Here is a 67,003-nt window from a genome sequence, read left to right as displayed (position 1 = left end):
GAGGAAGGGAGGAAGGGAGGAAGGAAGGAAGGAAGGAAGGAAGGAAGGAAGGAAGGAAGGAAGGAAGGAAGGAAGGAAGGAAGGAAGGAAGGAAGGAAGGAAGGAAGGGAGGAGGGACAGACCACTTGCCACTTGGCCATCTCCCCCTATAGCTGGCACACCTTGTGCTTCCCTCTCAGCCAAGTTCCCTCCATATCCTACAGATGAATTGAAAAAGCCAAATGGAGCAAAAGGGAGCTGGCAATGTTGTTCTGCGTCCTCTGTGTGCTGCAAGGCTTCAGCAGCATCCCCAGACCCATCGAGCAAAGGAAAGCTGCATTCTGCCAGCTCGAGCATCCTTCCCCACTCAAACAGATTAAATTGCACTGGCTCCTTCTTGCCTTATTATTTATCACTTGTTTTACTGTTGCATCCACAGGTGCAACTGCTCTGCACTGGACGCTGTGCAAGCATACAAATAACCACAGTCCCTGTGGCAGCAGATCCAACAGCTCAGCACAGATCTAGCCCCAGGGGCTCATCCTGGGCAGGGAGTGCAACCCTCAAGCTCCAACACCATCCTGAGCTGACAGCTGCCCTCCTCCCCCCCAGCCACCTCCAAGCCATTCACGGAGCGATCCTCCAAATGATTTTTCTGGAAAACCAATTAAAGGAGGAGTTACATCACACAGCAGCCAGCCCAACCGGCACTGCGTTGTGCTGATGAGCCCTGCCTGTATTTTGGGCTCTGCACCACATTGCTCACAGCTGCTGCTGCTGCTGCTGCCGTGCTGGAATTTGCAGCTCGCTATCTAAATATACTGCAACAAAAAAACTGATCAAAGCAGCTAAATATTATTGTCTGTGTTCGGATGGGCGGCGTGGAGACCAGAAAACCCCTGGTTGTTTTGTTTTTTCCCCTGTGCAAAACCACAAACAAACAAAATCAGAAGGGGGTAGGGTGTGGAAAGAAGCAGAGAAGGAGACTTTCAGTGGGTGTGAAGTCAGCACAGCCCAAGGCTTGGAAGTCAGGAAATTCCAGTCCCTACAGCCTGTAGCAGGGAACAGGACGTGCTGCCTTATGGGGGACCCTATGGGCTTGTGTTCACCTCTGGGTGATGTCACATACTACCTTCATACCTGTAGGTCATCATAAAATGGTGGGATCATAGAATGGCTTGGATTGGAAGGGACCTGAGAAAACATTGAGCTCCAACCCCCTGCCGTGGGCAGGTTGGGCTGGTTGCCACCTGCCTGGTCTGACTGCCCAGGGCCCCATCCAGCCTGGCCTTGAGCACCTCCAGGGATGGGGCATCAACAGTTTCTCTGGGCAACCTATCATCACCCATCATCACCCAACAAGTGTGCCCACCCCTCAGTATCCAGGCTGAGCTTCTTTAGGAAGCACAGAGCTTCCCAGACCCTCCCCCTGTGTAGTTGGCAAGAAATAAAACAAGACAGGTTGAGCTCAGTCTGTGGCAGGAATGGGGCTTGGCACCAGGATGGGGGTTTAGGAAGGTGCCCATGGACCAGGTTGGCCCCCACCATCACTCAGGCAGAATTCTCAGCCCTCAGTTCCCTCCCATAAATCTTCCAGGTGAGCTCATCAGCACTGCCATGCAGAGCAAGCACTGCTGCAAATGAATACTCATGAATAATCGCTCTGGCTGCTTAGAAAATCTTCTTATCCTTTGCATAAGAGACTCAAAGAAGAGCTGGTATTAAATCAAGGACAACTGCTTGGCTTGGTCTCCAATCATGAGATGCATGGTGACATCTCACCCTGGTGACATGGGGGCAACAGGGACAAAGGAAGATGTGGCAGCAGCTCCAGCACCAGCTCCTGACCATGTGTTCCCAAATGCATTCCCACTGTCCATGGGATGCTTGGTGAGCTGCCTGATCTGCCTTACGTTTTCCAACTGCAGTATGGGATTAAGCACCGTTACAAGGTGATGAGCTTCTCCAGCACCAGTGAGAAGAATCTGTGCATGGCTGAAACTCAGGAATACAAATAACTTTCTCATGAGGAAAATCCTAAAACCCAATCTCTACTGGTGCATTTAACAAGGCTGCGAGCAGCTTCTTTTTGCATGTGTCAAGTTGTGCACGCCATGCCTACTATTAATATAGACAATTTCTTCTCCTCTTTTCCTCATTTCTCCTTTTCACAGATCAGTACATCCCAACAAGGAATTAAAGATACAAATACAAAACCTCCTGGTGTCCTTTAATTTCTCCCAGTTCTCCATCCAGCCTTTGAGTTTGGCCTGAGGAAAACCAGCAACAAGTCTGCAAACTGGGAAAAGGAGAAAACAGGAAAAAGGAAATGGAGAAAGTACTTGCGATGCTGTAGCTAAGCCAGTAGCAAAATATTTCCTTTGCTACCTATTTATTGGTATTCTTGTACACCAAGGAAAAGGTTATAAAAACAATCACTGGACCATGGGAAAATTTATTTTTGCTGAGAATAAGGGATTTTCGCAGAGCCTCCTACAGTGGCTTTATGTACTTCTTCCATGTTGAGGAATATTTTTATATTCACATTTTCAGTGCAGGACAATTGCTGCACGGGACGCACAGTGCATTTCTGGTCTGTAAAGGGCATGTTTTCAGTGTCATCCTCCTTCATTTCGCCTGCCCCCAGTCCCAAACCTCTCCCTTTGGTTTCAGTAATTCATGCTCAGTAAGTCACCTTTGGAAAACAGAGGACCCATCTGGTGTTAGAGAAAGTATTAGCATGGGTGGTGAAATGTAAGCTGAGAGAAAGTGGGAGGAAGAAAAATGTGAAGAGCAAATAGCTGGAGAGCGATCCAGAAACCTCAAAGCAGTGTCAATGGCAAGAGAATGTTAAAACGTGCAGATGGTGTGAAAGCAAGATTGATGCTGTGTCGCAGTGGATGCAGGCTGGTAGGGCAGGCAGATGCTGTTGGCCAAAGAGGGAACATCTGAGGAACTGAATTCAATGCAGCCACAGGAAAAGTCAGATGCTTTGGAAGAAGGGATGTGGGTCACACTTAGGAGATGGGGGCACACGTCCTGGAAAGGAATGACTCAGAGCAGATTGAACGCTGCTGGTAAGCAATCATTGATATGAAGTCCCAACAGTGCCCTAGCCAAGAAGGTTGGAGTAATCCTTGGCCACGCTGCCGGCAAATGTGAGGAGGGAGTGCTGAAGTGATAGGATCTCTGTAAACAACATTAGTGAGACCATTTCTGAAACGTTATGCCTTGTTCTGATGTTCGCATTTCCAAAAAAAGATCTTAAGAAAACAGGAAAGATTTAGAGAAGTCTGGCCAGCATGATTTCAGGCACTGGAAAACTGCTTTTAGAGTAAGAAAGCACATTGAAGAAGAGATGAAGTGACTTTATTCCAGGTTACCAATGTTTGCCCTGATATCAGTGATGAAGATTACATCAAGGAAGGGTGTAATGGAGATGCAGCTTGAGAAATTCGGGTGCTGAGGTCAGGTTTCCCCTCCCCAAGCCCAGATGACCACCTTACATCTATGGCCCAAGTTTATCAGGGTTTTGGTACCAACTACTCATTATAGTGGTAAATACCACATCTGATTGCATTTGTAGTAGCAAAACTCAGTAGTTTTGCTGACCACATGTTTAGAGGAGTAAATGGAACTGGCTTTCAGCACAAGGCTGTGGGAAGACCTGATAGCAGCATTTTGGTATCTAAAGGAGGGGGGCTGTAAGAAAGAAGGAGATAGGCTCTTTAGCCAGATCTGTTGTGACAGGACAAGGTGAAATGGTTTCATACTAAAAGAGGGGAGATTTAAACTGGATATAAAGAAGAAGTTTTCTATGATAACTGGAACAGATTGCCCCGAGAGGTGGCATTTGCCCCATCCCTGGAGATGCTCAAGTCAGGCTGGATGGGGCTCTGAGCACCTGCTCGAGCTGTAGGTGTCCCTGTTCATTGTAGGGGAATTGGACCAGATGGCCTTTCAGGGTCTCTTCCAACTCAAACAATTCTGTGATTTTATGAAGAGCTTGAGGCTGTGCTATTGCTACCACCCAGAGATGTGGGTGGACCTGCTGCTCGTGCTGTAGGTCATTGCTCTTGGGAGGTGTGGTGGTACTGGGTGAACCACAACACACAAAGTTACTTTGTGTATTGAACAGAAGGCTGACAGAGGGAGACTTTTCTTAAATTACTCAGCCAAAAAGGTAGCAACCAAGGTAATTGGGCACGAAAGCTCTTTTTTTGCTAACTGTTAAAAAACATGGAGAAAAACAGATGGATGGAAAGCTTGTTGACATTGATGGGGATCTTTCCAAGTGACTTCAGTGGGGTTTTGGCTCAGGTACATATGCTCTTGGATATCAGTAGACTGAACTCAACAGCAAATAAAATGGCCCCTGGATGTCACTGCTGTGCAACAGTAGAGCAGCAGAAGAGACTTATTGTATGGGATGTAAAGAAAATGGAATTAAGACCCAGAGAGAAGGCCTGGGTAACTTGAAGCATTGGCTCAAACCTTTGGTTTTGCCTCCAGCAGAGATTGCAAATGACTGCAAGTTATCATCTGACAGATGCTCTGTAATGGCTCCGGTCCATGTCCTACTGCACAAGTATATGCATCACAGCTCTGCTGCCATCAAGCCTGCATGACCAAACCAGCCTTGGCTGCTGATTTTTTTGCAGTTTTTCCTCCTTCATTTTTCAGTTAAAAAAAAAAAAATCCACTATCACCATAAATTTAATTGATTTTAGTATAAACTCTAAGCCTTTTGCTGATGTCTCCTTCAGTTTGCAAGCTTTAGTGTGAGCAGCGCTGCTCGGCTTAGGTTGATAACAACGAAACCTAATGATGGCATTTAAACATATTATTTCCATCAACACTTTGCCTGGGGTTCAGCTTGATGGCGTTTAAGCATATCACTTTTATCAACAATTTGCCCGGGGTTCAGTTTGATGGAAAATGCTCAGATGAGTTGCTTGCTCCTAGGAAGGCACCGCTCTTGATTATTTGGGGTGGAGAAGAGATAAGAACCCGAATTTTTCACATTGCTCCTGCAGTAATTCTCATGAAGGAAATCTGTGGAGTCAGCACAAGAACCTGTGGGACATGCATGCTGTCAGGGTGGGATACAACTGTTTGAATTTAATCTCAGAGAAAACAAGATGAGGGAGAGAGGGCTGATTGCAACACTCATTTTCCCATTAGCTGCATTAAAAACCTTTAATTTAGACATGAAACTTCTGCTGAATTCTTGTGCACTGGACTGAATTAGAAGTATTACCTCAAATTGACTTCAACTTTGCAAAGAAGTCTGCAGGAATTTCTATCTAGCCAACCAGTGTCATTTATTTGAACAGATCGGTACATAATTAAGAAGCCCTGGAGCCTGGGACAGCCTTTTATCTTGAAAAGTGACTCTTCCAGGTGAGAAACTGAGACACAGCAGTGGGAGATGTGGGATTTCTCTCACCTGATTTCATATATCCACAATGCAGACATTTCCAGCTGAGCCAGTCACCCCAAACTCCCTTTGTAGTCAGCAGAAACAGGCACTTTTAGAGCATGATTCATCTGCCCTATTTTCAACATCTGTGTTGGGATATGGGGAATTACACTTAGACTCCAGAGGCTGCACAACTGAAGACCTTGTTCAAACATCCCAGATATGCAGTGATTGGAGGTGTCCTGAGTACCTCTTCATCCAGCTTCTGCTTTCCTGTCCCCAGCTTCCCCCATTATCCCTGCTCAGGGGGACATCTCCAGGTCCCCAGGAGGTCTGAGAGGGAATAAGATACCTGCAGACCTGCATGGCTTCTCCTTTGGGCTTTACAAAGGTTGTGATCCCTAAAATCTCCGAGCTTTACCACCTGATATTGGTTATGAGTTCTCCAAGATGGTCGTGGTTCATCTCTAGTTTTGGAGGCATTTGACTGCCTGTCCCCACTGTGTCTTAAACCTCTTTAGGCCAAGGGGAGGCTGTTGCTAAAAGGCTTTGGTGCTTAATCTGTATTAGGTCAAGCTCGGGAATATCATCACTGCTTTTCATTCAACCTTCTGTGGCAGAAGGACTGGACTGAATGGTTGGATTGGATGATCTTGGAGGTCTTTTCCAACCTTGGTGATTCTATGATTCTAATGAGAGGGAGGTGACTCACCTTATGGAAGAAGAAATACCTGTAATGAGATAGTTTGGGTCTAAATGGTCCATGGAGCCAAAATCAGCCACGTAAAGTTCTGTGGGAATTAATAATCACATGTCTACCCCATTCTGTTCTATAGATTTTATTATAGACAGGTCATCAGGTACCATCCTTCTTCAGACTCATACTCTGTCCTCTAATGAACCTGCAGCATGCTCTGCCCATTTCTTATGGGTTTTGGTCACCATGTACATTCCTTCCCCTGGTTTTTTGACTCAGCCAAAAACAAACCTGTGACTCAGGTTTCTCCTCCATCAGTGAGTTCATGAATTCTTCCCATGTCCTGTTCCACCATTGTGGCTTCTTTATACAGTTCAGACTCTTCTGAAAACCCCATGATGCATCCTACACCCTGAGGTGGGTTCGTCCATCAGTTTGCTGATGCTGACCTTTCATCATCTGATCAGAAATGAGGGTAATTAGGAACAGGATGAGAGGGAATGACTTGAAGTTACATCAGGGGAGGTTCAGGATGGATAGTAGGAAAAAATTATTCTTAGGAAGAGTGGTAATGCAGTGGCACAGGCTGCCTGGGGAGATGGTGGAGTCACCATCCCTGGAGGTGTTCTGGAACCATGGAGATGTGGCACTGAGTGATGTGGTCAGTGGACAATATTGGTGATAGGTGTATGATTGGGTTGGATGATCTTAGAGATCTTTTCCAACCTTTAGGATTCTATGTTTCTTTAATTCTGTGTTTGTTCTCTTCCAGCTCTGCTTTAATCACTGCAATTATTTTTGTGACACAGCCACAGGCTCAGCTGGCACCAAACCATGACCCAGAGCTGAGCATCTTCAGAGCCATCAGCAACATTTGGAGCCATGCAGCCTCACTGCTGGCTGCCCTTCCCAATTCTGTAAATCATTCCCTAACAGGATGACAGGGATTACGTCAGTTTAATGATGCTCTCATCATTAGCAAGATCCAATTAACAGTGAAGACTAAAGAATACTCAAATGTAAGCTTGCTAATTTAAATGCAGATAATTCAGGTACCAGTTGAGCGCTTAAACGAAGACTGGCAGTTGGACTGGATGATCTTAGTGGTCTTTTCCAACCTTAATGCCTATATGATTTTGTAATTCTATGATTTCAAAGGCCTTTGTGTTGATAGCATGTACAAAGTCTGGTCAATTCTCATGAACTGCAAAGGATTGGATCCTTCAGGGTGGCTGTGAGAAATTCAACACAAATTTGTCTGCAGCAGAAAGACCTCCAGTTAAGGAACAGAGAGATTCTCACACCCATTTAACATATTACCATGCAAGAAGAAGGAAAATGAAAACAGCGGAGACAGAGAGAGAGACCCAAGCACAGCTTTAAAATTTAGTATCTCTCATATGGCATTTTTTTTTTCTCTTATGCATGTGACTGGGCTATTTTACCAACCAATTCCAGCATCTTGAAAGCACTCCATGTCACAAGGCAGTGGTCCTGGAGCCCAGGCTGTCAGCTGAACTCTGGAAGTGAATGGGCTTGCGTTGGTGGAAAACATTCCTGGAGAAAACATCTCGATAAAAGAAAAAAATGTCCAGAGAGTGACAAATGGCCGTGGTGAGGCCAGAGGAGAGAGGGAGCAAGAGGAATGCAGTGGAAAGGAAATAGAAATGGGAGAAAAAGAAAGGCACATAAAATATATATGTATTTTATATATACATATATATGTCTAATAGAAAGCAGGTAATAAAAATAGGCACCCAGGCATGAGGGATGCAGAAACAGCTGTGGATTTAGACAGATTTATTGCAGAATGGAGTTGGGGAATTTGAAACTTGCAGGAAGGAGAGAATAAGTTGATTTGATGAAATAATTATGAGCAGGAGAATGGGATGGAGAAGGGAAGAGAAGGCTTTACAGCTGGCAGGCAAATGAAAAGGCTGAGCAGATCCTTTGGGAACTGATGGAGATGTTGGCTTCTGTATCTGAGCTCTTCATATGTCTTCATGGCACAAGTGCTCTTCTGCCCAGATGGGCACACGTCTTCCACCAAAATGCTCCTGGCTTTAGCAGCTGTACCAGACAGTGCATGATACTCCACTGGTTACCTGGAGTAAGATGAATCCCTTTTGTCTCTATGCTAAGCCCACCTGCTTTCCAGTGGAAGTGGCACACGCTCACTCCTCTCAGTGGCCCTCACTCTCATTTTGTTCTCACTGACTTCAGTTGGTGCTTTGCTGGTTCCTTTGCCAGCTCAGGAGTCTCCTGGTTGTATTTATTCTGTACACAGGTCTGTAAAAAGTGTTTTCAGACTTTTTGGAGTACCTGCTGAGTTCTCCCCAGAACTGAAGGTCTCTCATTTTCTCTAGAGGCACATGGATTTTTGCCCATTTCGAAAGCTTCTTGTTGGTTGGAGCAGCAGTAAATAAGGCTTTACTGACAACACCAGCCCTGTAAGCAATGATGGATTGTCACCATGAGAGTGTAACTTATCAGAGGAAAAAGCTACTATTTCACAATGAAATGCTTCAAAGAGTGACATCTGCAGCTGATCCCATTATAGACAGAGGCTGGCTAAATAATAGAGCTGAACAACATATTAATTGTCAATATTTTTGTCTGTGCCAGGTATTTAAAGCATTTTCTATTCTTACTAATACTAAACTTTCTACTTTTGAACAGCTGTAGAGTTTGATTGGTCTGAAATCAGAAAGCTGCTGCTGAAATTTAGTATCCTGGCGTGTGATTTATTGGTGGAGGTGCTCAAATGTGGAAACTGGAACTTTGATCTTTTCATGAGAAATAGTTTTCCCATCTGCAATCCAGGGGCATTTCTATCAGCTACTTTATAACTACGTAATAGCTGTAAAATATGAAATGAGTCTGAATAACTATTAAGGAGGTGGGATTTTCCTCTAATCAATTAAGTTTTGAAAGCCCTCATCCTCCAGCAGCTATTTCAGCATTAGTGCACAAATGGGAATGTTCACGAAAAAAAATAAAAAAGACAACACTTTTTTTCCAAGAGCCTTGATGTCGTAATGAATCTTCCTTTACAATTAATTTTAAAAACATGGATTTATGTGTATGTGCTCAGCATCACCAGGACTGAGGATATTCCATCATTTTTTTTCCTCTCCTGAGCTATGTCTAACAACGTCAAAGCAAATCTGCTCTTAGGGGCAAATCTCCTGACACAAGTGGAATCAAAGCCTTTGATCCCTGAACATTCTGTCCCATCAGAACGGTTTCCCCATCCTTGCTTAGTCCCAAAGTGGGAGCTGTGATGGGATGCAGCTGCCACCCCCACATTCATCTCAAAGGTAAACATAAAAGGTCAAGCAGTTGCCTTCCCTTTGTCCACCATTGCTGTCACTCTATCACAGAGCACCAGAGCAGGGGCAAGCAAGTATTCTTGCCAGCAGTTTATGTTAACAGTTAGCTATGTCTTCTCTCCAGTCCCTACCAGTCCGTGCACCCAGCACTGGACTTGGCCAACTGAGTAATGCAAGAGCAAGGGAATCTCAGAGGAATCCAAGACAATGTGCTCAAGAGATTAGAAAGGACAGCATGAGTCATTGCGAACCTTGACATTCCCTGGTGGGGCTTTGCATGGTGCTAGGGGCGATGGATGGATGGATGGATGGATGGATGGATGGATGGATGGATGGACGGATGGATGGATGGACGGATGGATGGACGGATGGATGGATGGAGGGTGAGAGAGACAGAAGGTTAGATGAATGGATGGATGGATGGATGGATGGATGGATGGATGGATGGATGGATGGATGGATGGAGAGATGGATGGATGGAGGGTGAGAGGGACAGAAGGTTAGATGAATGGAGGGATGGATGGCAGGGTTTTCTGTCACAGAGCAGCTCAAAAGAGCTACTCAGGTGAAACACCAGAAACTACCAGGAAAGACTCCCCTTGGCACCTTGGATTTCTACCCTCCCAGAGCCTCAGGACTTCTTCTCCAGTTCCACATGGTTCTTCTGTTCAGGCTCTCATGTCAGCAGCAGCTCCTCAAAGCTAAATATGCATGTCAAAATGATCAGAGATGCTCTCTGAAGAGTCGGCAGGATTTTTCATTGCTGATTCCCAGCTGCCTTTTCCTGCTAACCTTGCATTCTTGAGAATGTATGTACGGAGAACGTGTTACCCATAGCATCAGCTACTCCCACGGCCAGGAAAATATTTCCTGTGAGTTTCCTTCCTTGCAAAAGCCAAAAATCAGACCAGTTTTTCCCCTTGAATTTTCCAAACACTTTCTGGATTGTTCCTGAGTGCATAGAAAAGCTCGCATTCTGTCCTACACCTCACAAAGAGTCTGGAGTGGAAACAGATTGTGATAACTCTGCCATCATCATCTCCACTGTGCAGTCAGCACTGCTTTACTCTTGTTTGTGATATTGCAGTTCTCATCGACCTCAACTCAGACAGGAGCTGACAGCAGTAACAGACATACAGAGTAATGATTAATGGCAGGAGGTAAACAACAAATTAGAAGTCCCTGGCAGAGGATTCTCCACTCTTTTTAAGGGAAGGAGCCAGTCTGTTTTTTTTAAGTTCTTGCAGTGCCCAACAGAAGCTGCACAACAGTGGTTTTCCATCTTTTTGTTTCAAGTCTATTTAGCCTCTACTGGAGGAAGCACAGGAGGAATAAGTGTGGGGGCATGGCCAGAGTAGGGCAAAGGGAGCCTGCCCCAGGCAGTGGAACAGAAGAATCCACAGCCCATGAAGATAAACACCACGGATGCTCTGTCCTGCTCCTAAGCCTTGTTCATAAGCATGTCTGTAATCACAGTGATGCCACCACTGCCACTACCTCTCAAACTACAGCCCATTGTTAATTATTTTTCATTAGCAACAATATTATCATGACTATTATAGGATGAATATGTATGATTAATTCTTAACTTTCTTAATTAAATACTTAATGATACTAATGAATTAAAGTGGGCCACTAATTCACAAGCACTTATGGAATCACAGAATCATATTGTTTGAGTTGGAAGGAACCCTGAAAGGCCATCTGGTCCAACTCCCCTGCAGTGAACAGGGACACTTTCACCTCCATCCAGTGGTCAGAGCCCCGTCCAGCCTGATCTTGAGTGCCTCCAGTTATGGAGCATTCACCACCTCTCTGGGCAATCTGTGCCAGTGCCTCACATCCAGCTTGCCATCCACCAGTACCCCTATCCACCAGAGACCTGCAGTACCCCTGTCTGTGTGATACAGGAGTTGTGCAGGAGATCTCCAGCATCCTGGAGCTGGTGTTGGGAGGTCAGGAGAGACACACAAAGGCATCAGAGCAGTAAGACCTGTGTGTGTTTGTGTGCACAGGCAGCTGTGTCTCATGCATGATGCCCAAACCTGGAGGTGAAACTTCACATCTTGAAGATACCAAAGAGAAAAGAAGATAATGGAAATCAGTCTGGCCATATTATCATCACCTTTCTTGCCTTCTCTTTGCACATTGCACAGGAATTTGGGTGACATGGCTTAATGGGCATGGTGGTGATGGGTCAGTGGTCAGACTTGATGATCTTAATGATTTTACAATTCTGTGAATTTGGTTCATTTAGGCTAAATGGCAATTATCCAACACCTGCTGAAAAGTGAGAGCTGACTCACCTTTGCAACTCTTCAACATCAGATTTCCATGCTGCCAGCACCAATCTGGGGATCATGTCGTACACACCTGAGTGCTTGGGCTGCCCCCTGAGCTGTTCTTGCATTGATTTCTGTTGTAGTATTGTACAAAATGCCATGCTGAGTCATGGTGGCTTAAAACAGCAGGCTATTTCTTTTACAGTGATATGAAAGGGAGTGACCTGCTTGCCCCGAGTGCTGATGGATTTAACTCTGCAGCTTGTATGATAAGGTAGCTGTTGACAACTGACCTCAGCACAGGGCTCAGGCTCACACATCTGTACATGCAATAAAAGCCCTCAACAGCTTTGCATCTGCAGCTTTCACTGCCTCTGTCAGATGATGATGCTTTTTTATCATGCAGTGAAAGCAAAACATTAACGCAACATGGAAATAATTCTCATGGGAGAGAATTTCCTAAAGGGTTACTAGATGCAGAAACAGCACTTCTGGCAGTTTGTGAGAAGGGAGCTGGCATGCAGGGCAAAGCCACTCTTTGTCCTCTTATACTCTTCTCCAGACTCTCGATCCCTTAGTACCAATCCCTCAGCTCTAGTTCCTTTGCTGTAAGAAAAACCAAGATCTTCACCTCCCACTGTCTTGAATAGGTGTCATTTTGTGAAACGCATCAGCTTGCACCAACCCATCCAATTCCTTTGAAGTCAATGTGACTTCAGGGTGCAAGGAGCCACCCCAGGGCATGGCTGTTCTCCTCTTTCATGTACATGCAATGCACAAACCGCAGTGTGCTGCAGACTGGGAAGTGCACCGAGACAAAAAGCACCATTGTATATGAGTTGGTGTCAATTAACTCAAGGAACGTTTTGAATAAATTAAATTATGCTGCAATCTGAAGCTAAACTGATCCTTAATTAAAAGATAAGATATATTTTTAATCCTCGGATGATTTAAAGAAAAGAATAATGAAGTATGGGAATCAGAGTCACCTTCCTCAATGGTTGAGCAGTTTCACAGCCCTGAGCAATGCAGTGTGACTTCAAAGCTGTCCCCTGCTATAGCCCTGCCCTGAGCAGAGGATTGGACAAGGTGACCTCCAGGGACATCTTCCAACCCAAATCGTTACATGATTCTCAGCTATGCTGTTCTCAGCTTTTGGATGCTGAAAGATCAAGATTTGGTTTGGAGACTGGTTGGCGTGCAAGTGTAATAATGAAGGATCATAGAATATAGATTCACCTGAATTGGAAGTCACCATTAAAGGCTATCTGGTCCAGCTTCCCTGCAATGAACAGGAACACCTACTACTCCATCGGTGCATCAGGAAGATGTTTATAATAAGGGTAATGAAGCACTGGCACAGGCTGTCCAGAGAGGTGATAGGTGCCCTGTCCCCAGAGACACTCAAGGTCAGGCTGGACGGGGGTGTGAGCACCTGATGGAGTTGTGGGTTCCCTGTTCATTGCAGGGGGGTTGGACCAGATGGCCTTTAAGGCTCCCTTCCAACTCAAACGATTCAATGATTCTATGATTTGTCTCGTTGTTGACCAGGGGATGCGCCCTGCCTGGAGCTCCTATAGCACAAAGGGATAACTTATGGTTAAATAACGCACTGTAAGTGAGCATAAATCACTACAAAAAGCCTGGAAGGAAAGGCTTACATAGGCACAATCTAGCCCATGGGAAGCAGTGGTTTTTGAGGCTAGGAGGAACGACATAAAATATCAAGCCTGATACTTTCTTATAATGATTTAGTGGCACTGTAACCCCATTCACTTCACCTGAGCAACTCCCCCTTTATGTCAGTTACAAGAGAGAAGAATAAGGCTGAACAGAGTCCTTTTCCCTCAGCAGCCCTGATGCAGCCCGTCTTTTTGTCGACTCCAACTCCTACCTTTTTCCTCCATTATTAAAATGATTCTTTCCATCCAGTGCCTTTCATAGGCTGTTCTGCTGCAGTACAATAAAGCACATATTTTAAAACGTCGCCACAAATCCTAAAGCTCCGCCACGCTCTGCAGCTGGGTCTGATCCTTTGCTCAGAGCACAGAGCAGAGGAAGCCGAAGCACCTTTGTTGTCAGCAGAGCTGCTCCCTAAGGCCATTACTTTTCCCAACAGCAAATCATGATGTAGTTGGTGGAATGTCGTAGAATCATAGAATGGCTTGGGTTGGAAGGGACCTCAAGGATCATGAAGCTCCAAACCCCCTGCTGCAAGCAGGGCCACCAACCTCCATATCTAATACTAGACCAGGCTGCCCAGGGCCCCATCCAACCTGGCCTTGAACACCTCCAGGGATGGACGGGGCATCCACAGCATCTCTGGGCAAACCATGTCCTATTATATCCTAAGGGCACAGTTATTTAGTACATTTATTGCTCTCAGGTCTCAAAGCTGTTGCAGTAAAAGTTCAGCCATTCAAGAGGTTGCGTTTTCTCCTCTGCGACACAATATTTTTGTGCACTTTTATTTAAACATGTATTTTCCCTGATCAGTAAGGCCTTTATGAGCATACTCACAGAAAGAATTAGGGCAGACATTCGAAGATAAAGCTGTACCAACCCAAACATGAAAGTTTTCATTTTCAGACTTCTACTCTGAGTATCAAAATTCACCCTGTTTTCTCACAGATACGGCGAAAAATTTCCCTTTCGTTCGGTGTCTCAGAATTTCCAAAAGGAAAATCACAAAACCAGCCCAAGAATTCATAAGGAACATATTATATACTGCTCTATTCCTGAGAATGCCATAGATTCAGGATAATTGCTTGTTTCTATAGTTCTGTGGGTAAAAGAAATAATAAAGAAAACCACTGCAGCAGTCTGCGCGCATTTGATTTTAACTGGAGTCTGGCCTGAGAAAAGGCTGAAGGATTATAATTTTAACATCACTTAATTTCTTTAGATTATTTTGACATGAGCCTGTGTGTTTTGCAGCTGTGTGTTCAGTTTTGTGGTTGAAGCCTGGGGCTGGGAGTGGGAGCAAGAAGCCCAAACCCTGTTCTTGTATCGCCATTTATTTCCTGGGTGGTCCTGGAGAAAACCACCTGGAATTCCTTGCTGGATGTCTGGGTAATGCTGCTCCCCATGGAGCAGAACCAGGCTGGAGCTGGAAGTGCTGTGAAATGACCCATCTGCAGGACAAGGGTGAATCTGGGGGGCAAAGCATTCAGCTCTGGGTTGGGAGGATCTGGGGGTTGTGGTAAAAGCACACACCAAAGAGATGGTGGAATGGTTGATGGTCATGGATCTCTTGCAGAGCCAGGCCTCCACGCTGGGCTGGAGGTTTATTCATTGGTTGCTCCAAAAGTAGTGCTTCCTTTTTATTTCCAATGGAAATGACAGCAGATACAAAGAGCACAGTAGCACAGTTTGATGGAGCAAATTCTCAGCTATAAAATATTATTTTTCCACATGGTCACAACCATTAGCCTGATTAGGATCAGTTGATTAATATGCTCTTCATTTAGTGGTGTGACAGCTGTGCATGGCCAACCTGAATGTGCCCTGTCATTCACATTGCTTTTGTCACTGCTGAAATGCACCATTCACCACCTCACTGCACTCACATGCACTGTTTGGCCTCCATAACCTTCAGCAAGTGTAAATGAATGTTGGTGGGTGCCATTTTTTCTGTATGGAAGAATTCAATTCCAAACCTTTGTTTCATGGGCACATCCTTGTGAGACGCTATTTTGTCAGACTGCCCCTCTGCTGTCAGCTGTCTCACAGCAACAAAATTTGGATATTGGGATATTGGTAGGATATTGGCTCTACTGCCATTCCACCAACATCCTCCTCTGACATTGTGGGCTAACATAATAAAATAGAAAGCATTACTTTTGGAGCAGTCCTCATAGAAAGGAACCTAGAATGCACCTCCACTGGCAAAGACTTCAGCATGATCCTGAAAGGATTCATTTCACCTAATTTTAGCTGAAAACATCCCAGCAAGTCATTTACGACAACCTCTACGAGTACTATATATGCTTATGCGTATTTTCTCTGCTTTTTTGATTTTTTTTTTTTGGTCCTGCAGCTAAATATAATTACAGAACTCTTGTCCTTACACCCAGCCCAGTGGATATGCACAATTGTCCCACTGGGGACATTCCCTGCTGGCTTCTGAGCCATGCCCAAGGGATATGGTAATGACACAGACCAGAGCCACGCCACGAATGGGATCTAAATCCCAGCAGCATTTATTGGACAGCATCTCAGAAGACACCTTATTGCTCTCTCCAACCCCCTGAGAGGAGGTTGTGGTGAGGTGGGGGTTGGTCTCTGCTCCCAGGTAACAGTCATAGGATGACAGGTGATGTCCTTAAGTTGTGCCAGGGGAGGTTCATGTTGAATATTTGAAGCAATTTCTTCTCTGAAAGAGTAGTGATGCAGTGGCACAGGCTGCCCAGGGAGGTGGTGGAGTCACCATCAGTGGAGATGTTCCAGAACCATGGAGATGTGGCACTGAGGGATGTGGTCAGTGGGCATGGTAGGGGTTGGTTGGGTTGGACTTTGTGATCTCAGTGGTCTTTTCCAGCCTTTATGATTCTATGGTAAAGACCCTGAGGCAGGGACACGGCAAGTGTCGGCTGCACCCAAGAGTGACCTTGCAGGGCTTTGCAGCCATCCCAGCAGTGCCATGCCCAGGGATGCCAGGATTGCCATTCTGGGAGCCAGCAGCTGGGAGAGCCCTGCATGTTGTGCTGCCTTCCCTCCTGCCTCACCTCCCCAGGCGTTGCGTACCCCTCAAGTCTTTCCCCTACTAAGACAATTAAGGGCATAGGAGAAACTACATTAATTCTGTCGGGGCTGTTGCATCTCTTCTATCATCAGTTCTTGCTCCCCTACTTGCTCCACATGTGTAATTACAGCAAGTTTGTCTGCTAAGGGATGAAGCACCTTGCTTTTCAGGACCAGCGTCAGCTGTTCTGTCAGAGCTCACAGTGCCTCTCATTCACTGCAAGAAGTTCCTTCTTGCACACACACACACGTCCAAATCTCCCCTGTCAGCACCCTCGTGGTGCTGCAACTCCAAAGGGCTGCAAATCCATCGTGGCTGTGCCAAGTTACCCACTGACCTCCCCTACCAGCCCTGCACCTTGGGTACTGAGTGACATCTGTACCATTTTTTAATGCTGCCATCATAGTTGCCGTGGTGACCCTAAAACACATCCCATGCCACTTTCATTCTGAGCACCAGCAGTATTTTTAGGAGGGGCATGAAGCAAAGCAGCATCACAGAGCGCAAGGACACAAGCCTTTCCATCCTCTGCTAAAGAAAAGATGAGCCTCATCAAACCCAGCATCTTTGTGTAAGCTCAATCTGTCCTTGGGCAGCAGATAGCTCAAAGACAAGAGGCACATCTGGTAAGGAGGGGAGAAATGTGCTGCTCACATTCACAGGCTGTCAGTACTGCCCGTGCTCCAGGGACCCAGACAGGCTCAGCCACACTGCTGGGTCACCACCTGAAGACCAGGAAGGACCACAGCTGGGTGAACATTTCAAGGTCTTAGAAGCAGATGCTGCCATCCAGAAGGGCACTGGGTGCTGATTTACGCCTTGTGAGTGATGGCAATCCACCCAACAGCTGTGATTGCCTGTTCCACACTTGCCTGCCTTTCAGGATTCTGCTCTCCTGCTGTATTTATGGCACTCCAAACAGGCAGTACTTCATCAAACCTGGCTTTGGGTCAACAACACTTTCCCTTCTATTTTACTCTCCTGTCTCAGGTTCAAGTGTGCAAAGTGTCAGAATGTAAAGAGCTACTGAGGGCTAGCAGAGCCATGGTTGCTGGTTTGTTTGTTTGTTTGTTTGTTTAATTTTACTGTTTTATTGCAGCACGTTCCTCTCAAATGCAAGATTATATATTCATACTTTTTTCATTGCAGCTACATTTGCTTGTACTTAATGTCTTCAATAAGATGAGAGGGAATGGCCTCAAGTTGCACCAGGGGAAGTTCAGGTTGGATATTAGGAAAAATATCTTCTCAAAAAGAGTGGCATTGCACTGGAAAAGGCTGCTCAGGAAGGTGGTGCTGTCACTGCCCACGAAATGTGGAGATGTGGCACTGAGGGACATGGTTTAGAGGGTAATACTGGTGATAGGTGGACAGCTGGGCTAGACGACCTCGGAGGTCTTTTCCAACCTTAATGATTCTATGATTCTAAAGGCCATCTAATCCTGAACAGGAAGACCAAGGTTAAGGGTCATATGAAAAGTGATCTCTCCACCTAAACCAGCAGTCTCAGGAGTCTGTAGAAATAAAGGTTGCAATGATGACATGGAAACATCATCAGTCCAAAACCAGTGCTAAAACCAGGACCATCAAAGAGTCCTAAAAGTCAGCAGTTTGGAGAAAAAAGATATTCATTCTCCTAAGAGGGTTTTCATGGCATGAAATTTCAGGTTCAGATGATGTGAATGCATCTCCCATAGATATGGCATCAGGTCAGATCAGGGCTGAATTCCAGTTGGCTTTTGTGACCGTGCTCTCATAAATATGAAATGAGCAACAATTGCTGGAAATGCTGTGGTTGTCTCTGACAACAACTTTGGGTTTTACCAGAGAGTGGTTATTGATCCCAGTACTTAATAACCTGATGAATATCCTTTAGAAACCAATAATATCTCCCACATTATCTCCCAGTCGATTAATCTGTAAGTTACTGGTGATTATTTCCATAATTTTGGAGTTGGATCTATTTTATTGTCTTTTTTTTTTTTTTTTTTTTTTTTTTTTTTTAAGTAGATATATCATGACAGCTTATTTTCATTAAAAAATACTTAAGATCTATTAATGGCAGTGAGTGCTATGGCTTGTTCAATTGAAACATGTTCTCAAAGTCTTTGCTGAACCAAGGCCTAGAGCTCTCCCAACACATCTTTATTGCGTTTTTTCTTTTTTTATTCTTTTTATTTCACTCGCCTTCAGTAGTTACAACATCCTCAGGGCAGAGGTTGCTCGATGTGAGTTTCGGCTGTGAGGTTGTGGTTGCTGTGCTGCCAACAGGATATAGCCTTGCGATGAGGCACAGCTCTGTGTGCTGCAATAGGAGCTACCAGCGCTTAATGCATCTGATCCTGAACCGTGCAGAACAAGAACATTGCATTCCTTTGCCTTCCATTCACTCATTTCACCACAAGGGCTATTTGACTGTGGGTGTAAAAGATTAACATCTACTGTGGCAGAGCCAGACCCTGACTGGAGATAATTATGCAGGAGGTATCTCATCCTCCCTGGGGTCACTATTCTACCAAGTGCTTTTACTCAGCCTGCCAGTTTTAGGGGGAGATAAGCTTGCTTGAACATGCCCCCAGCACTGCAGAGCTGTTAATATTGAGTAGGTCTGGCTGCTCATTTCCTCTTCTACCTACTATCTTCTGTGCTCTTGACAATGAGCAGACATATATGCCTCCTACTTCGAAAACTGGAGTGAGGATGTTCCTGCTGACTCATAACCTGAAAACTCCAGGAAAAGCTCAGCCATTAGAGCACAGTTTGGAGAGTGATAAGCCAAGTCAAGTTTCTGCCATCTCCAGCAGTTGTTGGCTAAGTAGGAGATGGAGACAATACTGATTAAGCCTAATGGAATACGCTTTGGTCTTGTTCCCTTTACCAAGTCCACACAGGGAAGTAAAGAATATATTCAGGTCTCTGCAGTAAAAGGGTGAGATTCATCTTGCCTAATCTTTACGCGGTAGATACCTACAGCTGCACTCCAGGCTCTCTTTAAAGCCACCGGTAGGAAGATGTTAGATTTATCTGACCTACTTTAAAAATCAAATTGAAATTGTGTTCCAATAGTTCCCGCTGCTCTCCACTTTCATAAGCAGAGTCCCGAGAGCAGCCCAGAGGCAGAAGCTCACCTTTTGCTTTGGCTCTTGTGTTCCCCTCTCTTGGTGAGATGTAGGCTGTGCTCACGTGTTAGCTTCTGGCATCTGAGGTGCAGCAGGTGATGGGATTCAGCTGTGTGAAGGTGAGGATATGTGATTTCTTCCTCAGTTACTGAAGAACAAGGAAAAATATTTCCCAACTAAGACCATCTGTTCCTTGAGGATTTGAGCTTTTTATTGTTCTGTTTGTTCACTGATCAAGAAGACCAGCAGGAGAGGTATTGGGTTGGGTGGCTCTACTATCCCAATCAGTGACTGGACAGACCAAGAGCAGAAAACTTGACACGTGCAAAGTTCTCCTAAAGACAACCTAAAATCTCATGGACCAACATTTTGGTCTGAAGATAATAAAGAATAGATTGTTCTGCTGCCTTTTATGGAGGAAAAAAGCCTTTGTCCTTTGGTCTATGCTGAAAGGCATCTGAATTTTCTGCAACTAGAGGCAGAAAAAAAAAGTACAGATGAAAGACATATCAGCCAACTTTCAGGAAGCTCCCCCAAACCATGACACATTCCAGTCACCAGAGGTACAAGTAGAAATGTAGAAGCTGTGGTGTGAAATTGTAGGACCTTGTTTATTCTGCACTTCCTGTCTGAAAAGTGTCTTGGTGTGGATCTGAACTGCCGACTTGGCATCGCAAAGAAGAACGCATTTCAATTACTACAGTTATGTTTATAAAAATGAGTTTCACTCATTTTTATGCCTTTCTAATGCAGATGCAGCTGAACTATACTACTGATTCATGTATACACCTCTTTTCCATATAGATGATGACTGCGTCAAAAAAGCCAGCGCTCTGAAATAGCACACAGTGAAATACCACAGCAATTCTCATTGGAAGTCTGTAGTGGGAGAGAAATTTCCAAAAATGAAGGGCAAGGTTCCTAATCCATAGCAGCTTTTTGCCAGCAAGATGTGGGAGAGAAGAAACAGGATGCATCCTGCATGAATCATCACTGTAACCACCCTGGATTTATTAGCTGAAATAATGAGGAACACCGAAAATGATTAAAACCTCAAAATGTCTGGTGGAAGACATCTTCTCAAGGTCTGACTCTCGTGAGCTATTGCCATAGACTTCCTGTTGATAGTAAAGCAGCCAGGACTAAAAGGGCCAAGCTTTCAAGACCAAATAATTTATTAAACAAAAAAAAAAAAAAAAAGAAAGAAAAGAGAGACATTTGTCATCAGTGTCTATCTCAGAAAGAGATAAATACATCCCCAGCACCTTTCCAAAAAACATTGCTTGAGATTCTGGTAGCTGGGGACTACAGGCTGAAAGGATGAGGAACACATGAATCTGTAGAGTGATTTAGTAGGAAGGAGCAGGACTTTCCTTGCTCTTTAAGCCGTAAACAGCTTCTTTGCTCAGTATTTTGCAAGTTCATTTTTAAGGTTGATAGTTACCAGTAGATTCCACCAAAACGCAGCTCATGGCTAACATGGACCCCAAATAAAAACATTTGCTTTACCTGAAGGGTAGTCCTGGTTCTGCAGTGCTCTCCTTGGCAGCTGGATGGAAGCCATTTCCCAGGATGCTGATTTCCTTTGCTATTCTCTGTTCATTTCTTCCTTTGCTATTCTCCCTTCATTTCTTTCCTCAGGCTCCCCCTAATCCTGCCCTTAACTTCCTCATTCTCCATGGTCCCCCAGCGCTTCCTCCTGCAGTGGTTTAACCCCACGAGCTTCCTCTGGGGTCACAGCTCACAATCACTGTGTTGCCCTCCATTTGCCATGTCCTGGCCTTTGTTTCTGCCCTTATTCATCCCAAATTTGGGCTGAGAGATTTGGGTTCTCAGTGGAGCAGGATACCATGGTACCCATAGGTAATAAATGCAGCAGAGTGAATGAAGTTCTTGAGCATCCCTTCAGTGCAGGAACATCCCCTGGAACAAGCTGGAGGAAAAGCTTCACTTAGCATCACTTCAACAACTCAACATAAGAAGCAAAGCATAAAAATAGGCATATAGCTCTCACCTCTGCAAAGTCTGGAAATGATGGGCATGAATTTACCAGAGTGAGAAGTCCTAGACATCCATACTGGAAGGAACGTTGGGAGATCAGTGGTCTCTCTGACATCTGTGGGGTTTGCCTGCTGCTCTGCTCTATTGCAGGCTCTCCCTGCATTCCGCAGCATTCAGCTGAGGAGGCTGAATACCTCGCTATTTTTAAAGATAAATGTTAATCTGATTAATTGCCAGTACTCCAGGAATGGTGCCAGGGCTAAAAAGTATCTACTAAGAAACTACCAAGAAATACTGTTAAACAGGATCTAGGCAAAAAGCCAGACAAAAATTTATGATGCTTATCTCTGCAATAATAATTTCATGGTGGTTAACCAAGGAGCAGAACAAAGGTCATCAGTTTCATATCAGCTGGAGTTTGTGCAATTCTTTGTTTTCTTTTGTGTGCTTGCCCTGCAAGTTTGATGCAGAAGACCCTAGAAATGAATGGAAAAGCCTGTCAGTTCAGAGTGGGCAATTTGCATCTCATTCTTTGCTCAAGACCAAAGAAAAGCTCAAACCAGAAGCCTTCCCATTACTGCTCAAAACCCAAACCAGCTCCTAATGCAGGGTTAGCAGCTTTCACCTCGTTTCATTCAATGAGTTATCCATAGGACAGGTATGATCAACATCCATGTTACTGAAACCCCATGGATTAACATAGTCATGAGAGGCTATCTAATAATTTTGCTCTTGTGTAAATAAACATGAGACTCAACCTCATCTTAGGTTTTTCTGCTTTCCAGCAGGAAGAGGGACAAACAAGAGACCCTTGGAGACCTCTGAAAATAAATAAAAGGAGAAGAGGCTCTTTCTTACTGCTGTTTTCTCTTATTATGGTAGAAATAATTCTAGAGAAAATATACACTTTGCTTCTTGACACAGCTGCCAAGATCTCAGTTTTACAGAGAGGATTGGGTTTCAGAATCTTTCCAAACCAGCCCCCACAAAATTAATTGACCATCCAGGAATCGTGGCTTTGGATGTTATTTATTTTGAAGGTAGAGTTCTGATCCCAGCGACTGTAGAGAAAACCTTGAGAAGGCAATCTTTCTGACTCAGAGGGTGGGATTTGGCTGCCCACGCGCAGAGCCTGGTGCCATCCAAGATGCCCTTGTGCATCTGAAGCATCCCACAGGCCTGGCAAAGTGACACATCTGAGGGGAGATGAGTGCTTTTCAGAAGGAAGAGCTGGAGTCTGGGAGCTTCTAACATCCAGCTTGGCTCAAAGAAACTGTGTTTGGACAGCTGAATCAAGTCCTAACACACACGTATAGCACACGTATCAGCAAATCTATCAGTCACTCAATCAATCACAAGAGATATTCCCAAATCTTCAGATTTCACGTCGGTTCTGGAGGCAATTTAAGCACTATTTTTCAATGCTCAGGACTGTGTTAGAAACACTCTATTTGCTTCACTGACACTTCCAAGCATACTGAAGCATTCATCTGGCTCAGGCTCCATGGTCCCCACCCCGTCTCTAACGTCCTCTTCTCCATCCTCTGTCCTTCTGGGGCTCCAGCACAGCCGTGGGATTCATGGTTCCCTGTCTGATCTCCAGGCTGCAAGAGAAATACATACATACATTTATTTATTTATTTTTCCCAAAAGAGAGATGTGCAAAACGCAGGAGGCAAAGACTTTCCACGAGGCCAAGGGGAAAGAGCTGTGACATGGTTTATAGAGCCCAGAGGGGCAATAGAAGGGGCTGGCATGTGAACCATCAGCAGCTCTGGGGCAGCATTACCTCAGAAAGTCAGAGCTTTCACGGAAAAGCAGGATATTTTTAGGTTACTGAGTGTATTTAAATCATCTTGGAGTACATTAAAATTATAGTAATTATCCCACCTTCTCATGTGGGATTCTGGGAGGTGATAGATTGGTGGATTGTGCTGGTGGAGTCATCCTCAGCGAGGTCCTTCTGCAAAGCAGAATGATTTTCTTTCCATATTTTACAGCTGCAGCATTCCTGGCCCATTAATATTTGACGATTGAATGCTGGGATCTGCTCACATTGCACCCTCCCTCTGCAGGGCTGCTTCTTGCAGCACCCTGGAGCAGAGAGAAACTCCTGCAAAACAAAAATGCATTCACGCCTGGAGTTATGAGCTTGCACATGCTGGTGAGACTGATGGTCTCTTCACAGCAATGTTTAACTTCTGAATCATTTCTTCTGGCTCCCGTATGGCAATGCAGGTGAACATTACAACTCCCAGGAAAAAAATAAAAAAGAAAGCAAGAACAAAACAAAGAGTTGAATGCTGCAACCCTTTTTGTCTTTACAAAGAAGTCTTTTCCCTTATAAACAGTCATTAACGAATTCTGAGTTATCTGTGGTTTCAATTTTGTATTAAAAAGCTGGTGCTTCAGATCTCTGCCCTTCTTCCAACTTCTTTTCATCAAAATGAGGATTTTATCAGATCTGTAGGAAGGATTCTTGTCTGTAGTTGATGGATCAAAGTCAGGGCAGAGTCCCCACATCTCCTTTTGTTGGAGTAACTCATGTTTCTGCCAAGCCTTGAATTGTTCCTGAGCCTTGGAGATCAAAAGCTGCTCAGTGTCAGCTGGGAGGACTTCCAACCCAGTGTCACCTTGGAAGTAGCCCCTGTCATCATGGAGGATCATAGAATCATAGAATCACCAAGGTTGGAAAAGATCTTCAAAATCATCCAGTCCAACCATCCACCTACCACTGATATTTTCCCACTAAATTGTGTCCCTCAGTACAATATCTGAACGTTTCTTTGAGCACCTCCAGGGATGGTGACTCAATCACCTCCCTGGGCAGCCCATTCCAGTGCCTGATCACTTTTTCAGACTTTTTCAGACTAATTTCCTAGTAACCTGAACCTCCCCTGGTGCAACTTGAGGTCCCTCTTATCTTATTGCTGTTACCTGGGAGAAGAAGCCGAGCACTTGCCTCACTAGAACCTCCTTTCAGGGAGTTGTAAAAAGCAATAAGGTCTCCCCTGAGCCTTCTTTTCTGCATTCTGAACAGTCCCAGATGGATCTCCAGCCCAGTGTCAGCTTGGAAGTCCCAAACATCCCAGTGTCACCTTGGATAACCTCCAGCCCAGCATCACCTGGGAGTTCCTACAAAGCCATGATGACAGGATCTTCAGAGCCTCATGGAGTGTGATCCCTCCACTGAGAGCCCAGACAAGAAAAAGGAGAAACTAATGGGCATCCTTTGGTGGAAGCAAGAAATTCCCAGCACAGCAAACCCAGAGGAGGAGATTTGGGCTGCCACATTGTCCCAGGACAGCATCCCCATCTGCACAGGCTGCAGTTCACTGCTCCTCATCCATCTCAGACTGAGAAGCCTCCATCACTTTCCTCAAACCCTGCCTGCATCTGAGCATTCCCTGCCTCACACCCATGTTCTCTGGCCCATTCCCAGTTCTTCCAGCATCATGTTCTTGATTATTTATTCCCTTAAAATGCTGCAGAAAAATGCTGCTTTTCCTGAATACTAACAAAGGAAAAAAAAACCTTCCTAGTCTGTGTGTTTTCCTCTTTTTGAAGATCTCCATTACCGCTGAAAAGCTCTGTGACCCTTGGAGATATTTGATCCCAGTGACCTCTGGTGCTTGGGACACTGATACGATCCCACCCTGAGTTTATTCTTGAACAGAGCTCACATATCTATCTATCCTTTTATCCATACATAAAACGATTGTCCCCTTTATCTCTCTCATTCCAGTGCTATCTGATCAATTTTTGTCTTTCCTTACACTTCTTTCATCAAATTAATATCTTTTCCCCGAGGGAAATCTCCCGGATTTTCTCCTTTTACACCCTGTCATGTCCCCCTCCAACTTCCCTTCTCCAGACCCAATCCCCTTCTCTCCACACTGCCAATTCACAGTTGTGTTACGTATTCAGCATAACATATATATTTAAATGGGATGATTTCCAGTAATGTAAACAGTCTGGCCCATTAATTTCAGTGGTGGAGCTGACAGCTCTGGGCTGGTGTTTCATAGCCTGGTGACACATGAGTGCAGCTGCTTGAACTCGACGGGTAACTGTTTCCAGCGCCGAGCTGCACATCTGCAGGAGGAAGGAAATACTTTCTGTAACACTGGAAAAAAATAAAGCCGCCTAGATTTCCCTCCCCCCTCACCCCCAGATGATGATGTTCATCATTCAAATGTTTCAGCTGAGTGGGTGTTTAATTCAAAGTTGGATAGGGGACATTTATGATGTGTTGCTCACGCTGCTGTTGATTCTTTGTTCCAGGTGTTGCACTGCTGAGGTCTTCTCCAAAATCACTCTGTGCCCAGCAATATGAGTAGCCCCAATACTTTTGGAGCAGTTGCCTAATTAAAGGATTGATTTCTCTTCAAGGAGGCTGCAGCATGGAGTTAGACTGTACTTCTTGCACTGTTACTGAAAGGAGGTTGTAGTGAGGTGGGGTCAGCCTTTTCTCCCAGGGAACAGTGACAGGACAAGAGGTGATGGCCTTAAGTTGTGCCAGGGGAGGTTCAGGTTGGATATTGGGAAAAATTTATTCTCCAGAAGAGTGGTGATGAAGTGGCACAGGCTGCCCAGGGAGTGGTGGAGTCACCATCCCTGGAGGTGGAGCTAAGGGACGTGCTCAGTGGGTACAGTTTGGGTGGGTTGGGGCTGGACTTGGGATCATAGTGGTCTTTTCCAACCATAGTGATTGTGTGATTCTGTGACTGACAAATGACAGCAGAGGAGAACAAACAGCAAGATTTCTCTGATGGAATGAACTTACTAGGCAACCACTAACCTGCCAAGCGAGGGCTGGGTCACAGTCAGGGACACCAGCCTTGCTGATGGGATCCAGAAGACAAAGTTAAAACATCAGGATTGACTCAGACTTTTCAGTTGCTCGAGGAAAATGTGTGATTAACACCAGGAACCCCTCCAACTTTTTTTTTCTTCAAAGTAACTCAGTATCTTCTCTGTAGATATTCAAGACCCAACTGGACACTTTCCCTGCTCAACTTACTGCAGGGAATCTGCTTTTAGCAGATGATTGGACTCGATGATCTCCGGAAGTCCCTTCCAACCTCTATGGCTATGTGATTCTATGAGTTATCCAGACAGACTGAGGTACCCATAGGACATCATTCATGCTGCTGTCTGTTGGCAGGCCATGCCCCCATGTGTCATGTGGGACCTTCTCTGGGAAAGAGGAATGTATGAAGATAATCTCAAGCTCAAACTGGAGTGGATATGGAAGCACAGTGGGACAGGAAGAGAAAGGAAGTCTGCTGGATTACATGCCAAAGCATAAGCAACAATTTTCAGTCTCCAGTGTTGTTTTTTTCTTAATCTTTCTGAGCAAAATTCAGATACTGAGGAGAACAAACTACCACTGCTTAAATAATTCTTGCTGAAGGATGCCTAGCTATGTCTGGAAAGAGAGAATGTATAGGGACCTAAACATGTCCCAACAAACTGTTGCCAGAAAGTGTACTCCTACCTCCATGACATCCTCTCATCCCTGTCCTTTGGGTGTTGTTCTTTGAAGATCCTTTGAAGATCCTTTGAGATATGTTCTTTGAAAACTTATTCTAGTCTTCTTTTAATGTGCTGGGCAGTCTGGTTCTTTTCTGTCTCGTTAGTCCACTGTTCTACCAGCCTGTCATCCCTTCTTGAAGGACCTGAGGAAGGTGGGAATCCATACTAAGTTGGTTTGGGAGGACCATAGACACTATGTCCCTTCCATAATAAAATGCATCTTAAAAAACAAACAAACAAACCAAACCTTCTTTCTGAAGCGCGTTGAAAAGGCAATAGCAGGTAACATTGTCCTGTAATTGATTAACCAAACTCAAAGAGCCATTCAACTGATCCAGAGTACATACTTGCATTCAACACTATGGTCAGTTATTGCACCTTGTGACTTACTGAAACATGGACAAGAATTTGCCCTTCCCCGTAGCTCACTGAATTTCTTTTCAACACATTACTCGTTGTCTCCAGGCTCAGAAGTTTGTTTCTGAGAAGCACAGATTTTCCAGAAGAAACTCACAGCTGTTTTGTGGAGTTCATTTTGTATCTTTTGTAGAGTAGCAAATTTCCCAGTTCAGGTGGTAAATCCAAGGTGGGAGGGAAGAGGCTCAATTTTCCCTATGAGAGTGAAAAAAGCTGAACTCTCATGAATATCAGTGCTCCTGGACTGCTGAGATGCCCTAGGAAAGTGAATGACAATTTTACACCTACATCAAGTCTGAGCCAAACTCTGCATTAACAGCTTAATGGATCCATGTCCAACTTTCTTCTGGAGGTGTTTCAGGGTGGGAATGAGATGGTTCTTGTGTATGATCGTGTCTCACAATTGGCTTGGGGCTGAAATGATGCAATGACAGCTTGTAATGGTGATGAACTGGGGCCTGCACTGACTGTAATGAGATCCCAGACTAACTTAGATGGAGGCTACAGCTATTAAGCACCACCTAGGTGGGCTGAAGCTTGCTGCCCTTTGATTTGCAGTTCCAAGGTGTCCAATTCTGTAATTCTGGAGCCATATGACAAGAATCGGAATCCTGTCCTCTCATCCGAGCCTCTAATTTTGAGCCCACAAGTGTGAATGACTGCCAGTGCATCTCCCCACTGCAGTGCTTTTCCCAGATGGACTCGCTGTCTACAATTGTTTAGACAAGATCAGATGACTCATACTCCATTCCTTCCCATTAAAGAAGCCTGCCATGATTGGTCCTTTTGGAGAATTTATGCTTTGGACACCTAAAGGCTGGTGAACCCTAAACCAGGAAATGAAGAGAAACTGCATCACTGTCAGACCTAAGAGGTGAGAATAGCTGCTTTCTTCCTCATCCTAACTTTCAACTACTTTGCGCTTGTTTGTTTCTTTGCAGAGAAATAAAATAAATGCATATCTGCTCCCTTGTTTGTCTCTGACTTTGAACAGGACTCTGAAAGACAGTGGGAAAAGATTTGGGTTGCCTTAGAGCTCAGACTGCATGGAAAATTGTTTATTTGCCTGCTTATATCCTGTAATAAAAAATACACAAACAAAACCCTCCTTCTTCCTCTATTAAATCCTTGAATTTATGTGCATAGCTAGTTTATATACTCCTCAGCTCAGTATGTTTAGAGCATGCATGTTGTCTGAACAATCTGCAAGCAGTAGAAGATCTCCAACAGCACGAAAAAGTTCTAGTGCCCCATTATTGCAGAGGAAACTGAGGCTCCCATGGACCCAGCAGGATTTCAGGTCCAGAGGAGCAAGTCTTTGGTAGATTTTAATTTTGGAATGCCGAAGTGCAGGGATTTTGTCCTGCCTTACAAAGGTCTTGCCTATGGCATGTTGCTTCTCTCTTACATACTCTCCTTTTGCCCAGAAAGACAGTTTGTTGGGTAAGTGAACTCTCTTCTTACAATTTGCACCCAACGCTGGGCAATGGGATCTCTCTCTTGTGTAAGACTCATCTTTTTAATACCTTCAAGGCTATATTTAAGAGGAAGAAAAGATTCCCGTATATTTCTTGCACTTTGACTGTGAGCACCCCTGGGATACAACCGATGAGTGATGTGGAGGGTGAGTTCAACTCCTCCAGGTCTGAGAGGGCGTTGGAAATGGGAACTGCCCATTCATATCCCAGGGCAGAACATGTTCCAGAATGCATACAGCTTGCAGACTGCACCTTGATGTAGAAGAACAAGCTGGAAACTTTACCAGCCATCCTCGTCCTGCTGCCCGGTTGGCAGACGTATCTGTGCATCAGATCTATTTGTGCTGCAAAGAAATGTTGTTGCATAACTTCTCTCTTAATCACTTAGTGTGAGCTCTTAGGAGGGAGGGCTGGATTTATTGGATTCATAGGATTTATAGAATTTTCAGGCTTGTTGTTAAACTGATTGTCTGGGGACAAAGGATTCCAGTCTTCCACCATGACAATTACTAGAGTAAGCAACACATTCCACCGAATGCCTGTGAAGTTCAGTCTCAGTGTTAGGATTCACCACAAGGAAAATCCAAGCTGAAAGTTGCACAGAAAGATTCATTGCAGCCACTTGTCTCCTTCACACAGCAAAAAAATGTGCAGCTGGTCTTTCCACCCGTTTGAGCTGTTTGTCGCCCAGCGCAACTGGGCTCTGCTCTTAGACACTGAATCTTCAAAATCATGTTAGCACTGAAAGTCAAGGGAGTGCTAATGTCTTCCACTGAATCTTTGCTAAGTGACAAGAACCAGCATAACTAATTTGGGTCTGACGTAATTGTCTGTGGGCAGGATAAGGAAAGCCTAAATACAGATGGCTGAGGCCATCTGAAATGTCCCAGACTATCTCAGTCATTCATGTACACCTGGCAGGCAACAGATCCAGATTATACTGAGTTTACAGGTGATCTGTGTGCTTCTGGAGCTGTAGCAAGATGCCAACTGTGACATCTTAGGACAGCAAAAAGGCCATAGTCTTTCATGTTAGTCTTCTGAATCTCATTTTAATGGTTGGTCATATGCAATGCACCCAACCACCATGAGCTGTTCAGGCATCTTCATTGACTGTCACTGTTATTTTTTAACAGTCCAGTTCTCTGTAAACAGATTTGGGCAATGGAGGCCCAGCACACAGTGCATCCCAGTGTACATATCTAAAACAGAGCAGATAAATCACACTTTACAAGTGTCTGCTTCTGTCCACTGTCTGAAAAGGGAACTGTGACCAGAACTGGCATGGAGGCCATGCAAAGTGAGGGGAACTGGATACCACCACTGATTCACAGAGTCACTAAGGTTAGGAAAGACTGCTGAGATCACCAAGTCCAACCCCAAACCACCCCCACCATGCCCACTGACCATGTCCATCAGTGACACAACTTCACAGTTCTGGAACATCTCCAGGGATGGTGACCCCACCAGTTCCCTGGGCAGCCACTGCATCACCACTCCTTCTGAGAAGAATTTTTTCCTAGTATCTAGCCTGAAAGATGAAAGATGGAGATGAAAAGGCTCAATTAAAAACATCTTGGCAAGGGAGCCTGCCCACATTTCAAAGCAGCTCTATCCCAGCCTTCCTTGCCCCATGTTTCCCCCTGACATGGAGCAGCAGAGAAGCAAGCAGCCATGCAGCAGCAGCTCCAAGCCCATTGCACATTGCTAGAACTGCACGGGCTGCCAGGGATGGTGCATGACCAGCACACAGCTCTGCAAGGTGCTCTGCAGCCAAGCAAGCTGTCCAAGCCCGCTGAAAACCTGCCACCCTTGATGCAATACGGCAGAATGCTTTTCTTCTTCTGCTCCCTGGTGCTTATTGATTGGAGTATTAATAAAATCTTGTTCCAAGCTCCCTCAGCTTCCGAGATTACTTGGGAGCAGTCCAGCCCTGCAGCCCCAGCCATGCTTGTAATGTGGGGACTGGAGGATCAAAAACATTTTTAAATGGCTCTGCTAATCAATCATCAACAATTGGGTAAATTAAGCCCTGCAGTCTTTCCTTTTGTGAGCAAGGGATCTGCTGGACATATCTTTAATGAGCAGATTCTTATCCCTCTAATATTCCTTAATACCTTTCTAGAGGAAATGAACTGCGGGGAGACTTTGTTGGTGGAATGAGAGGAATGCAGATAACTGCTGGTTGCTGCTTTCTCACATGCCGGGCTGCATGCCGACCCAAAGCCCTGGCTGAGCAAGGCACACCGGGTCTCAGTTTCCTTCCAAAGATCCTGGTAACCCCAGCTTTCCTCTTGCCAAAGTGTGGCTTTGTGTCCTCACTGCAGAGCTAAGCCCTGTCCTTGCTCACCTCCCAGTGGTCCATGTTCCTCTGGGGTGAAGGCTTGTCCTGCAAAGCCCATCAGGAAGATGCACGCAGCTCCTGAGGTACTGGCCTAAGAGATTCCTGTTAATTATTAACATGCAAGAAGCAATGCAAACACCACAGGAAAGCAAAGAGGTCCATCCTGAGCAGTCCGGGGAATGCTGTCTTTTGTTACCTTTTTCTACGGTACTGAAAAATAGAATCAGTGAAGTTGGAAAGGCCTCTAGTCCAATCATCAGCTTACCATTCCACCCCCACCATGCCCATTACCCTCAGTGCCACAGCCCCACAGTTCTGGAACACCTCCAGGAGTGGTGACTCCCCCACCTCCCTGGGCAGCTTGTGCCAATGCATAACCAGCCTTTTAGATAAGAAGTTTTTCCTTTGTGCTTTCCTGTTTTACTGCAGCACACTGTACTTGTACTTTGTACATTGTACACTGTATTTATGTTATAGGTCCCACGCGTGCTAAGAGGTCCTGAGTTTTGTGTCCTGTGATAAGTTTTGGCTGTGAGACACCAGAATATGCAGGTATTTCTGTACCCAGAGACACCTGACACACCACTGTCTCCTGCATTAAAAAGCAAGACACCAACATTTCTCAGCAGAATAAGATGGATGTCCAGGCATGGACAAAGTAGCAGTCTACAGATGGAGCCAACGTGCAAAGCGACAAGCCTTGTAGGAAACATACTCTGCAGCTCTGCTAGGTACTGCTGGCTTCAGAAGTGAAGAATGTGGATGCTTTGGACCCAAGCTAGGAGATCTCTGGATTTAATGAAGGAAAACTCTTGTTCCTACCTTAGGTTCACACCAGTGAGAGTAGACTCAGGCCCAGCGATCCATTACGAATATGCCTGATGGTGCATGCAGTTTAGGCAGAGCATTTAATTTCTCCAGAGGGAGCCTAGCTTGACAGCATTCTACCTCCTAAGTGCAACGGCACGGCAATTAGCACAGCGAGCATTGAGCACCCTGGGAGTGGGGGCAGGAGGAGCACAGCCTGAGCACGGACACTTCATCCACATTACTCCCCTTCCTCGAAGCCCCCATCACACATATTCTTCTTGCACAGACACCTGCAATAAAAGGGGATTTATGAGATTTTGTCCACAGGCAGCAAAAGCCACTATCGATTACTGCAAGGCTCTTAAATGAGAGTAATTCACAACCCTCTCCAGTTTTGAAGGCAAGCTCTAATTTAATATCATTATGTCTTCATGCCCCCACACATTCCACTGTCTCATTCACTGAGCTTTTATTGGGCTCTGGATAATTTATGGCTAGATATGCTGCCTTTTATCTGACCTATTTTTAGCTATTCTTGCTTTTTACATATTTTTTCTCTGCCATCACAACTGGCAATTAAAGTAAAAAGGTTAAAAAAAAAGAAAAAACAACAGAAAAACAGCTACACGATCCACACAGTTTTAACCTTTATTTCTTCTTCCTTATGTGCTGGAGGATGCATTTGTTATTGCCATAGCTTTCTGAGGACAAGAGTTTGTGATAAAAGCACTTCCCCAGATTTTACTCCTTCTCTTTTTCCTTCATTTCTCTGAAGCTTGGTGCTTACAGCTTAGACCCACAATCTTCACCAATGACTCTGCTTGGTCTGCACAGCTGCTGAGTACTCCAGTCGTCCTTCAGTTTCCCATTGTAAATGAGATCTATTGACCCTTCGTGGTCTTTTCCAACAGAGATTTGTGTCCTATGTCTTCTGCAGCTTCAATGGAGGATGTTGTTGGGCTTTGCTCAGGTTTGGTCCCAAACATCATCAAAGCTCTTTGGTGCAGAGAAAAACAGGGCTACCTTTTGTCTGGAGGTAATAATTTTCTATTTTCTTGTTTCAAAAAAGCTTTTTTTTTTTTTTTTAAATTTTGAAACAAATTTGAATCTGTGCAAATCAGTCCCATTGACTTCCAAGAGATTTCCCAAACTTGTGCCACCACTCTGTTTTGTCCATGAAGTCTCTTGTTGGGAAAGGCTGGTCCTTTGATCCCAGACCTCAGGGCTGGTGGCATCCCCATGAATTCATCCCTGTTCCTGGGTTCTCCTGGCAGGGTTTTCCCAGCTGAAGGTATCAGGTCATCAGAGCTGGTAAACAGAGAAGACACAGTGGGACTGCCTCACCTCATATTGCCTGAGTTAACTGGAAAAAATTGCTGCTGTGATCCTTTTCTGCTATATTTAAGAGAAACGTCATTATGTAGATATTTGTTCCTCACAGCAATTCCAGTTTCTGAATATATTTTTAGATATTCTGCTCACAACCATTAGATCACTGCCATTTTTTTTTCCCATTGCATTTCTGGTTAAGTGTAAAATTACCTTGCTCTATTTATGCATGCATAATAGCATGGCATAATATTATTAATGTTACCTATAATTATCTGTGATCATAGACTCATAGAATGATTTGGGTTGGAAGGGACATTTAAGATCATGTAGTTCCAACCTGCTGTAGGCAGGGACACCTCCCTCTAGACCAGGCTGCTCACAGCCCCATCCAGCCTGGCCTTCAGTGCTTCCAGGGAGGGGACATCCACAGCCTCACCGGGCAAGGTGATATAGACAGAAATGGCATAGATAAAAATAAGAGTATTAATTAGATATACTTGGACTCTTGCAGGATATGTCATTTGACTACCCTCAAAGTTCTAAGGTCAAGCAAAAGCTTGAGTCTACTAGAGCTGTCCTCCCTGATCCATGTCTCAAAACACCTGCATGTGCCAGAACCATAGAATGATTTGGTTTGGAAGAGGCCTCACAGCCCACCTCATTCCAACCCACTGTCCTGGACAAGGACACCTCCCACTTGACCAGGTTGGCCAAAGTCCCATCCAACCCAACTTTGAACATTGCCAATGATGGGCATCCACAACTTCTCTGGACAATTCATTCCAAAGTCTCACCATCTTCATTATGAAAAGTCCTGCAGGGAAAGGCAGTGCTGTACTGATACTTTGCATTAGAGCTGCAGAATTGGTCTGATAAGTAATTGGTCATTTGGCTGAAGGAAGGCCTTGGCTGTGTGTGTGCCTGCATCCCACCTGAGTTGGGGACCTTGGTGTTTCCAGCCCTACAGCACGATTATTTTCCCAGACAGACCCAAGCTCCTGGCCCAGCTTGATAAAAACACTCAAAATAACAGCTTCATCTTGAGGGATTTCCAAGCTTAAGGCAGTATCTCGGGAGAGAGAGGGAAATGAGCTGTGCAGCTTCACCAGCCGCATTCCCACACATAACAACCATGACAGCAATGCTAACAAGAACCAAAAATCACGAGGCAGATTTCCCCTCTCCTCAGCCAACACGACGAATCATAAGACTGGATTTGGAAAAACCACAGTGTTTTAGAATGTTGCATGTTAGTTGTTTTCACAGATGAGTTTCATACCAGCAGCTCCCTCCAGTCACAAGGAAGAGAAGCGTTTTGTTGTTGTTGAAGAAAAGTTCTTTAATCACTGAATAATCACGAGGCTCCAGGAACTGAGACTTGTGAGTAGAGACTACAAGAGGACATAGGTAGAAGGTAAGTTATGGGGGATACAGTGTGAAATTAAGGAACGCTGAGCATCCCTGTTCACTGTAGGAACAGAAGATGATAACAAAAAAAACTCCACCATGAACACTGTAGTCCTGTAACACTAAAATATCAAGAGGGAAATAAGTGGCAAGAGTTTGCTCTTATGCCCATCTGCTTATCATGTCTGCCTGGTAGAAGGCTATTGCGTGGAGCCTGTGTGCATGCTCGACCCTTGGGCAAAATCTCACCTTGCTAAAATACGCAGCAAAAACACCGTAAATAAATAACATGCTTAAAAAATCATCATCATCATAAAAGCGACCTTAGACCATCTGATGCCATCTGATTAGAACAGCCAAATTCCATATTTAAAGAAAAAGAAAATAAATAACAACCCTGGAGGCAAGGAGGATTTGCTTGGGAAACCTTGTTAGGAGAGGGGAGCTCCCCAGCAGCAGCAGCAGCGATGGTTGCTGATTGGGTTCTTCAGAACACTTGTAGGTAAGCAACAGGGATTGAGACAGTGTTATACAGCTTGGGTCATCAGAGAGTCAATTTTAAGGTATATGGATCTTGCCTACAAGGTTGTACTGGCTCTTGAAGGGTACATATTGTGAAACAGGCTGCCCAGAGAGGTGGTGGGGTCACCATCCCTGGAGGTGCTCCAGAACTGTGGAGATGTGGCACTGTGGTCAGTGGGCATGGTAGTTTGGGGTTGGACTTGGTGATCCCAGAGGTCTTTTCCAGCCTTAATGATTCTATGATAAGGTGCTGGCCCACTAGGTTGTACAAGCTTTTTTAGGCTATCCCGTGTTGTCCAGTAGACTACATGGAGTTGCAGGGGTGAGTGGAGATGTTGCGCTGAACATCACCTGGAGGTGTTGGTCCCCATTAAAGCCATGGGTGGTGCACCAGGTCCAGGCCAACTCCCTGCCCCAGGAGCACAGTTTTGGATGGCAGCAGGTGATGCGGGCTGAACAAGGATCCATTTGTGTTCACGTTGCATGGGAGAGGCAAACACAGCTGGGTTGGAGCCCTGTGAGCAGCCGGCCCTTCTGCCCCACCAGGCTCTCACAGACTGGCTCGCCGCTGCCCATAAATTAACTGGATGTCTTATCACTTTTTAATTAAAAAAGTGCTTGTATATTATGTACTCGGACACCTAAGAAACAGCATAAATAATAAATGCAAACAGTGGCAATTTATCGGTACAGTGGGGCTTAGTTGGATCAGTATTGATTCCTCTTTATGACTACATATTCTTACAGGGGAAAGATAATATATTTCTTACTCACACAGTGGTTAATTACTGCTTAAAATAAATCGATACTAACTGGCCAAGCAATATAAGCCATTAGTTGTGCTTAAAATAAATTAGCCAATGTGATTTTCTCAGAACTCATTTTGGGGGGTTATTTACATTTCTAGGTGTTAGTAAGTTGCGTCAAAGAAATCTTTGGCGCTGATAACAAGCACTTCATTAGCTAGTTAAGCTCATAAAGCAGCTCAGTGACTCGCTTAGCTCACTGGAAGTTCAGACTTAAGCCGACCAGAAATGCAATTATTTTAAAATTTGAAGTGAATCAATCAATTAAAGAGAAAGGATCTTGCTGAAGAAAGCATTTGTTTCTGCTGGAAACAAAGCCATTTTTTATTACTATTTTTTTTTAACTTTGAGAGATTTTAAATGCTTGTAAAAGGTAAAATTGAGGCAACATTAACAACAATTAATAGATCATAAGCTAATTATTTTTTCCTCTTTTTTTTTTTATTCCCAAGGTGAAAATTTCAGACTTTTTTGAATGCAATTCCTATGGGCTCTTTCCTACAAGCTCTTGCTTTTACTTTTCTCTTTCTTTTATTATTGGCAGTTCAACAAAAGCTGACACAAATCTGCAGGGCATTTCTGGAGAGCTGAATTCCCTTTTTTTTTTTTTTTTTTTTTTAAACTAAAAAATCTTTGGCTAAAAAAACCAACCCTGTTGCTGTGATTTAGACCTGTTTGAATGAGGGAGAGGAGAACCTCCTGTTCCTTCCTTCTGACGTCACCCTGCACTGATGATATTATTAGGACAGTTTTGTCCTACAGGAACAATCCAAAACCAAGCTCAGAGCTGCTTTGCTCTCTTCAAAGCATCTATAAAGCTCAGAAGTGAGCTTTGGAATTGAGAAGGAGGAGAGGATGAAACCCATCTTGCCACAGACCAGCAGCAGAGCCAAGTGCTTCTGACACATGGACGGTGCAGCTCATCTAACATCAGACACAACATTAATCACCCCAGGATGAGTGCACGGAGGAGGAAGAGGCACTTTCAGGATGAGATTTGTCTGCCCTAATTTGAGTGATAGATTTAAGAGGAGAAAAAACTCACCTTGGGCTTGTTGACCAAGGAGACAGCCCAGGGTGAGCAGCAGTGATGCAGACACCAACACTTGGCTGGGTGACCCCTACTTGTAACACCAGTATCTTAAGGTGGAAGGAAAGGCTTCACTGAACATGTTCAGCTCTTCCACAGATATTTGGTAATTTCACACCAAGTAACACACAGAGCTCCAGGCAGGGGAGGAGGAAAGCAATGGTTGTTCAGCTTTTCCTATCGCAGAATCACAGGGCCTTAGAATCATTTGAGGTGGAAGAGACCCTTAAAGGTCATCTAGTCCAACTCCACTGCAATGAACAGAAGATGTCTGTGCCAGGAAGGAGTTTGGGAGTGGAAGAGGAACCAAAATCAAAGCAGAGTTACACGGAGCTCAAAGGAGGTGAAATGTGGGGATAAATGCAGAGGTTTGGCCAAGACTTTGGATCAGTAACACCTTTTTGACAGATGGCTGTGTCCTGGTCATGCACCCAAAGATCCAAGCATGCTGGAACACAGTCCTGTTTGGAAACCTCTGCTTGGAGGGAGCTGCTCTTTGCAGCCCCTGTCTTCTGCCCACTCACCTAACCCAGGCTTTTTATCTATCTGGGAATGCCTTCAGCAAGCTCCTAACCTTGGGATGAGTTGCAATCTATCAGCCAGAAAAACATCCAGTCATGATTTAAAGTCCTCATGTTTGGGTTGTAAGGAGGCACTTCCACTGGTTTATCACTCGAGCTGTTAGAATTGTGCCTTATTTCTTCTTCTGATTTTTCTGGCATTAGCTCTTATCCTCTGGTCACTGCTCCATCAAGACTACAAAGCCACCTCCTCTCACAAATCTGTTCCTTACATGGATATTGGCAGACATTAAATATTAAGATATTAAACGCCTTATCATTTTCTGTTGGAGAAGCCAATTCACCCAAACAACGTAATTCTTCATTTATATTAACGGAGCAGATGGCTGCTCACAAGCAGCTTCAGAAACTGGGGTTTGGTCCCATCCTGTGGAGTAGGTGGCACATTTAACACTTGCAGGCTGCCAAATGGCTGGAGCCCTTGGATCTTCCATATCACTGAAAATGATTAACCTTCAGATAGGATGAATAACATATGCCCTTGTTTTCACGGCCAACCAGAAACTTGAGGTTTCTCATTTTCAAGATTAGCAGAAGAAGCAGAAGATTTCAGGTTCAGAGCCCTTTTCCAGCTTGTCCATTTTAACTGGAAGAACCCAGGTGCAGCACTGCAATTTACATCCTTTTCCAGTTTCTCTGTGCAGCCTCAGGACTGGACTACCAAGAAACCTCTTCTGTAGCATCATGAGTAGCAACCTGCTACTCCAGCACTGCCTTGGAAGTGACTTGTGAGTGAAACAGCTCAAAACCCCTGGCTCATCCTTACTTACTGCGGAGGTGGCCATGTGCCACACTTCAGTGAACTCTGTAACAGATGGTCAAGAAGATGTTGTCTGGCTGCCCTTGGTTTGAGCAACCTCCCAAAGTGCTTTTTGATGTAATTCCCCAAACAGCTGCACAGTCAGCACTGTACTAACAGGTGGTGGACTTGTAAACAGAGCACTTGGGCATTGCCTAGCAGTGCCCCATGCATGATCCAGAATCCTGTGCTTTGCACAACCACCTTGTTTTGCTCAAGTATCTACAAAGGAAATGGTACAGCTTCTGTTCTGTAACAGTGGCTGAAGGAATACATGGGGCTGGGGCTGCGTGTATGGTGTTGTGCTCCTGCTCCTGCTCCAGACCCTAGTAGCATATAGGCAAGCAATTGCAGTGCTCTTGCATATTGAATCTTGAGGTATGTGAAATTACAAGTCTTTGTGAGCATGAATCCGGACATAGAATCATGAGGGTTGGAAAAGACCTCTGAGATAGCTGAGTCCAACCCCAGCCCACCCCCACCATGCCCACTGACCACATCCCTCAGTGCCACATCTCCAAAGTTCTGGACCACCTTCAGGGACAGTGAATTCCTGGGCAGCCTGTGCCAGTGCATCACCACTCTTTTGGAGAAGGAATTTTCCCTAATATGCACAAGCTGGGAACTACATCATGTTGTCCTCCAAGAGCACCCAGAGACAATGTGGGAGCCCAGGTGCAAGGGGTTCTCCTCTCTGTAATGGAGGATGGAAACCGGAGGATAGGATAACATCAAAGCAACATAGAGGCTCCACTTGAGCATCTTCTCCTGTGAGATGGTTCCAGATGCTGGTGCAAATCAGCCTTGCTATATTATAGAAGCATCACCTCCGACCTGACCAAAAAGGAACAAAAGAATGAATAAATAAGAGACTAGCCCAATCTGCATGCCCTGGGACTGACACACGTCCAGAGCTCATCTCTCTCTGGACTGGGGTGAGGATCAAGATGCAGGTTCTGGTTTGAGCTGCTCTCAAGCGGAGACATCAGGCATGCTGGCTGAAGGCTTTCAGTTTTTACTGCAATGTCACCGCCTGCCAAATTGGCTGAGCTGGGAAAACAATCTATAATTGACTACAGAGGCATGAGGTTATAACGATTTACCCTTTTTCTGAAGCATGCACATAACCTCTGCCAATTAGCCAAAAGTTAGAAAGGCTCTTTAATGACAGTGTGTCCAGCAGAAGAAGGAAGGGGCACTTGGTGGGGGGGTGAGGTTGTGACTGCAAATTGTCATGGTCCAAGTTACAAGTCATAGGAGCCTGAGGTCTAATAACACAAAGAGGAGAAGGCACATTGAAGAGCTCTGATTGCAGATGAGCCTTAAGCACCTGGCTTCCTAGGTGTAAAAGGGAGGCAGGCTGGCACGGACAGGAGTGATATGTGGCGTTTTGTTGCTGGGCTGTAGGGAGATTTAGATTGGATTTAAGAAAAAGGTTTTTTTACAATGAGAGTAGTGAAGCGCTGACAGAGGTTGCCCAGAGACGTGGTGGGTGACTCGTGCTTGGAGACATTCAAGGTCAGGCTGGACAGGGCTCTGATCAAACTGTAGGTGTCCCTGCTCATTGTGGAGGAGATGGATTAGATGGCCTTTCAGGGTCCCTTCCAACTCAAATGATTCTATGGTTCTATGATGGTTCACGGCAAGCAAAGGCAGAGATAGCAATGGGCATCAGTCCTCTCCTATGGGAAGGCACAGGGCTGATGGCCAAGGGTTGTCCCATTGTCATGGTGGGTGCTGCGTTGGGATGAGGCTGACTGGTCCTGAGGGCTTGGGGTCGTGGCAATGGACAAAGAGAACTTCTCCTGCAGGGGATAAGCAGATGTGTGCTCAACCCGGTGAGCACAACCCAAAGAAGGGAAATAGCCTAGAATGAGTATTCCCACAATGAATACAGATACAGCTACCAGGAAATTGCTAGTTCTCACCCACATGTAGCCTCCAGGACCCAGGGAAGAGAGTCACCATCACATGAAAGTCCTGCTCCTCCTTTATGGTGCCCATCTCTTGGCACAATTTCCAGGCAGTGAGGAAAGGAAATGTGTTAGGCTTGATGAATTCAGATTGCTAGAGTCAGGCTAATACTTCTCCCATGTCTGCTGCCCCTAAAGAAAGTTACAAAAACTATTGCTTTGGGACCTTCCATTATACAGATTTGAGCAGTTACTTCATATCACAAGCATCAGAGAAACCTCTCTACTCCAGTGCCTCCCGGATGTCACTATGCTGACCAGCAGCTTACATCAGTGGTATGGCTGAGTATTGAACTGGGCCAATGGGTGTGAATCTGACCCTGACCTGCTTGTAACTCGATGCAACAGCTTGATAGGGACTTGACAGGGACAGGTCACCAACACAGAGGACTGGCTAAGGTTGGCTGGGTCTGACTCCAGGTGCTGCTGAGCTGGAAACACAAACCACATTTTTCAGTCTTAGATAGCATCTATATACATACAATAAGTAAAATGTATAACAAATATTATGACAGATTCGGACTGGACAAGGAAGAAGAAAACATCTGATGCCTCGCTCTGCTCCTGAAGTCAGTCCAAGCTTGAAAAGAAGGAGCCAAGCCAGCTTCTCGGCTCAGACAGAGCCCCTCTTCCAGCTCTCCTGGCTCAGCATGTTTCTTACTCCGTCTCTTGTGTTTACTATCACGCTGGGCACAAACATGTTTGTTGCTAGGAGGAGCAAAGTGAGATTAGCTATCTCGAGCCCAAGCAGAGCAGGCTCATGCAGAGACCGCTTCAGCTGGAAAGCCTGCATTGGCAGGAGCAAGAATTCAGCCCCAGGTCCTCATGGAGGGGGCAGGCTATGAGCAACAGCAACAAAACTGCAGTGACAATAAAGTGCAACCCATGGTGAGACCCGGTGGCCCAATGCTGAGTCTTGCAGATGGCATATAGAGGGTAAGGAGCTCTCCATGGCAGGCATGGGGAACAGCCCCAGAACAGTCCTTGGAGGACTTCCCACAGTCAGAGCATAGTGCAATCTAGTCTGCATTGAACAATCTTGTGAGGATGGCACCAGCAGCAGAAGAGCACACTCTTGGTTCTCCAAGCTGACTTCTGGTGACTGGTGCTGCCCTCTGAGCTCAGTCCCACCATGTGTCAGGCACATCTGGCACAGGCATCCTGCCAAGGAATTAGGGCTGCCCAGCACGAGCTGTCCTATGAGCACACAGGCTGCAAACAATCTGTTTCGCACCAGCCTAGATGTGGCCTCTTTGACCCCTGGGAGGATGCTCGAGGGATGACTTGATGATGGCCAAACCCTATTCATGCTGATGTGGGAAGGGTTTAGGACTCAGCTGGGTGGAAATAATTTGCTTGGCAGTAGGTATGGGGAGAAAGCACACTTAAGGGACAGTGGGCAGTAGGTAGCATATTGCCTTTCTGTTATTTCATGAAAGGTAATTTATATCCCATCCCAGGGGGCTAAAGCCTTTCTGGGATACATTTCCAGGAGTCTATGGGCTTCCAGCTGTGTGCACAGCAAAACTCAGGACTCACAGGGAGCCTTTCTGCTCTGCCATCACAGCTTTGGCTTCATCTTCATGGGTGCTGGCAAGTGTCAGATTGTCCTCACCCAGTATCACACTCCCCAGCTGCAAAAACCTCATCCAGATCTCAAAGTCTAAAGAAACTCCAGTCTCTGTTCCAACCCCTTTGTTTCCTTTGAGTCCCTCTCCTCAGCTAATTAGCCGCTATGTTTATTAGAAATAGGAGATGCATTCCTGACGGCAGTGGAAGCTCTGTGTTTAATGGAGCCCATCGAAAAGGGGGACATTTCTTGGACAAACACATCTCACATTGCACCATCATCCTCAGGCTGAGCAGAGCCATGGGCTGCTGCTCGTGATGGGGACAGTGACGTGCAATTTGCATAAGACCTTCACTAAATAATCGTTTGGAGGCCAGTGAATATAAAAGCAGCTTGGATCTCATTGGATTTGAGCTCAGAAACGCAGACAGGGGAAAAAAATGCTCAGCATCTACATGAGCAAAACTCTTTGTCTTCTTCAGTTCAATTGCTACTTTCATTTGTCTTTAATAATATGGTATTTGCTCACTCTTAGACAGCCGCTTGCAAGGCTGCTCGTATCCAAGGCTAATTTGCTCAGACACTTGGCTCTCCCAAAGAGATCGCTAAAACTCCTGGTACACAGAGTACTTTTCTTGAATGTTAAAGCATTTAAAGCTTTATTCCTCCTTGTCCGTACCATGTGTAAGTATTTGTGCATACTTGGAGAAAGCATTGAAAACAAGCTAGTGTTTTGGCTGGGGGATGTTTTGCACCTCGTTACACAGGTGGAAGCAGCACAAGGGTAGAGAAGGGACAGGCAGTTTCCAGCAGCTCATTTTTGGGTTCCGGTCAGCTCCTAATTCCAGCCAGCCCTTCCCAGCAGAGGTATGTGCAAGCACATCACTGCTCCTTGACTATTTCTAAGGGCTGGGTTTGCATCACACAGAGCTTGCTGTTAATTTTGATTTGGTTTTGGCTTCAGAGCAAAGGGTTTTCCATGCAAGGCCCCACAGGGGGAAATGACACCAACAGCTTGAAGCCTCACCAGAGAAACACCTCTGAGGTGGGACAGCTTTACCCACTGCCTGGAACTGCCCATGGTATGAGCAGGGCTCACCCAGTATTCACCACCTCTCAGCACCCAGGAGTGAGAAACAGCCCACGTGAGGCTGTGAGCAATGAGAATGCCTCAAGCCAGGAAAGATCATTGCATTATCTTGTTCAAGCTCCAGGACACAGCAGACCACACCTGTCTGAGGTCAAGAGCCTGAGAAATGATGGCAGTGTCAGAAAACGTTGTGCCTGAATCCAAGGAGATGGAGCATGGTCCCCTCCCTGAGCAGTGCTGCACCTTCATTGCTATGAGGAGAGCACAAAGCCTTTTTCCTGGCTGGAGCTTGTCTGCCTTTGCCCTCCAGCACCAGCTCCTGTTATTCCTTGATCTGATAGATTAAAGACCCCTTTAATATCTTGTATTTTTTTTTCCCCTCAAGAGAACGTACTTATGTGCTTTAATGTTCTCTCAATCTTCCTTCCGATAAGCTAAACAGAGCAAGTTCTGAGTCTCTTGCAAGCTATTTCTTCTGGCTCTCATATCATTTTTGCAGCTGTTTTTGGCACCTTCCTCAATTTTTCAACTTCCTCCTGGAAACGTGGGCACCGTGCAGCACTCAGTGTTCCCACGCAGCTCTGCTCCATCAGCAGGAGGTGGCAGCAGGGTGGGAGGAGGGAGTGCTGCCCAAATTGCTGTGAGACCCAAAGCCAGCCCAAAACACAGCCCGTCTGCATAGGGGCTGCATGGCTGGTGACAGAACCAGCTATGGATAGCAATGCCTACATCCTCAGCAGCTCTTTTTTTTTGAGGATAGTTCAACATTCTGTTGGTAACCAAGCCTGAGCTCTACCTTGTGGTGCAATCCAGGTACCACGTGGACGGATGGGCAAAATCTCTGGATCTAAGGCACTTCCATGCAGAAAGACAGGCTATGTGTTTATCATAGAATCACAGAATTGTTTGACGTGGAAGGGATCCCTAAAAGCCACGTGGTCCAACTGCCTTACAGTGAACAGGGACACATACAGCTCCATCAGGTGCTCAGAGCACCATCCAACCTGACCTTGGGTGTCGCCAGGGCAATCATAATAGGAAAAACTTCTTCAAAAGAGCAGTCAGAGGTGGTGCAGTCAGCATCCCTGCAGGTGTTCCAGGACCATGGAGATGTGGCACGTGGGTTAGCAGACAATATTGGTGATAGGTGGACACTTGGACTAGATGAACTTAAGGGACTTTTCCAACCATAATGATTCTGTAATTCTATTGGTTCTAAGGCAAGCCATCCAGAAAGACCACCAGAGAGGACCTCCCAAAACCAATACACACAGCTTTGCAAAGCCGCAGCAAAACACGTGAAGCAATGTCTTGTTACAAGAGCCATGCTTTTCCAGTGCTTCCCTAGAATGGAAAACACCTTGAAATTTAGTTTAATGAGCACCACCCTATTCTTTATGAAGTTCAAGGATCGATTTGTATTGCCCACCATCAGACAGCCACTTTTCTATAAAGAGTTGTTTTCTTCTTCCACAGTGGTCTGATCCTTTCAGTGCAGGAAGCAGGCCTAGAATAGCATGTTTCTCAATAAATTATCTTTCCACTATGTGAGTGTAAACTGAAAGTTGGTCCCCCTGGACGTCTTTACTCTTCAGTCTGCATTTCCAGTGCAGTAACTAAACTGGGGGGGAGAGGGGGGGAGGGATCAGCCCCAAGACCACAGGAAAAGAAAGCAGTTGCTGACACCTGTCGGGAGAGTCACACACAGTGATAACCATGGAACAAATGAGTGAATGGTTAATATCCAGTCAGCTATCAATGTGGTCACCAGAGGAAACATTGAAGAAATAGACCAAAGAATGGAAAATCTTTGGAAATTAATCCAGATTTTAGTGCAAGTTTGCTATGCATAGTTGTGAGTGAAGGCTCTACTCACTGGAGCAATGTGAGATTTTTTTCCTCCTCCCATCATCTCCAACTTCTGTGAGAAGAGTGCCCCCGAGGCTCAGGACTCACAGGTGCTCCTGGAACAATGGCAACCTGGGCTGAATTCAAGACAGTGCACAGAAAATCATTACTCATTGCTGCTGGACATTTTTATGGACCTGCTCAACGGATCCCTTGAGTGTCCTGCAGATATTAACATACGAATCCTCCTGCTTCCTTCCTCTAACAGTCTGTTATTGCCCAGACTTTAAAAGTACGGAAGCTGAGGCCAAGAGGTGAATAGACTGGCCAAGATCTCATAGGAAACCTGTGATCTTTATGCTCTGGGCACTCCTGACCAACAAAACCACAGCTTGGCTGCTTGCCTGCGGCAGATAAGAGGGCGGAAAGGCTTGAGTCATGGTTTGAAAGGGACTTTATGGGAGGAAAGCTTTAGGGCAGCGTGGGGATGGTGTGCCTCCACCACCACGGGAGACCCCATGGGCATGTGGTGTTGAGACCTCTCCCTGTGCAGAAGTCCCTGTATTCCACGTCCCAAAGCAATTACGTAGGAGCCTGGTGGAGACTTCTGCACTTAGATCTGTACTGAGACTATTGAGAAGTCAGGTGCTATTGTCCCTTCCTGTCCAGCAGAATAAAATTCAAAGGCAACTTGATGACCTCCCTGCATACTTTACAATGGTGTTGCTTTGTTTAAAATTGACATAGGTGTAAGTTCTCTATCTCGGACTCTGCTCTAGCTGCTTTCCCAGATGACAGTGGAAATGAGTTGCTGGCTGGAGCATGGGGTTATGCTGTATGATTTTCATTAGCACTAACGAGTGTCAAGTAGCTGACGTCCTGCTTTGGAAAATGACTGTATCTCTGAGTATTCGGCCCAAAATGACAGACACACAGAGTAATGGGCTCTGCAGACCCACCTCTGTCATCTCCACAAAAGGATTTAATTGTCCTGGGCTTTTCCTGCTTTCGGTCTGTTTTGATGATGGTGACATTTGATAACAATCTCGTGTGTTATTCAGAGCTTGCTTTCCCAGCTCCCTCGGTCACATCAGAAATCAATTTGTTTGTTATTATTTAAATAAACCCGTGGCTCCTGGAGCTGGAAACTGTATGCAAAGGACAGATAGAGGCATGAACTCTAACCACTGCAGAGATCCCTCTGGTGCTGCTACCCACCCCGCCATCCCTGCCAGCCTCAGGGCAAGGGTTGATTCATGGTTTTAGCTGCACCTCATCACCACCAGATCCAGCAAAACCCTGCTGAGCTCCTCAGGTCCAGCAGGGCTCACTTTCTGGCTCACTGCCACCAGCATCCAGAGCGCGGAGGGATTGCAGCACTGACTGTAGAGGTGGTTCTGTTCCCTCCATAGCCAGCAAGCAGGAGACAATAAATTTCCATCCAGGGGAAGGCAGACATTATGTGTAACTGGGGAACCCAGGCAGTGGTGAGTAGAAGGACTGATGCTGCGGAGAGAGCGGAGAGATGAATAATAAGATAAGAATCTCAGCTAAATGGCAGCTGTGAGAGGCAGAGCTTGAAACCATATGTTTTTCAGGAGTGTGTCCTAAGACAAAGAATATTTAGTGACAGGCCATGGGGACGGCAGTCAAGAGATTCATATTTTTTTCAGTCTGTGTTAGTGAGAACAATAAAGCCCATGTAGATAGAGTGGAAGTGGCAAGTGCCAAGTGAGGAAATGCCTGAAGAGTCTGAATACAGAGAGAGCAGCCAGGATGAAAACAGCCCGTTTGCTTTTGCAGGGAGCGGCAGGGATGGCTTATCATAGTGCTTTAATCGCTTGTGATAAAGCACTACCAAAGAAACAAAGAGCTCCATGTATCCCAAAAGATCTTCCCTGAGTGAGAAATTGGTCCTGTAAGGGCTTGAATGAAGGGCAAGGGATGGGGAGAGGCAGGCACCGGGTTGTGCGAGGGAGGACCAGATCTCACACAGTCATAAAATCATAGAATCACCCAGCTTGGAAAAGACCTTTGATGGTTAGACCAGGTCTAACCATCAGTCCATCCTCACCATGCCCATTGACCACGGCCCCCAGTGCCACTGTCCACCATGCCTCCTGCAATGCTGCCAACTTACAGAAAGCAAAACAAATTCTCTTGGACAGATTTCCTGACAGTGAGAGGGAGCAAAGAAGGTATTCACAGGGAGATGTGAGAAGGAATGGCCAACACATCCATCACAAGGACATAACGGTGCCCTCTCCGGTGAATGATGTGAGGCAAGCTGTGCCCATCCAGGCTGGTGAAGTTGGAGATCCTGCCCCAGCTCAGAGCTGTCTGAGCACAGCCTCCTCTCGGGACCCCACCCTCCAAGTTCAGGAGTTTCTGGAGGGCTTTGAGCCTGTTGGAGGAGACCAAGGATGCTGATCTGGCTCAGGAGCAGGTTGTGTTGCCCCTTTGTGCTATGAACTCTGGGACAACAGGACACAATCCTGCTAGGATATTTCCAGCACCATCTTCTGACTCTGCCACCGGCTGTCCTCCATGGAGGAACAATAACCTCATTTGACAGAACTCAGGTTGGCTCTGCCATTTTGTTGCTGTAAGACAATAATTTCATCCTCAGACAAATATCTGTGTTCTGATCTTAGTTATTACCAGAGGGCATGGACCAAAGAGTCAAGGCGGAAGGATCCCAATTTCCAGTTACGCTTCTCCATCTTGGTTTCCCTATGTATAATGCAGGGCAAGGATGCTGCTTCCTCCAACACTGCAGAAACAGGGTCTGCGCTATGCAAAACATGGGAGATGTGGGGGAGTGCTAGCAATTATCTTTCTCTGTCCTGCACACACACTGAGAGCTCACTTGGAGAAGGCAAAATCACAAAGCGTCAAGTATGGAGAAGAGATAAATAGTTTTAAGACAAGCATTTGACTTCCAGAAGCCAGCAGAGATTGTTTAACAACAGATTGAACATGTCCTCTGTTCAACGCTGATCAAAAAACCTGAAAAAAGCAGTAATTGAGCACTCATGAGCACTTTTTCCTACTTTAAAAATGGAATTTAATTAAAAATTGAGACACAGAGTTTCGTCTAGCTCAGTGGAATGTTGGCCACCGCTTAGCAGAGCATTTGAGGACATGGTGAAGTCCCAGACAATGGCTCTGGAATACCAGGTCTTCGAGGTCCGTTCCAACTCAAGCTATTCTATGGTCCTATATCATAGCTGAAGGTGATGGAATATCAGATTCCTGGTAGCTCAGGGACCAGCAGGGGAGAACAGGCCTGCATTTAATGTGTCTGCAAATCCGACTGCCTCTCCCGTGCATTCTCCCAGTTCTGTTCCCCTCAAGACCTGGGCTGCTGCTTCTCCAGCCCAAAGCTCAGACCCCAAACCCATCAGCCCTGTGCTCTCCTAAAGGGACCCTGGCTTGGGGAATGTAATAATTAACACTGCCTGTTCACTGCTGAAATGTTAATGTTTCTATTAACACACTTTACTGACTTGCTTTTAACACCACAGGTGGCTTTTCAAGAGTTCGGGCTTGATTTAAATCATATCCCCTGCTTATTGCTTTAATTATGGAAATGGCCAGAGCAAGCGAGCACACTTCTGGAGCCCAGATCTCACAACGAGCAGGAGGGAGGTGAGGCTGCATGGCTTTATTATCAGACTGAATACAAGAGGAGCAAGACCTGGGAGGATCCCACCATCCCAGTGTGGGGTGGGATGAGATGGGATGGGATCCCACCTTCCCACCCAGTGCCTCTTGGCTCACATCCAGCCCTTGCTTTCCACTGCATCCACCTCTATCTCATCATCTGCTCCTGAGGCATTTCCCAGCTTCTCCTGGACCTCCCCAAGCATGTTCCCCTCCCTTGCACCCCTCCATCAGTGCTGGCCTTTGAGTGGAAGCCTTTCTCCCCTGCTTTTGTTTGCATTACCATTCATCACGCATAGCCCTCGTGCTCTCTTGCAAAGCTGTGAGGAATTAAGCCAGCGATGGAGCAACCAAAGCATGGAGCCTGCATGCCCCCAGTGGTGTTTTGGAGCCACCCATTCCTCCAACAATGGGTTAAGCATGTCATTAAAAAGTGAAAATGCACAAAAAAAAAGAAAAAAAAAGTTCATAAAGCAGCATCCCTTCCTCTCACACCTTCTTGCCAGGGTCCTAAATCACAACCTCATTACTGATATGCTGGGATGCTGTTATTTATGGTCGGTACTTTTGGTGCTGCCTTCATTGTGGCTGTAAATTTGTATTGTCCTGACTGAGCTGAAACAATGCCTGAAAAGTTTGTTGTGGGACCAGCTGAGTTATCCCCATGTGGGGCTGTGGGGTGGATGGTTGGCAGGATGTGTTTGTCCTACTAATTCTAAATGGAAGGTATCTGTGTGGTCCATGGTCACTGTCAGGTGAAGGCGCTGCCTGGCTCAAGGAAATATTGTCCTTGAGCACAAATGTGGGAGGAAAAGGGGATGAGTTACCATGGGTATCTCCACGGGTACAGATTGGTTCTTTCCAGCAAGTCACGACTTATAAATCATTTTGACAAAATAATTAAAAAGTCTGTGTGCTATAATTTATAATACTGCCTCTTGCCTTAACACCCTAGACCATAGTGCCTCTGGATTAAGTGAGGTATAAAAATAAGGGAAAACTAGCTCAAGATACAGCTTAGAACCTGAATGCTTGCCCTTCTGATGCTAAGCTCTCCATCCAGAAGGAAGCCAGAGCAAAGGCACCTCTCTGCATTGGCACTGCCATTGTTTGAGTGACTATTACAGCTGAGATCTACTGCAATCAATCTCTGCCACTACTGTCAGTGAGTGGGACTGGGTTTTAAAACTCACTTTTAGAGTGGGAAAGCACTGGAATGGGCTGCCCAGGGTAGTGGTGGAGTCCCTGGAAGTGTTCAAGAAAAGGGTGGATGTCACACTCAGTGACATGGTCTATAGTGGTCACAGGCACAGGGTGATGGCTAGACTAGATGATCTTAGTGCTCTTTCCAACCTTAATGATTCTATGGCTGGACCCACCACACTGCCTGACCAGGAGCCATGGGGAAGGCAGCATACAAAGAGAAAGGCACAAATAGCCACCTTCTTAAAAACATGCTCCTGTGAAATCTTGCAGAGACAATTACACAAGTGCACAGGTGGATGGAGAGCTTGCCTGACCTACAGCTTTCACTGACATTGTTATTAAAGTTCATGGAACCAAACCTGTGCTGTGAAACTCCACGCATCAGAAATATGTTTGCTTCTTGGCGCTGCTTGACACGGTCACAAAAAAGAGAAATGGAGTCACTTAGCATCAGGATAATCCTTTGGATGGAAGAAGACCTCTCGTCCTGAGGGCTTGGCAAGAAAGTAATGAGGAAAGCCTAGACAGGAGGCAATGATCCCTTATCAACATGCAAGGTAAAACACTTTGAGGACTTTGAGAGGTTTTATTTTTCTAGCCACACATTTTAAACCACTCTGAGGGCTAGCCTAAAAAAATCTAGTAGACCAAAATCCTCATAGGATGTTCTTCCATGGGAGAAGAGGTATGGAATTGAGGTATACTGTCATCTCTTCTCCAAGAGAAAAAAATAGTGCCTCCTCTAGAGCTGCACGCAGGGCTCTCTTTGGGGACACACCAGGTGCACCATGGAGATCCTGGTCCTCTGAGCAGCCAGGAAGGACAGCTCAGTACAGGGAGAGCTTGTTATGGAGGGAAGCAGATGATTTGGCTCTAAATTGTTAGCCTGACTCAAATGAAAGTTAGGCTGGGGGTTACTTTTTAAAGTTTTCTCACCCTTTTTTTTATTATTATTGTTTTTTGGATCTAGGCATGATCAGCTCTGCAATATGCAGACTCATTTCCCTCCCCCACTCCAAATCATCCACCAGTGAGTGACATTTCAGTGGAGTGGCATCCTACTGGTATACAAATGAAGCTTTTATGCGTTCTTGGAAGAGATATTCATCTTTTCATAGTCTTGGAATTCAACTCAAAGATTCAAGAAAATCTTTTTTTAAAGCTGCAAAAGTTTGGTTTTTTTTTTCCCCTCAACAGATGCTCTATGCAAATGTTGAAATAAGTGTATTAATATCAAGCTCAGCCATCTGTTTATGTAATTTCTCAGGGGAAAAAAAAATGCAACAGGAGTTGCAGGAAGAGATAACACTGGGCAGCAGGTTTCCACAAGGCACATCCCATCAGATTGCACAGGCTGTTGAGCAAGGCAGTCGTTGCACGGAACAGCAGAGCTGGTGCTTTTCCAGTGACAGCCCCACGTTCTGCACCTTTCCATGCCATCGTTGTGAGATCACCCCCTATCTGTCATGTTGGTTTTAATTCCTGCAAGGCTACTTGGTTTTCCAGTGGATAAAGGTCCTGATCCAGCATCCAAAGATAACAAGTGCAGTTCTCCACCCCAGGATCCCACTGAAGCTGATGGATACAGGCACTCTCAGGATGTGAGTCACCTGCTGTGTTTCAGCTTTGGGATTGACTGAATATGCTCTGGACCTTGGGGCAGACATGCAGGAGCACTACAGGGCAAGGCAGGATGACCTTGATGCTGCCTAGGAAAACTCTGCAAACAGCTAGACGTCAAACCCACTCCAAAATCAAGCTGGAGGGACATATTGCTTTCCTTCTTACCACCCTGCACTCCTGAAGGTGTCTTGTACATCTCTGACTCCGGCAGGGCACTGCATTGATCTCTCCATCACCTGTGTATTTACTCCTCGACACTCTTGTGAGCCCCACATCTCCCCATAGGTGCAAGAATGAAAAGCCAGCAAACCTGCCATGTGGGAGGGGGCCACAGCGCTGCCCACGCAATCAGCGCAAAGTAAAGCTCCAGCAAGGCAAAGGCTCATTAAAAATAATCAGCATCCCTTTCAAGCTCCAGGAAGCAGCGTTACTGAATGGAGATGCTCTGAATGCGTGCAGATTAGGGGAGCAGCTGCATGGAGCCAGTGAGCCCATGGGGATAGGTATCTTAAGGCTGCACCCCATGCATCCTGATCTCATTCTTCATCTCCCACCAGCTGTGCCCCAACCTCCATATCCCTCTCTATAAGTTAGAGGTGGCCATTAGTATGTGCTGGCATCTTCCAGCAGGAACAGATGGGAAGAAATGGTTGTTCAAGGGGTGTTGCATGATGTGAGCATCATTTTCCTGTTCCTGATGCGCCACTTCTGCATCCTAACGTTTAAGGTCAGTCCTAAACTCTTATCTCAGTTCTTTCTTGATGGCACTGAAGTGGGGGTGGGGATAAATAAATCAGTCGAGACAAGACAAATCAAATGGAAGGAACGAACAAACAATTTATTGGGTGGCTCTTTCTTACCTATCTTCTTAAAATCTTTCCTCACAGAAGATTTTGGTCTGTAGGTGGTGTCCATCAGAAGACCATAGGTGGATGCCCTCAATCAACCTGAGAAGATGGGGAGGAATAGCGAGTGGAAATACCATCACTCATTCAACGTCCCTACCAACACCCTGCTCCTTTGATGGCCACAGCAAGCCATGAATCCTATGGGGGATACTTCATGCTTCCCCAGCCATCCCAGGCCCATGGTGCCTGTCCAAGGGACAGCCGTTCTCTGCTCCTCACTTCCATCTAACTGTATCAACCCAACCTGGATGTAATCAGCCTCTTCCAGATCTTGATTTTTTTTCCAGCTGCCAGAAAACATCCTCATTCAAAAGGTGCATGAGTTCAGCGACCGAGACCAGCATGGGAGAGTAGAAAACAGATTAAAGGCATGGGAGACAGCCCCAGAAGACAGAGGGATATCTGCAGAGGAGGCTATTAATAAGGAAAGGTAGCTTAATTAGTTGGGCAGATTGATTAGCTTCCCTATACTTCCTTCCTTTTTTACTGCATCTTTGCTATATTTACAGCAATGTTGGTGCATCCTGAAGTCTGTTCAGGCTCCTTTGATCTCCTTTGCCCAGACACAAAAGGGTATTGTCCCTGACTTAGGATGTGGGTAGCGGAGACAGGTCCCACTGCTGCCAGGAACTTCATGGATGGGTCCAGTGCAGGGAAGTATTCCACATGTTTCTGGGCAGATCAGTCAAGGCATCCAGGAAGGTAATGAGGCATTGAGGAACTCCACTGGGGTTGGAGCCTGGGTTGTTTTTCTCACTTATTTTTGCCTTGGCTTATAGTTCCAAAAACATCCATCTACCCTCACAGCTCAGGCAGGTCTGCAGGGGAATAGTGCCCTTGGCTCACCTGGGGAGGGCATTACTTCCAAAGCCAAAGCTCCACACTCCCCAGCACCAAAGAGCACAAAGAGGAGACCCATGGACCTTCTCAAGTCTAGAAGTGGATTTGGATTTGTTCAGTTTAACTTCCAAGCAGCCACCATGCAGGAAATACCATCTGGTGCCTATGACTTGCTTGAGGCACAACAGCCTCTTTTAGAAGGATAACCCACCTAAACCAAAAGACCAGAAAAGCTGTCTGGTTTTTACCTTGTTTCCTCATAAATGGGCAGTGAGGTTAAAACTGGAAGGTGCTAAAGATCCATCTGGGGAAGATACATTTGAAATTGCCTGTAATGGTGGATAAACACAGTGTTTTGGTATGCAAGGGTGGGAATCTGGTCCTTTTCATGAACTGCCATTAATCCACAAGGTAATTTCCCCCATTTGGAAAGCTGCAATGCCTACTTCATTCTTGCCCCATAGCACCGACATCACAAAAGCTTTTGCAAGGATATGAGTGAATGGCACTTAATTTTGGGGAAAACAGCTTTAGTGGGATCCCACATCATGTCCAGAGCAACACATCAGGAGAAATGAAGCTTGTCAGTGAGGAACTCAGCTGACAGCGCAGTCCCTGTGCCATTTCTCCCCATGCTATGGGAGTAAGTGGCCAGTGGTTATTTGTACCTTATATCATTGCTTTAGGTGCCTATCATAGGATCATATTCATAGAATGCTTTGAGATGGAAGGGACCCACAAGGATCACTGAGTCCAACCCCTGACTCTACACAAATCCAAACCCAGTGTCTGAGCACAGTGTCCACATGCTCCTTGAACTTCACTTCTAAACGCTTTCAAACAAAAAGAGAGGAAATTTAGGTTGGAAATGTTTCACTCAGAGTGAGATGAGGCCCTGACACTGCTGCCCAGAGGTGTTGTGGATGCCCCATTCCTGGAGGTGCTCAGGGCCAGGCTGCATGGGGCACTGGGCAGCCTGAGTGGTGCCCATGGCCGGGGAGTTGAAGCTCATGGTCCTTAAGATCCCTTCCAACCCAAGTAATTCTGTGATTCTGTGATTCAGTAATTCCAGTGTTTACCAAAACCACGTCACCAGAGGTTTAAAAAAAAAATAATTCACAACTGAAAAAAAAATTAAAGGTGCATTTTTCACCTCCTGAACACATGAGAATAGCAAAGACAGCGCTGAACAGCAGCTGCACTGTGCTTGGAGCAGTTTCCCCTGGCCAGGCTGGATGTGGTGCTCCTTTCCAAGTCTCGGAGTGCTTTAGTGCTGAGTCCATCCCCCCTGCAGATGCTGAGGATGGCCACTGCCAGAAACCCAACAGCTCTGCTCACAGCCCTGTGCAAACATTGTGTCACACAAAGCACGAGCTCTATTTGCTCTTACAGGCTCGGGGTTCAGCTCAGGGTTCAGCTCAGGATTGAGGCTATTTTTGCTCCTCGCTTTGCACAAGGGTGGGCTTTTTGCAAAAGAATGGGAGAGGTGAGCCTGTCCAGAAGAAAAGTGGCAGCTATAGCACCTGGTACAGTGGTGTTTTGGGTCTGGGGCTGCCCAGGCTCCTGTGGAGGAAGATGTCTGCAGAGAGCAAGGTTTTGCCATCCATCTCCCTGAGCCAATGGGATCTGGGTTGCCCTATAACCTCTCCTTTAGCTTCTAGAGACAAATCACTTTGACCCAACCTTCCAAAATTTTAGAGATTAAAACAAGTGGTTTTGTGATCCCAATAAACACTACGTAGCAGCAGGCAAGTTTCATTTCATCTCCTCAGAGGGAGTTGCCAATTGGAGACCAGAACCAGGGTAAGGCATTGAGAACCTTGGCCCTGAGGGGTGCAACAACTATCTGAGTCTAACTATGGATACCTACCCTTGAGCACATTGCACTGAGTTCTCAGTGGTCAAAACAGGGACTTCTGCAGGGGTGATTCATCTGACCTCACTTGAGTGCCTCCCTTTCAGCATTCGCTTGACCTGCAAAGGGAGGTGACGCAATGAAATCCAGAGCTGGTGCAATGGGAAAGGAGATGCATGCAGTAAAATAGCTCAGAAGAGCTCTGGACCTCTGAGCACAAGAAGTATTAGGATGTTCTCTAACATTGGGGTGCATAAATATTAAATAAGCTGCAGCAAAAAGGAGAGCAGTGTCTGTGCTGTCGACTCCCCGGGGTAGGGAGCAGGAACCAGGACATTGTGTGCATCTCAGCACAGCCTTGTGCTGGGCACAAAATGATCTGCAGGCTTGGACAGGCTGCACCAAGCTCTCCTTGGGGGCTTCTGCTTTCACAAAGCAGCTCTTCGACAGGCTGGCCCTGAGGTTTCATGCTTGTTGTCTGGACCAAGACACTTAGCAAATCCCATGTAGCTAATTATACTCCAGCTCAATGCTGCGTAGCCTCTGGTGTTGTTTCTTATGCTAATTAACAGTACCCAGCAGGGCAGTGTGCATCCCCACAGTGTCTCGTTCTCCCTCACCATGGGTAAGAGATGAAGACAACTGATGGGAACTTTTCTCTGCACTGGGTGATGGCACTGAGTTCCACCACACAGCCAGGTTTGCTGCAATCTTTTTTTATTTTCTTTTTTTTTGTGTGTGTGTAGCAGCAAAAGGTAAAAAATGTCCCTTATCATGACCTGGCAAAGAGCAGGAGTGCATGCTAGATGGGCTATGGTGTGGGCAGTTGGCCTCCTTTCTGCTGGGATCCTATCTTTTGGACATGTACCTGTGACAGTGGCGTAGGAGTCAGCCCCTTCTTTCAGGATGAGAGGGAATGGCCTCAATTTGCACTAGGAGAGGTTCAGATGGGATATTAGGAAAAACTTGTTATCTGCAAGTGTGGTTGGCCACTAGCACAGGCTGCCCAGGAAGGTGGTGGAGTCACAGTCCCCTGGAGGTGACCAGGAAATGTAGAAATGTGGCATTTTTATGGGCGTGGGTTAATGGGCATGGTGGAGTGGGATTGGATGGACTGGGTGAACATGGAGGTCTTTTCCAATATTTATGATTCTGTGACTCTATGATTACCACTTTGCCACCTTTATCTGGGCTGAGCAGACCATTAGACCATTTTGATCATTAATGCTCATTCGTTTATTTGATTTGGATCTATCTTCTCCTGGTCAATAAAGTGCTACTTCAGCTGGAAGCATCTGGAGCCGATTGGTGGCATATGAAATCCAAACAGTGCTGATACAGGAACAGGTGGGGGATGGGGAGTTGCTGAGTTTGCTGCAAACCATTGTATCCTGCCTTGGGAGGAGGGGAATGGAGGATGATCTCCAGCTGGTGTAATCCCAGCATCTCCATGGCATGGAGCATGCAGTCAGTGGCATGGGGCACAGGGAGGGCAGTATTCAGCCATGGCCCTAAAATTGAGATGTCTTAAAACCTGATAGGGTGGAGAACTGGAAGGGCATGCATGGATCCCAAGCTACATGCACTTCAAGCCCATCTGCAGGGATGTCTCCACGATGGCCAGAAGGAGCTGGATACATTCCTTGAGGCACTTGAACTACATGCCCCTTCTCTCCACCAGGAGATCATAGAACCATAGAATTGTTTGTTGGAAGGGGTGCTTGAAGGTCATCCAGTCCACTCAGACTCACATTACTTGGCTGCTGATCCCTCAGGCTGAACCTGCAAGAAACTGGCCTGGGATCCTGCATGGTGAGAAATCCCCCTCAGCCTGCAGCTTCTTAAAGCCCACCAATACCCTTGGGCACCCCAAGCATGGGGAGACCCAGGGAACCCACTCTGCCTCACTGTCTGGCTCAGAAAGCCTCAACACAACAGATTTTTCTTTTCTCCTTGGATGAAACAAACCCCATGGTGTTTCCAGCACAACTAATTCCACAGTGACAGCGATCTCCCCTGCCTCCCTCGCAGCCCAGGAAGGTGCCAAGCATCATTAGCGTGCTGATATACATTGCTATTGCATGATCAGCTGGATATTCCTGGGGAAAATGAGCTGAATTAGGCAGTCTCCTTCACTGGAATAGCAGAGAGCAGTGGGGATTTCCAAAAGAGAGATTGTTATAAAAGGAAAATCCATACGACACCATTAGAAACAGCTTTAAAAGGCTGCTGTCATCTGAAAAATGTGCTGGTATACCAAAAAGGAGTCTGTACGTCTCCCTAACGCACATTTGTGCAGCTGTGCAAGTGCAGAGGCTCTGTCCTTCAGACCTCCTATGCTTCTTATGCCATTACTCTCATTCGCTGAATGGTTTTGTTCACTTCTGCACTCCAGGACTGAATATACTATGAGGGCTTATGCATCATTGTTTGCATTGAATTAGGAATCATCATAGAATCATCATAGAATGGCAAGGCTGGAAACGGCCTGCAAGGTCATCTAGTCCAACTGTCCTCCCACTACCTTTGCTACCACAAGCCTCTAAACCATATCTCGTAGCTAATTAGGAATATTAGGAGATTAGAAAAAAAAAACATCTTAGAAAGAGTGGTGATGCAATGGCACAGGCTGCCCAGGGAGGTGGTGGGGTCACCATCCCCAGAGATGCTCCAGAACCATGGAGACGTGGCACTGAGTGCTGTGGACAGTGGGCATGGTGGGATGGGTTGAGGTTGGACGTGGGGAGCTCAGTGGTCTTTTTTTAATCTGTGATTCTATGAATTGAAATGTTGTCATTATCTGTGTCTCACCTTGGCTGCTCAAAGCCTGGAAACATGCCTGGAGAGACTGAACACAGCCCCCAGACCCCTGGTGAGATCCGGACGTGATGCTCTGCCCTTGATGCCCTTGGACATCCCATGTCTACAAGGAATTGTGGCGTTGGGAAGTGATGTGGTGCTTGGAACTGGGGCTGTCAGAGCCTAGTCACTGTCCTGTTATTCCAGAGAAATTTTAAAGAAGTAACTAGATTAAAATAAATTTTAAAAAATACTTGAATTGACTGTTTTGCTTCACAGGATGAGATGGATTTTATAGATCCATTCAGTGTTGATAGCATGAATAATGAGACTTCTGGGGTCTGCTGGTGCAGAGCACGGGTGGCCTTCAACATCTGACCTCTGGGAAAACAGGAGGCAGCTCTGGCAATGTCCTGAGGCAGACTCCCAGTGTAAGGTCTTCAAGGAAGATGAACTATATGAAGTCACATTACTGATGCACTGCCACTAAAATGTGTATTGAAGGAGGAAATCTCACCTCCAAGACCTCTAATGTAATTCCTTTCCTTATGCCCGAAATCAAAAGCCAATGACTGGAAATGCAGCTGAGAAAGGCTTTAACTTCCAGCCATTAAGTGCTGAAAACTGACACGCCTGATGATTGATAGTACCACGTGGAACACCTCTTTCATTTCTTACAGTCGCCAGTGATAACAGCCTGTGTTGGCTCTGATTTCTGAGCTGGCTCTCCTGGATCAGGAGCACATGATGCATCCCTCCTGCCATCCCCAGGGTGCAGCTGCACGCTGATGTTCCCATCTGCCCTTGCAGACCCTCTTTGCTCCATTTCCCTACTTCAGAGGCACCAGCCCAGACATGGACACACGAATGTTCCCAGTGATACTGTCTATTATTGATAAGTTTCTACAAGCATGTGGGAGCCCCTGCAGCTCCCTGTAAAATAAGCCTCCAGAGCGGGTTTTGTGTTGCTTCCCTTGGATGGATTTCCCCTCTCTGGAGAGCACAATGGGTTTCCAGAGGCATGTGGAAGCTGATGAGAGAAGAGGGATCAGATCACTCTTTGGCATCCTCCTTTGCCTGTGACCAGAGTGCTACAAGAACGATTCCTGCCCACCATGACCATTGTTCTGCAGCCTGAAGAACGATGTCTGCTCGCATCACACTCATTTCAGAGGCGGATGTTTCTTAGGACATCATCCTCTTAAATTCACCACTCACGCTTATGATAGCGCTCCGTGTTTGTCAAATGCTTTTTAGAGAATTGTGTGTTAGTGAGCAATACTGGTGGCAGATGGATGGTTGGACTGGATGCTCTTAGGGGTCATTTCCAACCTTAATGATTCTGTGATTTATAACTATCCCCACTTTACAGTGAGGAGACAGAGGAGAGCAGACCATAGGCAGAATCAGCCCAGAGCTGGGATTAACACTGAAGTCACGATTCCAGCATGCTGCCTTTCCTGTGATCCACGTGGGAACCAGGAGGACAAGGAGGTGTTTGGGGGGAATCTTTTTCCTGGGGAAACAGCAGGTTTGGGAACCACTGAGAATTTATCTTTTTTTTCTTATTTTCAGCTCTCCCAGGCCGGGTTAATTACCCCCTGTGCAAGCAGCAGAGCTGCCTCTGAAGCTGTGCTTTCAGCTCGCTTTGAACAATGGCACAGCAATTGCCCAGGGCTTTCTGTTGGAGCAACTGAATAGAGAGCGCTGTTAGCTTCTCCTCTTATAAAGAAGTTCCCACAGGCTTCATCGCACACACGTCCAGAAAGCCATCACAAGGCAGGGATGTACACATCATATCTGTCCCACGTTACTGACATGTACTTCCACAGCTCCGCTGTTTGAGCAGTGTGAAATCCCTACTGGGTGCAGAATGGCCCTGGGCAGGTTTTACACTTATACGTGTTGGAAGAAGAGGGGTTAATCTCGAAAGTGCTGGTCCAGTGGTTTGTATATGCAGATCCCTCTTCCTCACAAATGGCCAATCTAGTCTAACAGCCCACTTAACACACCACCAATATTCCCCCCCTCAGTGCCACATTCCTTGAGCACCTCCAGGCACAGTGACTCCACCACCTCCCTGGGCAGCCTCTCCCAGTGCCTGGCCGCTCTTTTGGAGAAGAAGTTTTCCCTAGTAACCAACCTAAACCTCCCCTGGCACAACTGGAGGTCATTCCTGCTCACCCTATCAGTTCAAAGATTGATGTCACAGATTGATGTCTGTGCCCAACATTTGCCACCCCAGAACATAATCAGGAAATAGTATAATGCCTTGCTGTCTTTTTGGAGAGATGCAGCAGAGTTGTAGGCGATCAGATGAATTCCTGATTAGAGAGTAGAATTCAAGCCAGTTATTTCTCAAATCCAACAGTCAGCTGTTTCAGGTTGTAACAACAACAAAAAATAATAATAAAAAATCCTACAATTACTGAGATCAATCTAAAGTAACAGGAAAATTTAGTCCTCTCCCCTGGGAGTGGTTCTCCATTCCTCTGACTTTTCTCCCAGATCACTTCTGCATGATCCTTTGGGTTGAGATACACTTCCTTGGAGCACAGGGACTTGGATGAGGCTTTCAGGGTGACATTATCCAAGCTCTCCATTTGCCATAGGCTCCAGATCAGACTGCCCATCCAACCTCGCCTTGAGCACCTCCAAGGATGGGGCAATTGGCTGATGCAGAATTCCTTGGGATAAGTGAAGTGAGAAATTCATTTAATATATTCTTTAAATGAACACCGAGCCGGACTCAGTGTTTTAAATCATGGGAGAGTAGCTGTCATTGGACATATTTGTTTGGTTATCAAAGGGAAAAAAAGGAGACAACAGTGCATTGGGATTCTGGGGTTGAAGGAGTAGCTTGGTCAACCCATGGCATTGTAGTGGTGCCACTGCACATAAGTGGGCTGATTTGCACTGATTCATAGAACATGGAATATCCCGAGTTGGAAGGGACCCACAAGGATCACTGAATCCAACCCCTGGTTCTGCACAGCATCGCCCCAAATCCAAACCCTGCATCTGAAAGCATTGTCCAAACACCCCCTGAGCTCCAGCAGCTCGGGGCTAAAGTAGAATTATGCCATGCACCACTCATTTTGGACATCTCTGGAATACACTCCCATCATTTTATTCCTGTACGTGGCAGAGCTAAGCTGCTCTGAGAGCTCAGGTTATTTTTAGACAGCTGCACAGCCAGAGATGCCCTTTCGGTAGCCAAAGTAAGAGGACACCAAATGGTCCTGACCTTTCTCTCCAAGGCCCCATGTAGGGCCCATGCATTGAGCAGAGCAGAGGGTGGAAGGAGGGAAGGAAGGAATCTGTGTGTATTTGCTTGGCAGGCTGCCCTTGCCTGGGGATCAAGTTTATATAAAGAAGGTGAGGACACCACATGAGGATGAAGGTTTCTTGGCCATCACAGGATTGATGAGCTCAACTTTCAAGGTCACAGGCTTGAAACCACTTCCAGAAACCTTCCTAGGAAGGCTTATGGAAATGCTTTTCCTCACCTCACCTAGTTGTTAACCTCAACATGCCCAACAATGCTACCTATAGACAATGTTACCTATAGATTGTCCTTTTTTTCCCAGCATCTTTACAATCCCTCAGTGCCCAAGCACTGACATGGTTCTGCATGCATGCAAGCCATTATTTTAAAATACAAAATAGCAAGATGTTGGCTCCTTATTGCAGACAGGAGTCTTGAGAGGCAGATGAGGAGTCCCATACTTGTTCTGCCCCATTCAGATCTTTAGCTGCCCTTCGTCTCTGAACCCAATCTCATTGCTTTGACATGTGGTGTTTATTCCCTCGGTTTTCAATGCTCTATGTGAAGCTTGGTTTTCACAGCTGGGTGCTGTCGTGACCCAATCCAGCTGGATAACTTCTGGATTGCAGTCTGCAGGGCAGTGTTCAGCAGCTCTGCCTTGCTGTGTCACGGAGTCATAGAATGACTTCAGTTTGAGGAAATGGCCGTGGGCAGGGACACCTCCCATCAGCCCCAGGTTGCCCACAGCCTATCCAACCTGTCTTGAGCATCTCCAAGGATGGAGCATCCAGAGCTTCTCCATGCAACCTGTGCCAGCTCCTCAACACCACCAGGTAAGGAACTGACCCCTTCCTTTCCTATCCCCATAGAGGCAATCTCACCTAGTTGAGCATGATGAGTGTGTCAGGGTTGAACTGCCTGGGACCACTGCTGCTTTTAAGTGGAAAGGGGAAACAAATCACTGCCGTCCTCCCTGTGCATCCTGCAATCCAGATAATTAATACCAGGGGCTCCCTGTCAGCCCCAGCTCTCCCTGGGATGCAAAAGTCGCATTAGGAGAGCGCTCACCATGCCTGGAGCCATTCAGACAATGAGGCAGGATCCCCACCATGGCAGCAGGAGAGGAGGTGCCACCACCATCCACCAGCTCTCCCGAGCATAATGAAGCCTTTGTTTGCTTTGCCTTCAGTCTCCCATTACCCAGAGAGGGAGAGCCAGGAGATGGCAGAAAACTGGGATTTTCAAACAATTTCTGAGTCAAATGCAGTGGGAGAGGGGAGGAAAGATTTCCTGCACCCAGAGAGGCTGAAACAGACAGTGGTGGGAGCATGCAGTGCTAGCCCTGATCAAGGGTAGCAGTGTCATTGATAAGCACACGTGCCACACATAGAATTGGGGAATTTGGGGTGTGCTTGGATAATTTTCCCCAAATCCAGCCCTGGCAGCACCTTGCCTGTGCCCCAACCCAGAGATAGCACTGCCTTGGTGGAGCTGCACTTGTTCCTACAGAGACGTGCATTACCTTCTGTAGGGATCCACTTGCCCCATTGATTCTGATGCACTGATTTTCTATTTCCCCATTAATTTGGACAGAGGTTTTAACCTACATCAAGCACCTCCTCCCTCCTTCCTGTTCCTCCCACGCACATGTTGTGTGGGACTGGAATTACCTGAATGTTGAGATTTTGTCCCAGTGCAGAGAGGAAGGAGGTGGAAATGCAGTTGATCACCTTCAGGTTTTAATTGCTCCTATTTGCCAGATACAAAGGAGCAACTGGAAGCCACATGGACATGCGGGGCAAATTCATACAAAAGAGCTGTTGTAAATTAATAGATTAAATGATAAGCATTTTTAATATAAGGTTGAATTTAAGGTGATGCTGAAGTGATCAGGGGAGCTTGAGGGCTCTATTTCCAGGTCCAAGCAGTGGACACCAGCTCTGACATTAGCTCCATTATGCTCAGCGGTACGATAGCTGTTCTTACAGTCAGCTTGAAGGCAGCAAAAGCTGCTCTACACCTGAAGGAAGGGATCACATGCCTGCAATCTTGCTTGATTTTTTCCGACTGTATCATCCAGTCTAATAAAAGAGAGTAACTCCTCCTCCAAACCTTGCCTTGCTCATAGCCTGAAAACACCCAACAATGCTTCTCTGACAAACGGAATGAGTCATTCCTCAGAGCAAGCATTTGTGCTCGAGACCTTCAGGAAAAAAAAAATACATCTACATATTCATTTATTCTCGTATTTGACTAAATAGATTTGTTTTACATGTACAAGCAATAGAAAAGAATCTTGTGCCTTCCTGGAACCCAAAATCTGGGTGCAAGGGGCTGGAATTTGGGCACAGGTAACAATTTTTTCAGCTGTAAGCAGAACAGGGGGAACAAAGCACTCACTGAAGGATTACAGCTAGAGTAAGCCCTGGGGAAATCATGGTGACAGGGAGGTGGGTGGAGAGACACAAAACATCAGGAAATGGCACCCAAAAAGGGGCAGCATGCAGAGTTCCTGAGCACAATGGGAAATGAGAAAGCTGCTGTAATTTCACATTACAAATATTGAATGTCTGTATATAAGAAGAGAAGGCCACGTGGCTTGAGATATGGCATGTGGCACTGAGGGATGTGGTCAGTGGGCATGGTGATGATGGCTGATGGTTGGACAAGACAATCTTAGCAGTCTTTTCCAACCTTAAAGATTCCATGGTGTCTTTTGAGGTGTGGAGAGCACAAGGTAGGCACGTTGTCCATGGTGGGAGATAAAGGGCACCCCAAGAACAATTTTGAAATAGTGGGTGAACACCTATGTCAAGAGCAAGTGGATGATGTGATTTCAAATGCTTTCAGTCCCTGGCTCTTCATGAGGCTTTTTCAGGTGGGATCCATGCTGCTTTGCGTAGAATCATAGAATGGTTTGGGTTGGAAGGGACCTCAATGCCCACCCAGTTCCAATCCCTGCAGTAGGCAGGGGCACCTCCCACCAGATCAGGCTGCCCTGGGCCTCATCCAACCCAGCCTTGAGCACCTTTAGGGATGGGGCACCCACAGCTCTCTGAACAGCCTGTTCCAATGCCTCACCACCCCCTTAGTAAAAAAAGCATCTCTTAAAACTGGGGTATGCTCCCATGCCTAGAATAAGGGGAAGTGCACCAGCACTCCTCTAAGTAAGGTGTCTTTTTGAGAGCACCTGTAGAAGCAGCTGTTTTTGGTAGCTTCTGTGAGCCTTAATTGCATCCATCCCAAAGAAGTGACCTCAGCTCTGCAAACCATAAAACACCACTCGCTTCTGGGGCTTAATGGTGTGTGGCCCGCCAAGGAATCCTTTATCCTTCTCTTAGAGACAACGTGTGGGAATTTATTGGCTTTTTAAAGCTGTCCAATCTTTCACTGAAGGAAACTAATGGAATATCAATGACACCAGGTATTTGTCACGGGTATCATTGGCAAAGGAAATACGGGGCTGGCTCAGGGAAGCTCTGGGCACGAGGATCACTGCATGCAGGTCCAGCAGCAGCTGCAGTCAGACTGAGCTCCTTCATGGCTCTGGGCTCATCAGTCTCAACCAAATGCATAAAAGCAAAAAGCATTCCTAATTCAGTTAACTAATTCAATTTAAAGCCCCAGCGAGGACGAAGCAACTTGAATTTTCGTGTGAGGTTGAATTCAGAACAGCACCTTTGCAGCTGGGGAGAAGAAACTTCGATTTTTCAAAACAGTGGGTCAAAAAAAGCCACTTAAAACCAGTCACATTGTGATTTTTATATTGGATTGCTCTCCCTTTTCCTCTTTTTCTGTCCATTTGAGCATTATCCAGAAGAAAATATCACCTAAGAAGATCCATTATGCAAGGACTGCTCTGAAAGTAATGCCTCCTATTTTATGATGTTGGTCCACGATGTCAGAGGTGGATGTTGGTAGGATGGCAATAGAGGCTGAGCCTTCCCACCAATATTCCATTGCATTCTGTTGCTGTGAGACAGATGGCAGCAGAGGGGCAGTGTGGCAAAATGGTGTCTGACACCAAAGTGCATGTGAAGCAAAGGGGTGGAATTAAACTCCTCCTTGTGGAAAAAATGGCACCTATTAACATTCACCAATGTTTACTGATCGTTTGTGGAGACAGAACAGTGGGTGTGAGCACAGTGAGGGGTGGGTGCTGTGTTTTAGCAGTGATAACAGTGACAGTGGGTCCCCTCCTCTGGTATACATTTGTACAAACACAGCATGCAGGCTTTTGTTCATTGCTGTCAAAAATGCATAGCGAATGGTGGTGGTGCCCGTGTTAAAAAGTAAGGTTTTGTAGCTGAGAATTTGCCCAATAAAACAATGTTATTTTACTCTTTGTATCTGTTGTTGCTCCTTTGGAAATAAATAGGAGGCATTACCTTCAGAGCGACCTACATAAATGTTAGTCTTCAGCAGAATGAAGCTAGAGAAACACACTGTGTGCATACCAGGTCACTTATCCCACTTGAGATCACATGTCCCTGTGGTGTCATCCATCTCATATGCAGGACTTGAGCCTCCATAGTCTCACTCCAAGGTCACAACCCTCTGCTCAGGTCTCTATTGCTGAGATGTGCAAACATCCAACACAGAAACTCTGGGTTTTGGGACATGGGTCTGATTCCAGGTTTTCTCACTGATGTTAAATCCTGCTTGGGTTTTCAAGAGCTTCCTAAGGGCTGCGCCCAGCTGGGAGTGAGTCTCCTTCAAAATGGTGCGAAAACTACTCATAAAAACACAAAAAGTGCCTGAAAGAAACAAGCAACACTGCTCATTCCTCACATTTTTTGGAGCGGTCATTGAGGGAATGGAGACAAAGGAAAATAAAGCCACTTCCATGCTCAAAGACTGCAGAAATGTCTGAGTACTTGAAGCTTCACATTAAATTAGTGCAAAGCACGGCAATCTGCTGCAGGATTTGGATCTCAGCTACTGCAAACCTGGGGAGAGAAGTGAAAGGGAAAGCACAGGTCTTTATTTGGCCCTGAGTCTGAGAACGGAGCATAAACTCGGGGAGGGATGCTCTGACCCCAAAGGCAGCCCCATGGGAAGGCAGTGGGAATTTCTGCAGAGCTTCGGCAGTGCAATTAGCAGTGGGTCCTGGGGGATGGGGAAGGAGAGAGGCAGAGAAGGTAGCTGGAAGGCACTGCCTGTTTGCTTGTGTGCTCTGAGCCACAGAACCCCCGGTGCTCACATTTGTTTAGGCTTAAAACACCACAGCCCATCCCCTGCCTTCAGCCCCATTGTGGTACATCGCTACCTCTGCCAGCATCCCTTCCCAGCCCATAGGAGTATTATTTTTGTCTCGAGCCCTGAGCTCTCTTACTGTGGGGAAATACAGCTGTGCAGGGAGCAGGGATGGCCCAGCACCACCGTTTCTATTGATTCTGGCGTTTCTTCAAAGGTAGCCTGAACTGAAGACCCAAATTATAGAGAATGAGAGTTCAAAACAGGACTGGCTTGGATTGTGTGGCTGTGATTTAAATCCTTAAATCGAGGCATGGCAGTGCTCCAGGTTCACCTCCGAGCTGTCCCCAGATAAATCCAGAGTAAGTGCTGGCAGTTCCCTTCACAAAGAGGGAGGGAGAGGAAAGGAGACAGGCTTGCTGCAGAAGCTTGTACGCTGGAATATCACATGAACATGTTTA

The 67,003-nt window shown here is 46.0% G+C and overlaps 3 long non-coding RNA genes across 3 annotated transcripts in view; 1 reads left to right on the top strand and 2 right to left on the bottom strand.

Annotated features, from left to right (window-relative positions):
* The window catches only part of LOC122159769, an 11,340-nt gene extending 10,620 nt beyond the window's left edge, over window positions 1-720 (top strand). The window contains exon 3 of the long non-coding RNA XR_006168617.1: window positions 419-720. This is a non-coding gene — a long non-coding RNA (uncharacterized LOC122159769). The remainder of the gene's footprint in view (window positions 1-418) is intronic.
* Window positions 721-22,586: 21,866 nt separating this feature from the next.
* LOC122159673 lies at window positions 22,587-31,452 on the bottom strand. Its single transcript, XR_006168582.1, has 5 exons — window positions 31,360-31,452; window positions 30,417-30,540; window positions 27,077-27,257; window positions 23,467-23,689; window positions 22,587-23,180 (listed from the first exon to the last, which is right to left on the bottom strand). It is a non-coding gene; the product is annotated as an uncharacterized LOC122159673 (long non-coding RNA).
* Window positions 25,492-26,085, bottom strand: LOC122159674. The gene is made up of 2 exons (XR_006168583.1): window positions 25,837-26,085; window positions 25,492-25,671 (listed from the first exon to the last, which is right to left on the bottom strand). It is a non-coding gene; the product is annotated as an uncharacterized LOC122159674 (long non-coding RNA).
* Window positions 31,453-67,003: the final 35,551 nt, after the last annotated feature.

The sequence above is a fragment of the Centrocercus urophasianus genome, unplaced genomic scaffold (genome assembly GCF_019232065.1).
Source record: "Centrocercus urophasianus isolate 14NV4802_14NV808 unplaced genomic scaffold, USGS_Curo_1.0 seq_16, whole genome shotgun sequence".
NCBI classification, from domain to species: domain Eukaryota; kingdom Metazoa; phylum Chordata; class Aves; order Galliformes; family Phasianidae; genus Centrocercus; species Centrocercus urophasianus.
Note: the sequence above shows the minus strand (reverse complement) of the source record. Positions and strands in the feature narration are given on the sequence as shown.